The sequence below is a fragment of the Lepidochelys kempii genome, chromosome 28 (assembly GCF_965140285.1).
Source record: "Lepidochelys kempii isolate rLepKem1 chromosome 28, rLepKem1.hap1, whole genome shotgun sequence".
Classification (NCBI taxonomy): Eukaryota; Metazoa; Chordata; order Testudines; family Cheloniidae; genus Lepidochelys; species Lepidochelys kempii.
Window position 1 is genome coordinate 2871092 of NC_136407.1, and position 70156 is coordinate 2941247.

Genomic DNA, 70156 nt, shown 5'->3' on the forward strand with positions numbered 1-70156 from the left:
CCCCCCCGGCCCCCCAAATACCCCGCCCGAGTCGTGCAGCTCCCCGGCCCCCCCAAATACCCCGCCCGAGTCCTGCACCCCCCCGACCCCCCCCAAATACCCCGCCCGAGACCTGCACCCCCCGGGCTCCCCCAAATACCCCGCCCGAGACCTGCACCCCCCCGGCCCCCCAAATACCCCGCCCCAGACCTGCACCCCCCGGGCTCCCCCAAATACCCCGCCCGAGTCCTGCACCCCCCCGGCCCCCCCAAATACCCCGCCCGAGACCTGCACCCCCCGGGCTCCCCCAAATACCCGCCCGAGACCTGCAACCCCCCGGCCCCCCAAATACCCCGCCCGAGTCCTGCACCCCCCGGCCCCCCCAAATACCACGCCCGAGACCTGCACCCCCCCGGCCCCCCAAATACCCCGCCCGAGTCGTGCAGCTCCCCGGCCCCCCCAAATACCCCGCCCGAGTCCTGCACCCCCCCGACCCCCCCAAATACCCCGCCCGAGACCTGCACCCCCCGGGCTCCCCCAAATACCCCGCCCGAGACCTGCACCCCCCCGGGCCCCCCAAATACCCCGCCCCAGACCTGCACCCCCCGGGCTCCCCCAAATACCCCGCCCGAGACCTGCACCCCCCCGGGCTCCCCCAAATACCCCGCCCGAGTCCTGCACCCCCCCGGCCCACCCAAATACCCCGCCCGAGACCTGCACCCCCCGGGCTCCCCCAAATACCCCGCCCGAGACCTGCAACCCCCCGGCCCCCCAAATACCCCGCCCGAGTCCTGCACCCCCCGGCCTCCCCAAATACCCCGCCCGAGTCCTGCACCCCCGGGCCCCCCAAATACCCCGCCCGAGACCTGCACCCCCCCGGCCCCCCCCAAATACCCCGCCCGAGTCCTGCACCCCCCGGCCCTCCCAAATACCCCGCCCGAGACCTGCACCCCCCGGGCTCCCCCAAATACCCCGCCCGAGACCTGCACCCCCCCGGCCCCCCCAAATACCCCGCCCGAGTCCTGCACCCCCCGGCCCCCCCAAATACCCCGCCCGAGACCTGCACCCCCCCGGCCCCCCAAATACCCCGCCCGAGTCCTGCACCCCCGGCCCCCCCAAATACCCGCCCGAGACCTGCACCCCTCCGGCCCCCCCAAATACCCCGCCCGAGATCTGCACACACCCCCCCCGCTGATCCCCAAACACTCCGCCCGATACATGCAGCCCCTCGGGCCCCCCCACATACCCTGCCCGATACCTGCACACACCCCCGGTGACTCCCAAATACCTCGCCCGAGACCTGAACCTCCCCGGGCCCCCCAAATACCCCGCCCGAGTCCTGCACCCCCGGGCTCCCCCAAATACCCCGCCCGAGACCTGCACCCTCCCGGCCCCCCCAAATACCCCGCCCGAGACCTGCACCCCCTGGCCCCCCAAATACTCCGCCAGAGACCTGCACCCCTCCGGCCCCCCCAAATACCCCGCCCGAGACCTGCAGCTCCCCGGGCCCCCCAAATACCCCCCCCCGAGACCTGCACTTCCCCGGGCCCCCCCAAATACCCCGCCCGAGTCCTGCACCCCCCCGGGCTCCCCCAAATACCCCGCCCGATACCTGCACCCCCCCGGCCTCCCAAATACCCCGCCCGAGTCGTGCACCCCCCGCCCCCCCAAATACCCCGCCCAAGTCCTGAACCCCCGGGCCCCCCAAATACTCCGCCAGAGACCTGCACCCCTCCGGCTCCCCCAAATACCCCGCCCGAGACCTGCACTTCCCCGGGCCCCCAAATACCCCGCCCGAGTCCTGCACCCCCCCGGGCTCCCCCAAATACCCCGCCCGATACCTGCACCCCCCGACCCCCCAAATACCCCGCCCGAGTCGTGCACCCCCCGGCCCCCCCAAATACCCCGCCCGAGTCCTGCACTCCCCGCTCCCCAATACCCCGCCCGAGACCTGCACCCCCCCGGTCACCCCAAATACCCCGCCCGAGACCTGCACTCCCCGCTCCCCAAATACCCTGCCCGAGTCCTGCACCCCCCACCTCGCTGATCCCCAAACACTCCGCCCAATACCTGCACCCCGACCGGGCCCGCCCAAATACCCTGCCCGAGTCCTGCACCCCCCGGGTCCCCCCAAATACCCCGCCCGAGACCTGCACCCCCCGGGCTCCCCCAAATACCCTGCCCGAGTCCTGCACCCCCCGGGTCCCCCCAAATACCCCGCCCGAGACCTGCACCCACCGGGCTCCCCCAAATACCCCGCCCGAGACCTGCACCCCCCCGGGCTCCCCCAAATACCCCGCCCGAGACCTGCACACACCCCCGCTGACCCCCAAAATACTCTGCCCGAGACCTGCACCCCCCCCACTCCCCAAATACCCCACCCAGGAGCTGCTCCCCCCCGCTGCGCCCCAAATACAGACCCCTAGACTCCCCCGCTGACCCCAAATAACCCAGCCTGCACCTCCCCCCAAATACCCCGTCCGAGACCTGCCCCCCCTTCTCCCAAATACCCCCCCCCGGGAGCTTCACCCCGCTGTCTCCCAAATACTCGCCCGAGACCTGCAACCCCGCGCTGCCCCCCAATACCCCATCGGGGAGATTCACCCCCCTCTATCCCCTAAATAACCCCCCGCCCCCCCCAACCCCTGCTCCCGCCTCCGGCCTCATCCCCGCCCCCCGCAGGACCCCGCGGGCGCTCCCGGGCACCCCACCCATCCCCGGGGGCCCCAGCGCACCTTCCTCGGCGCGGCGGGTTCCGAGCCGCCTTGGTCACCATGTGGCCCCGAGCCTGCTCCTGTCCGGGAGAAACAAAGGCTCTGGCGCGTAGCCAGCCCCTCTTTATACCCCCCCCGCCCGCCTCCCCACCCCCCAGGTGCCCAGCGAGCCGGCCGGGCCCCTCCCTCCCCAGCCGCCCCCCCCCGACACCTGCCTCCTCCCCTCCCCTCCACCCACCCACCACCCTTTGCTGTTGGCTGGGGTCGTTTTGGCTCCAAGCTGCTAGAAATCCCCCGGGGTGTGAAGAGCAAATTGACCCGGGTCTGGCACCGGCCGGGCGCCCCCTCCCCTTCCCCCGGGCTCGGGGCTGGGGCCTGGAGGAGAGAGGGGGGCGCATGTTGTCACCTATGTGCATGGCACGGACGCTGGCAACGGGCGCAGGGTGCCGAGCGCCTGGCACGGACGCCTGGCAAAGGGCGCAGGGTGCCGAGCGCCTGGCACGGACCCTGGCAGCGGGCGCAGGGTGCCGAGCGCCTGGCACGGACCCTGGCAGCGGGCGTAGGGTGCCGAGCGCCTGGCACGGACCCTGGCAGCGGGCGCAGGGTGCCGAGCGCCTGGCACGGACCCTGGCAGCGGGCGCAGGGTGCCGAGCGCCTGGCACGGACCCTGGCAGTGGGCGCAGGGTGTTGAGCGCCTGGCACGGACCCTGGCAGTGGGTGCAGGGTGCCGAGCGCCTGGCACGGACGCCTGGCAACGGGCGCAGGGTGCCGAGCGCCTGGCATGGACCCTGGCAGTGGGCGCAGGGTGCCGAGCGCCTGGCACGGACCCTGGCAGTGGGTGCAGGGTGCCGAGCGCCTGGCACGGACGCCTGGCAACGGGCGCAGGGTGCCGAGCGCCTGGCACGGACCCTGGCAGTGGGCGCAGGGTGCCGAGCGCCTGGCACGGACCCTGGCAGTGGGCGCAGGGTGTGAGCGCCTGGCATGGACGCCTGGCAAAGGGCGCAGGGTGCCGAGCGCCTGGCATGGACCTGGCAGTGGGCGCAGGGTGCCGAGCGTGGCCCAGGGCGCATGCGACAGATGTGTCTGCGCTGGGCGGGGGCACAGCTGGTGCCTTTAGGAAACTGGGGGGGGGGGTGTTATGAGTAGGGAGGGACACACGGGAAGGGGGAGGGGGAGAATGCCGGTCCAAGATGGGCGGGAGGGGCCGGCCCCGAAGGACCCCCTGCGAGGAGGGAGCCCAACGGCGGAGGGGAATGGAAAGAGGGAAGGGGGGCAGGAATGCGTGGGGGAGTGGGGGGCAGGAGTGGGTGCGTGGGGGAGAAGGAGGCAGGAATGCGTGGGGGAGAGGGGGGCAGGAATGGGTGCATGGAGAGGGGGGCAGGAGTGGGTGCGTGGGGGAGAGGGGGCAGGAGTGGGTGCGTGGAGAGGGGGGCAGGAGTGGGTGCGTGGGGGAGAGGGGGGCAGGAGTGGGTGCGTGGAGAGGGGGGCAGGAGTGGGTGCGTGGGGGAGAGGGGGGCAGGAGTGGGTGCGTGGAGGTGGAGGGGGGAGGCTGGAAGGAAGTGAACGTTGGTTTCTGCCCCCCAGCCCAGCCCAGCCCAGCGCAGGGGCTCATCCGTCTGTCCCCCGTGGAGCCGCCCGGCTGGGTCCAGCCCCAGCCACCAGGGGGGCGGTTTTTGGTGGGGGGCAATGGCCCGAAATGTGCTGCTTCCCCCGTGGAGACGAAGTTTCTCCCGCGTGTGTGTTGTGTGCTGCCCCTGCTGGAGAGGACGAGCCGGGCCGTCGGGGTGGGGGTGAGGGTCGGGGGGAGCCATTACCATCTGGCATCCGGCCTTTGGTTCCCTCTTCTTAAAAGCCACGATAGAGAGAATGGTCACACAGGGGTTAAACAGACAGGGAGAAATAGGCAGGGAGATGTAATCCTTAGGTTAGACATCAGAGAGCTAGATAGAGGGGGGTGGATGGGGATAGATAGATAGATAGATAGAGGGGGTGGATGGGGATAGATAGATAGATAGATAGATAGATAGATAGATAGATAGATAGATAGATAGATAGATGGGGTGGATGGGGATAGATAGATAGATAGATAGATAGATAGATAGATAGAGGGGGTGGATGGGGATAGATAGATAGATAGATAGATAGATAGATAGATAGATAGATAGATAGATAGATAGATAGATAGAGGGGGTGGATGGGGATAGATAGATAGATAGATAGATAGATAGATAGATAGATAGAGGGGTGGATGGGATAGATAGATAGATAGATAGATAGATAGATAGATAGATAGATAGATAGATAGATAGATGCGGTGGATGGGGATAGATAGATAGATAGATAGATAGATAGATAGATAGATAGATAGATAGATGCGGTGGATGGGGATAGATAGATAGATAGATAGATAGATAGATAGATAGATAGATAGATAGATAGCTAACAGAAGGGATCATGGATAGTCTGGGGACACGAGGGCCGGGGAGATGATGTGTACGGGGGACATGGGAGGATAGACAGAGAGAGGGAGGTGTGTGGGGATGGATAGAGAGAGGGTGTGTAGATAGATAGATAGAAGGAGTGTATAAGGATAGATAGAAACATAGATGGGGGGATAGATGGATGGGGGGATGGATGGATGGATGGATGGGAGGTGTATGGGGATGTATGGATAGATGGGGAACGGATGGATGGATGGATGGGGGTGTACGAGGCCTGGATGTTTGGATAGATGGGGTGGATGGGGATGGATGGATGGGGTGGATGGGGATGGATGGAGAGAGGGGGTGTATGGGGATAGATAGATAGATAGATAGATAGATAGATAGATAGATAGATAGATAGATGGAGGGGATGGATGGATAGGTAGAGGGGGTGTATGGGGATGGATGGATGGATGGATGGGAGGTGTACGGGGATGGATGGATGGATGGATAGAGGGGGTGGATGGGGATGGATGGATGAGGGGTGTACAGGGATGGATGGATGGATAGAGGGGGTAGATGGGGGTGGATGGATGGATGAATGGGGGGTGGATGGGGATGAATGGATGGATGGGGGGGTGTACAGGGATGGATGGATGGATAGAGAGGGTGGATGGGAATTGATGGGTGTGACAGTCAAAAGCAAAAAGCCTGCCCTGGGAAAATCCCTTTTCTTTCTCACCTGCAGCTTCCTGGGGCGCTGATGGGGCTGGGACAGCCGGTGTCCTGGCCCAGGAGGTGTTGGGGGAAGTTCTCACACTTCAGCTCAAAGCTGGAGATGCCATATGGGTTTTTATGGCTTGAGAAATCACAGCAGCCCGGAATTAACGTGCCTGAAACGGATGGCTGCTAACTGCGGGTTGGGGGGGGGGTCTACCCCAGCTCTGACACCTGGAGAACAGAAGGGAGCATGGATAGTCTGGGGACGCCAGGGCTGGGGAGATGATGTGTATGGGGGGCAAGGGTGGATAGACAGAGAGGGAGTTGTATGGGGGTAGATAGAGAGAGGGTGTGAAGGGTGGATAGATAGATAGAGGGTGTTTATGGGGCTGGATGGATGGATGGCTAGAGGGGGGTATGGGGTGGACAGATAGAGGGTGTGTAGGGGAATGGGTAGATAGAGGCAGCTTATGGAAAGGGTGCATGGATGGCTTGAAAGAGGGGGCCTGAGGATGTGTGGGTAGACAGGTAGTGAGGGTGTATGGGGGGCCTGAGGATGTGCGGGTAGACAGGTGGTGGGGGTGGATGGGGATGGGTGGATGGGGGGGCCTGAGGATGTGTGGGTAGACAGGTGGTGGGGGTGGATGGGGATGGGTGGATGGGGGGGCCTGAGGATGTGCGGGTAGACAGGTGGTGGGGGTGGATGGGGATGGGTGGATGGGGGGGCCTGAGGATGTGCGGGTAGACAGGTGGTGGGGGTGGATGGGGATGGGTGGATGGGGGGGCCTGAGGATGTGCGGGTAGACAGGTGGTGGGGGTGGATGGGGATGGGTGGATGGGGGGGCCTGAGGATGTGCGGGTAGACAGGTGGTGGGGGTGGATGGGGATGGGTGGATGGGGGGGCCTGAGGATGTGCGGGTAGACAGGTGGTGGGGGTGGATGGGGATGGGTGGATGGGGGGGCCTGAGGATGTGCGGGTAGACAGGTGGTGGGGGTGGATGGGGATGGGTGGATGGGGGGGCCTGAGGATGTGCGGGTAGACAGGTGGTGGGGGTGGATGGGGATGGGTGGATGGGGGGGCCTGAGGATGTGCGGGTAGACAGGTGGTGGGGGTGGATGGGGATGGGTGGATGGGGGGGGCCTGAGGATGTGCGGGTAGACAGGTGGTGGGGGTGGATGGGGATGGGTGGATGGGGGGGGCCTGAGGATGTGCGGGTAGACAGGTGTGGGTGGATGGATCCTATCGATGATCATGTGACAAAAATTAGCCGGCAGGTTATAAAAAGATCCGGAAAGAGCTCAAGATAGAAACTCTTGTGAGCTAAGTCGATGGATCTAGGTTCTCACCCTGCGTAACGTTCTCTCGGCAGCCCTTCTCTGGGGCATGTTTCTCCCTTACCCGGGGCCCACTCTCCGGCTGTCTGGGGCAGATGTTGGGAGTGGGGGGCAGCAGCAACCCTGTGCACTGGAAGCGGAGAACTGGGACAGCTGTGGAGAGCCAGATGTTGAAACATCTGCAAGGGGGGGATAGGCAGGTAGGGAAAGCCTCTAGCAGCTGCATTGGTGGTTCAGTGGTAGAATTCTCGCCTGCCACGCGGGAGGCCCGGGTTCGATTCCCGGCCAATGCAACCAAGTACTTTTTGGTTGGTTTTCTGCTTTCCCCAATATCGTGCATCCCGGCAGAGAGTCAACAGCGATGTCCATCCTCCGCTCTCATCCTTCTTCTTTCCCACGGCGATGGGGTGACCAGAGAGCAAGGGTGAAAAATCCAGGGATGGGGAGGGTTTCATTGCCTGTATAAAACAAAACCCCTAATATAGGGACGGCCCCGTTAATATCAGGGCATCTGCTCACCCTATCTGGCATGAGCCAAACCGCAAAAGTGATGGCGGGACACAGATTGGCTCTTAAGGTTCCCGCACCCTCTATCTATCCATCCCCACACACCCCATCCATCCATCCATGCACCCATTCCCATAAATACCCTGCATCTATCCAGCCCAGAGCCCGGGGGATAGCCATGGGAATGGATGAACCTAAACTGGGCAATTGTCCATGATGTGCCACTCGTCCCGATTGTCATTACACAGGGTGACTAAGTCTGTTTGGCCCATCTTATCCCAGCCTGGTTTCCCATCTTGTTGCCCTTCTGGGTGACGCAGGCCTGGGGCCTCCCACATCCCCGCAGGGCTCCCATTTCTCCAGGCTTCTCAGCTGGCTGCTACAGCCATGTTCTCTTATTATTCTCATCATCATTGTTGGGGGTAGGGAGGGGGAGTCTGGGTGATTTCGGTCAAGGCTCCTTGCCTCCCTGGCCCTGTTTCTCTCCCTCACCACCCCCAACCAGCGAGAAACACACGGAAAGATCTAACAGGCCTAAAATCTTTCTCCCCCCCTCCCTCCATTGGTAGACCACATGGGTGACAATCCAGGTCATCGGAGGGGGCGCAGCGCTGTGGTCAAGAGGCAAGGAGCATGGTGGGCCTGGGGTGCTCACGGCAATGGGGGGGGAGGCAGTGGGAGCGGGGGTGCATATGTGGAGGAGCCGAGGGAGACAACAGGGGCCAAAGGGGATGGGTTGGGATGGATGGGGTGGCAGCAGGGGCCTGGGGATGACAAAATGCAAGTTCATCCAGAGTGCCATTTTCCCTAGGCTGGCCCTGCTTCCCTCCCATCAATTGCTTCCTGAGGAAAACTTGATTGGAACAAGGCTGGTGGGAGCTGGTTTTCTTTCCGTCACCCACATGCCCCACATCAAGTTTCTACAGCCAAACCCTGTGGGCCCAAGTTTGAGGGGGTATCTCTGGAGGGGATATTCGGGTAGGGCAGGGCCATATTCCTGTGGGGTGAGCCTGGGCACCCTACACACAGACACTCTCAGCTAATCTTTGCAATCCCCCATTCCGGGAACTCCAGCAGCAGTTTCCCGATTTCCCCCCACCCCAGCCCCCAGCCCAGTGGTGGGAGCCTGGGAACGCCTGCCAGGGGTGTGTGTGTCAATTCCCCTCCTTTCATCCAGCCCATGAAAGTGACAATATTGCTCCAAAGCACCCCGGTCTCCACACCTGAAGCCATCAAGGGAGGCAGGGAGGAGTATCATTTGCTATGGGTCAAAGGGGGGGCACGCGCTATCTCAGAGTCTTGGTTCATCTCCCCCCCTAAAAAACAACAACAACTTTTCATCGGTCTATCTTGTCCTCCCCCAGGTCTTTACAGGACATGATATAATGACCGGTAATATCGATATCCTGACACAACTTGCCCCCCTTCACCACCCAGGAATTTTTCTGAATTAATGCCAAGGCTGGTTTGGAGCAATCCTGTCACTGTGAGTGAGTGAGGAACAAAGGAAGGAAGGAAGGAAGGAAGGAGGGAAGGAAGGAAGAACGAAAAAAGAGAAAATCTAAAAGAAAGAAAGAAAGAAAGAAAGAAAGAAAGAAAGAAAGAAAGAAAGAAAGAAAGAAAATCCCATTAAAAAAAAGAAAGACAAAATCTAAGAAAGAAAAAAAACCCAGGAAAGAAAGGAAAAAAGAAAGAAAGAAAGTGCAGGCCCAGAGTGAGAGGCAGAGGAGAGGGGTGTGAGGAAGAGGAAGGAGAAGAGGAAGGAAAAGGGGAAGACAAGAGCCAGCCCCCAGGTTCACTGACCCAGCCCCTGAGATTCAAACTCTTCCCTGTGGCCTGCTCCACAAAAGGGGCACGGGGTGGAAATGAAACCAAAAAAATTCCCACTGTGCATTGGCCGGGAATCGAACCCGGGCCTCCCGCGTGGCAGGCGAGAATTCTACCACTGAACCACCAATGCTACGGCTGAAGGGGGCTGCCAGGGCCTTCCCCTGACAGATGTTCTCACATCTGCCGGCCTCCAGCTCTTGCACATTTCTGCCTGCAGGGCGTGCAAGGCACTGCCTTCTCTGATGCTGCTCCCCTCCTCTGGGCTGTCCTCCCAGGAACAGCGTCTCTCTGTGTGTCTCTGTGTGTGTGTGTGAGAGAGAGAGAGACAGGCAGAGAGCAGCAGGAAATGGGAACAGAGTGAGGGCTACATACAGCAATGACAGTGGCCTGGTCTACACTACCAGGCTGGGTTCAATTCAGCCGCATTAGGTTGATTTTAAAATGACTGCGTCCACACAACCGACCCCGGTCCGTTGACCTTAAAATCCACCACTGTACTCCTCCCCGACAAGGGGAGTAGTGCTAAAATCGACCTTGCTGGGTCAAATTTGGGGTAGTGCGGATACAAATCGATGGTATTGGCCTCCAGGACCTATCCCAGTGTGACCGCTCTGGACAGCACTTTCAACTACCCCACCACTGTCCCTGGACACCTGCAAGGGGGGAGTCTCATGCATCAGGGAGGAGGATTTTGGGGATGCGGGGGAGGAAGAGAATGAGCAGCAGGCACGCGGTGAATCCGTTCTCCCCAGCAGCCAGGACCTTTTCATCACCCTGGAGCCAATACCCTCCCAAGGCGGGATCCCCGACCCTGAAGCCGGAGAAGGCACCTCTGGTGAGTGCACCTTTGTAACTACAGTACAGGGATTAAAAGCAATAGTGTTTAATGTCTGATTTGCCCTGAAGAATTGGTACAGCTAAGGGAAAAGTCTATTCACATGTCTGGGGATGGAGCGGGAACCTGCCAGGGACATCTCCATGAAGCTCTCCTGGATGTATCCTGAAAGCCTTTGCAGAAGGTTTCTGGGGAGGGCTGCCTTATTTTGTCCTCCACAGTAGGACACTTTACCACGCCAAGCCAGTAGCAAGTAGTCTGGAATCATTGCAGCACAAAGCATAGCAGCTAATGGTCCTGGGTTTTGGTCGCATTCAAGCCACATTCGGTCTTTGTCTTTCTGTGTAAGCCTCAGGAGAGTGATATCATTCATGGTCACCTGTTTGAAATAGGGGAATTTTTGTAAGGGAACAGTAAAAGGACACTGTTCATGCTGGGCAGTTTGCGCTTGGCTAAAAGGGATCATCCCAGAGTATAGCCACACGGTGGGGTGGGGGGAGGTGTGTGCTGCACATCCACCCGAAAACCACAGCCCCTCCTTTTAAATGTGAAACCCAACCCGTTGCTTGCTATGGGAAAGGATGGCGCTATAGTTTGAAACCATTCCCACATGTTATGCATAAGAAGCCAATCCCGCGTACCCTGAGCCTTACCATGGCTGCCTGGAAACTTAATTCTGCTGCCACCTGTGTGTGATGTGTCACCATACCGGCAGAAATGCAATATAAAAGGCAAAATGTGACCTTGTACCTAAAGCACATGTGCCGTCTGCTGAGAATTGCTTGATTCACTGTGAAAGAGTCTCCCTTTTGTTCTCAGAAATGTATCACCTTAAATTTTACTCTCCCTTTTTATCTCCCCCCAGGTGCAAATGTTTTTACGCTCCCGCTATCATCTCTGTCCCTGAGGTTATCGTAGATTAGAAGGCGAAAAAAACGCACTCGAGATGCCATGTTTGCCAAGCTCATGCAGTCCTCCCCCACTGATAGGGCACAGCTGAATGCATGGAGGCATTCAGTGTTAGAGGCCAGGTAAGCATTAAGTGAGCGTGACGCATAGAGGCAGAAGCGCAAAACTTGGAGGCAGGAGGTGATGCTGAGGCTAATGGGAGAGCAAACGGACATGATGAAGCATCTGGTGCAGCTGCAGGAAAGCCAACAGGAGCATAGACCCCCACTGCATCCATTGTATAACAGCCTGCCCTTCTCCCTGAGTTCCATAGCCTCCTCATCCAGACGCCCACGAATGCGGGTGAGTAGGCTCCGGGCACCCAGCCAGTGCACTCCAGAGGAAGGTACATACAACAGAAGGCTGTCATTCAAACAGTTTGATTTGTAGTGTGGCAACAAAAAGCAATGTGGCCTTGTCCTTCCCTCCTCCCCCACCTCACCTGGACTATCTTGTCAGTTTTCTCACTTTTTTTTAATTAATAAAGAGAGAATGCATGGTTTCAAAACAATAGCTACTTTATTTTGAAGGCGGGAGGGAGGGTGGTTTTGTTACAGGGAATTAAAATTAGACAAGGGGGGTGGGTTTGCATCAACAAGAAACACACACAACGGTCACGCTGTAGCCTGGCCAGTCATGAAACTGGTTTTCAAAGCCTCTCTGATGCGCAGCTTGCCTAGCTGTGCTCTTCTAATCGCCCTGGTGTCTGGATGCTCAAAATCGGACGCCAGGCAATTTGCCTCAACCTCCCACCGCACCATAAACGTCTCCCCCTTACTCTCACAGGTATGATGGACCCACAGCAAGCAGCAATAACAATGGGAATGTTGGTTGCTCTGAGGTCTAACCTAGTCAGCAAACAGCGCCAGTGCACTTTTAAATGTCCAAAGGCACATTCTATCACCATTCTGCCCTTGCTCAGCCTATAGTTGAACTGCTCCTTACTACTGTCCAGGCTGCCTGTGTACGGCTTCATGAGCCATGGGAGCAAGGGGTAGGCTGGATCCCCAAGGATAATTATTGGCATTTCAACACCCCCAGTGGTAATTTTGTGGTCTGGGAAGTAAGTCCCTTCTTGCAGCTGCTCGAACAGCCCGGAGTTCCTAAATATGCAAGCGTCATCCCACGGTGATGTCGGTGAGACGTCCCTTGTGATCCACCAGAGCTTGCAGCACTATTGAAATCCTCCTCGTGCTGATGCCTCTTAGCCCGGTTCTGCATATACTCCAGGATAATGTGAGAGGTGTTTACAGTGCTCACAACAGCAGCGGTGACAGTGAGCTGAGCGGGTTCCATGCTTACCGTGGTATGGCGTCTGCATGGAAAAAAGGCGCAAAACGATTGTCTGCTGTTGCTTTCACGGAAGGAGGGGCGGCTGATGACATGTACCCAAAACCACCCTCAACAATGTTTTTGCCCCATCAGGCACTGGGAGCTTAATCCAGAATTCCAATGGGGGGCGGAGACTGCGGGAACTGTGGGATAACTACCCACAGTGCACCCCTCTGTAAGTCGACACTAGCCACGGTAGTGAGGACACACTCTGCTGACTTAATGTGCTTAGTGTGGACATATGCAATTGACTGTCTAAAATCAATTTCTAAAAAGTGACATCTATAAAATTGACCTAATTTTGTAGTGTAGACATACTTAATGGTTAGAAACTGTCAGGGCTGGGGGAAGGGTGTCCCCCTCATTTGAGAGGTCCCCCATAACAATGGAGGCTGAATTTGAGTGATCCATCCCCTGTTGTCCAGTCTCAGCATCTGGCAGACAGAAATTTGTGAACATGGGACACTCTGACCATCTTGGCTAACAGCCATTGATGGACCTATCCTCCAGGAACTTATATATATATTTGAACCCAGTTATATTTCTGGTCTTCACAACGTCCCTTGGCAACTCAGGGGTGGCGCCTGCCATCAGTATGGCAGGAGGCCATGCACCCACCTCAGCGCCCACTGTCCCTACACATGGCATCAGTACACAGGGCTTGAGGCGAACAGCTGGGCGGAGAGGTAGCAGCAGGGTGATGGATGCTGTAGGACCAGCAGCATCTGTCAAGCTGCTCATCCCTGCGGCCCTGAACAGCTGAACAGAGATTAAAAAGTCTGGGGCTTTTCCCCTTGGAACTGAGACAACCGAGAGGAGATACGACAGAGGTCTATAAAATCATAACCAGTGTGGAGAAAGTGAACAAAGGAGGGTTATTTACCCCGTCACATAACACAAAAAGCTGGGGTCACCCAAAGAAATTAATAGGCAGCAGATATAAAACAAACAAAAGGAAGTATTTCTTCACACAACACACCATCAACCTGTGGAACTCCTTGCCAGGGGATGTTGTGAAGGGCCACACATAGAACTGGGTTAAAAAAAGCCTTAGAGACATTCAGGGAAAAGAGATCCAGCTATTAGCCAAGATTGGCAGGGAGTCAACCCCATGCTCTGAGTGTCCCTAGCCTCTGTTTGCCAGAAGCTGGGAATGGCTGACAGGGGATGGATCACTCAATGATGACCTGTTCTCTCCCTCTGGGGCACCTGGCATTGGCCACTGTCAGAAAACAGGATACTGGGCTAGATGTATGTTTGGTCTGACCCAGAATTGCCATTCTTATGACCCCTCCACCACTTCCTCCCCCGCCAAACCCTCCAGGGCCCACTGAATTGGGATCCTGCATCCACCCCTGATTCTAACCCTTCTTATTGGTTGAAGACCAGGTGTCGTGTCATGTCATCAGCGTTGGCGTCCCTTCTTCGGTTGCACCATGCAATAAAGGCAGCATCAGTTACATGACTCATTGTGTTGTCTCGCTCTGTGGCATGTGTTTTTCTCCTTGGCGCCCGGCACTCTTCTGTGTCTCGCATCGTTCTGTGCCTGCATTGCCGGGTTGGGTATAAAGCTGTCGTGCAGAGATGTGTTACGGGGGAAGGTTATTTGTCAAGCCATACATAATTAATCGCTCACATGTTCTCGAGTCTCTTTTTGTTTGGTGTCTTTCGCCATTCCCGCTCACGAAAGAGCATGTGGTAATTGCATTTTATTATCATCATTGTGGGGTGGCGGGAGAGCCTGAGTGATTTCAGTTAAAGCGATTTGCCACCTAGCCCCCCATGTCTTTCAGAATGTTGGGAATCATTAAGAAAGGGATAGAAAATAAGACAGAAAATATAATATATAAATATATAAATATAAATATAAATATAAATATATACATCCATGGTACGCGCACTTCTTGAATACTGTGTGCAGATGTGGTCAGCCCATCTCATAAAAGATATATTTGGAATTGGAAAAGGTTCAGAAAAGGGCAACAAAAATGATTAGGGGCATGGAACGGCTTCCATATGAGGAGAGATTAATAAGACTGGGGCTTTTCAGCTTGGAAAAGAGACAACTAAGGGGGGATATGCTAGAGGTCTATAAAATCATGACTGGTGTGGAGAAAGTAAATAAGGAAGTGTTTTTTGGGGGGAGATGAACCAAGGGCTGGGGGAGGCCAACAGCCCCCCTTTGACCCATAGCAAATGATACCGCTTCCTGCCTCTCTTGATGGCTTCAGGTGTGGAGACCGGGGTGCTTTGGAGCAATCTTGTCACTTTCATCGGCTGGATGAGAGGAGGGGAATTGACACACACGCCCCTGGCAGGCGTTCCCAGGCTCCCACCGCTGGGCTGGGGGCTGGGGTGGGGGGAAATCGGGAAACTGTTGCTGGAGTTCCCGGGATGGGGGGTTGCAAAGATTAGCCGAGAGTGTCTATGTGTAGGGTACCCAGGCTCACCCCATGGGAATAGGGCCCTATCCTACATGAATATCCCCTCCAGAGATACCCCTTCCAGCTTGAGCCCACAGGGTCTGACTGTAGAAACTTGATGTGGGGCATTAGTTCCCCCCTGGATTCTCTCTACTGGTGAAAGCTAGTGCTGTCTCCTGGTGTCATTATCTGGAGGAATGAGAAGGCCATGGGGACATGAGGTTCGGGGAAGAAAGAAAAAGACAAAAAAGGGGGACATTGGGAAAGGGAAAAATTTAAAAATGGGAAAGAAAGAGGAAAAAAGAAAGTGGAAAAGGTTTAGAAAGAAAGAAAGAAAGAAAGAAAGAAAGAAAGAAAGAAAGAAAGAAAGAAAGAAAGAAAGAATAAGCTGTTCGAGCAGCTGCGAGAAGGGACTTACTTCCCAGACCACAAAATTACCACTGGGGGTGTTGAAATGCCAATAATTATCCTTGGGGACCTAGCCTACCCCTTGCTCCCATGGCTCATGAAGCCGTACATAGGCAGCCTGGACAGTAGTAAGGAGCAGTTCAACTAAAGGCTGAGCAAGTTCAGAATGGTGGTAGAATGTGCCTTTGGATGTTTAAAAGTGCACTGGCGCAGATTGCTGACTGGATTAGACCTCAGTGCAACCAACATTCCCATTGTTATTGGTGCTTGCTGTGTGCTCCATCATACCTGTGAGAGTAAGGGGGAGACATTTATGGTGTGGTGGGAGGTTTAGGCAAATCGTCTGGCGACTGATTTTGAGCAGCCAGACACCAGAGCGATTAGAAGAGCATAGCTAGGCAAGCTGCGCATCAGAGAGACTTTGAAAACCAGTTTCATGACTGGCTAGGCTACGGTGTGTTTCTCCTTGATGCAAATCCCACCCCCCTTGTCTGATTTTAATTCCCTGTAACAAAACCACCCTACCTCCCGCCTTCAAAATAAAGTAACTATAGTTTTGAAGCCATGCATTCTCTCTTTATTAATTAAAAAAAGTGAGATAACTGACAAGATAGCCCAAGTGAGGTAGGGTGGGGTGTGGTGGGGGAAGAGGGAAGGACAAGGCCACATTGCTTTTTGTAGCCACAATACAAATCAAACTGTTTGAATGACAGCCTTCTGTTCTTTGGTCCATCCTCTGGAGTGCACTGACTGGGTGCCCGGAGCTTCCCCACCTGCGTTCTTGGGCGTCTGGGTGAGGAGACTATGGAACTTGGGGAGGAGGGCAGGCTGTTGTACAATGGATGTAGTGGGGGTCTGTGCTCCTGTTGGCTTTCCTGCAGCTGCACCAGACCTTTCATCATGTCCGTTTGCTCTCCCATTAGCCTCAGCATCACCTCCTGCTTCCACATTTTGTGCTTCTGCCTCTATGCTCACTTAATGCTTTCCTGGCTTCTAACACTGAATGCCTCCATGGAGTGAATGCTCCAGGAGACCTTCATGGAGACGTCCCTGGCGGGTTCCCGCTCCATCCCCAGACATGTGAATAGACTTTTCCCTTAGCTGTACCAATTCTTCAGGGCAAATCAGACATTAAACACTATTGCTTTTAAACCCTGTACTGTAGTTACAAAGGTGCACTCACCAGAGGTGCCTTCTCCGGCTTCAGGGTCGGGGGTCCCGCCTTGGGAGGGTATTGGCTCCAGGGTGATGAAAAGGTCCTGGCTGCTGGGGAGAACGGATTCACCGCGTGCCTGCTGCTCATTGTCTTCCTCCCCCGCATCCCCAAAATCCTCCTCCCTGATGCATGAGACTCCCCCCTTGCAGGTGTCCAGGGACAGTGGTGGGGTAGTTGAAAGTGCTGTCCAGAGTTGTCACACTGGGATAGGTCCTGGAGGCCAATACCATCGATTTGTATCCGCACTACCCCAAATTTGACCCAGCAAGGTCGATTTTAGCACTACTCCCCTTGTCGGGGAGGAGTACAGGGGTGGATTTTAAGGTCGACGGACCGGCATCGGTTGTGTGGACGCAGTCATTTTAAAATCAACCTAATGCGGCTGAATTGAACCCAGCCTGGTAGTGTAGACCAGGCCACTGTCATTGCTGTATGTAGCCCTCACTCTGTTCCCATTTCCTGCTGCTCTCTGCCTGTCTCTCTCTCTCTCTCACACACACACAGAGACACACAGAGAGACGCTGTTCCTGGGAGGACAGCCCAGAGGAGGGGAGCAGCATCAGAGAAGGCAGTGTCTTGCACGCCCTGCAGGCAGAAATGTGCAAGAGCTGGAGGCCGGCAGATGTGAGAACATCTGTCAGGGGAAGGCCCTGGAGGCCCCTTTTGGCCCCATTTCTACCCCATGCCCCTTTTGCGGAGCAGGGGAACGCACCCCTTGGACAGGGCCACAAGCAAGAGTTTGAATCTCAGGGGCTGGGTCAGTGAACCTGGGGACTGGCTCTTGTCTTCCCCTTTTCCTTCCTCTTCTCCTTCCTCTTCCTCACACCCCTCCCCTCTGCCTCTCACTCTAAGCCTGCACTTTCTTTCTTTCTTTCTTTCTTTCTTTCTTTCTTTCTTTCTTTCTTTCTTTCTTAGATTTTGTCTTTCTTTTTTTAATGGGATTTTGTTTCTTTCTTTGAGATTTTCTTTCTTCCTTCCTTCCTTTATTGGTCTTTCTTCCTTCCTTTATTGGTCTTTCTTTCTTTCTTTCTTTCTTTCTTTCTTTCTTTCTTTCTTTCTTTCTTTCTTTCTTTCTTTCTTTCTTTCTTTCTTTCTTTCTTTCTTTCTTTCTTTTAAATTTTCTCTTTTTTCGTTCTTCCTTCCTTCCCTCCTTCCTTCCTTCCTTTGTTCCTCACTCACTCACAGTGAGAGGATTGCTCCAAACTGGCCTTGGCATTAATTCAGAAAAATTCCTGGGTGGTGAAGGGGAGCAAGTTGTGTCAGGATATCGATATTACCGGTCATTATATCACGTCCTGTAAAGACCTGGGGGGAGGGGGGGGCGGGAGTAGGACCAGATAGACCTTTGAAAAGTTGTTGTTGGTTTTTTTGGGGGGGAAATGAACGAAGGGCTGGGGGGGCCAACAGCCCCCTTTTGACCTAGAGCAAATGATACCGCTTCCTGCCTCTCTTGATGGCTTCAGGTGTCTAGATTGGGGTGCTTTGGAGCAATCTTGTCACTTTCATCAGCTGGATGAGAGGAGGGGAATTGACACACACACCCCTGGTAGGCGTTCCCAGGCTCCCACCGCTGGGCTGGGGGCTGGGGTGGGGGGAAATCGGGAAACTGCTGCTGGAGTTCCCAGGATGGGGGGTTGCAAAGATTAGCTGAGAGTGTCTGTGTGTAGGGTGCCCAGGCTCACCCCACAGGAATAGGGCCCTGCCCTACCTGAATATCCCCTCCAGAGATACCCCCTCCAACTTGGGCCCACAGGGTCTGGCTGTAGAAACTTGAAGTGGGGCATTGGTCCCCCCTGGATTCTCTCTACTGGTGAAAGCTGGTGCTGTCTCCTGGTGTCGTTATCTGGAGGCATGAGAAGGCCAGGGGGACATGGGTTTGGGGGAAGAAAGAAAAAGACCCCAACTAGTGACAAAATGCACAGGAAGAGGCCTAAAATCTCCCTCTCTAGGAAAACTTGATTCCAACAAAGCTGATACCAGGGACACCAGCATCCCCAGTCTAGTGCAAAGATGCCCTTGCCTCCCTGGGGAGAAGACAATGACCCCGGGGGAAGTGTCATTTCTGGACTAGACCCAAGCAGATGGGGCCCAGATGGTGGAAGCTGGCAGGAGCTTTGTAAAGTCAGTTTGGCAAGGGAGGAGGAGGGAGCCTGCTTGCACGACCCCGGCGTGCCCTGGCACGTGTGCAAAGGAAGCAGAAATTACACTGGATGAATGTTACAATACTGTGAAAACTGCAGGGCTGAAGGACCAGCCAGCAGCAGCATTGGTGGTTCAGTGGTAGAATTCTCGCCTGCCACGCGGGAGGCCCGGGTTCGATTCCCGGCCAATGCAAGTGCAAACTTTTAGCTTCCATCTTTCCCTCTTTCAATTTTTGCCTTCTTTCTCTATTTTCCTTCTTCTTTTTTTCCTGTTTTCCTCTTGCATCTTTCTTTCTTTCTTGTCCTTGTTTTTTGTCTGTCTTTCCTTCTTTCCCAGGTTTTTGTTTGGTCTTATTTCTCTTCCTTTCTTAGCATTTCTTAGTTTTCTCTCCCTCTTGCTTGGCTTTTCGCCCCTCCACCCCTGGAAACTTGGCCACCCCATTCAACCCCATAAAAGGAGGAGGGTGACAAATTAACCTCTGAGGACAGGACAAGAAGCAAGGGGCTTAAATCACAGCCAGGGCAGTTTAGGGAAAATGTCCTGTCAGGGTGGTTAAGTGCTGGAATAAATTGCCCAGGGAGGTGGTGGGCTCTCCATCGTTGGGGATTTTTAAGAGCAGGCTGGACAAACACCTGTCAGGGATGGGTTAAATAACAGAATCGTAGAACCACAGAAGATCAGGGTCGGAAGGGACCTCAGGAGGCATCTAGTCCAAGCTTCCCCAAACGCAGGGGTTCATGCACCACTCCTGAGTAACACCACTCTCCCCGACCCACTGGGAATCCCGGATTCTTTCTCGGGTGCAAAGATGCCCCTGCCGGGATCCCTGGGCTTTCCAAGCTGTAGTTGGAATTGCTGTGGGCCATACTGGTGGCTTCGTGACATTAAGAAGAAGGGGTTTTCCCTGCACACAACTGGGCTGCAATGTTATGCTTAGGGCCCTTCATTTTCGGATTTTATTTTATTGACTTTTTCCTGGGCATTTATAAGTGTTTAGAAAGACTCCTAGCAAAAAACATCAGTGCTAAAAATAACGTCTCTGGGTCAATAGCGGGGTTTATTTTGGCGGCTGAAAAGCAGCAAGTAGATTAATGCTTCCACCAACGGAGCCCAGTGCGGTTTCCTGCGGAAACAGAGCTCAAACCACAATGCTACCTCGGAGCCTGCCCCGGTTTGCTTACTGTGTGCATCTCCTAGACCACCTCCACACAGAGATATGTAACCGTAACACAGCTGTCGTAGCCAGTGTGTCGCATTTTCCTAGCAAAGCGAGTTCCTTTTTTGATATAGTTGAACGGTACAAAAGTGGGGCGAAAACGGGGAAAATACTGAATAATACTTTTGGTTTTGTTCAATATCTTCATAAATGATCTGGAGGATGGTGTGGATTGCACTCTCAGCAAATTTGCTGATGATACTAAACTAGGAGGAGTGGTAGATACGGTGGCAGGTAGGGATAGGATACAGGGGGACCTAGACAAATTGGAGGATTGGGCCAAAAGAAATCTGATGAGGTTCAATAAGGATAAGTGCAGAGTCCTGCACTTAGGACGGAAGAATCCCAGGCACCGCTACAGACTAGGGACCGACTGGCTCGGCAGCAGGTCTGCGGAAAAGTACCTAGGGGTGACAGTGGACGAGAAGCTGGATATGAGTCAACAGTGTGCCCTTGTTGCCAAGAAGGCCAATGGCATTTTGGGATGCATAAGTAGGGGCATAGCGAGCAGATTGAGGGACTTGATCGTCCCCCTCTATTCGACATTGGTGAGGCCTCATCTGGAGTACTGTGTCCAGTTTTGGGCCCCACACTACAAGAAGGATGTGGATAAATTGGAGAGAGTCCAGCGAAGGGCAACAAAGATGATTAGGGGTCTGGAACGCATGACTTATGAGGAGAGGCTGAGGGAACTGGGATTGTTTAGTCTGCAGAAGAGAAGAATGAGGGGGGATTTGATAGCTGCTTTCAACTACCTGAGAGGTGGTTCCAGAGAGGATGGTTGTAGACTATTCTCAGTGGTAGAAGATGACAGGACAAGGAGTAATGGTCTCAAGTTGCAGTGGGGGAGGTTTAGGTTGGATATTAGGAAAAAAATTTTCACTAGGAGGGTGGTGAAACTCTGGAATGCGTTACCTAGGGAGGTGGTGGAATCTCCTTCCTTAGAAGTTTTTAAGGTCAGGCTTGACAAAGCCCTGGCTGGGATGATTTAATTGGGGATTGGTCCTGCTTTGAGCAGGGGGTTGGACTAGATACCTCCTGAGGTCCCTTCCAACCCTGATATTCTATGATTCTATGGTAAAACCTGGGATTTTTTCCTGTCAAGATCGGTGCAACCTGAAAACGAAGGGCCGTAGTTAACGTGGCCTGGGACAGCCAGCTGCAGCGCTGCTGGGTCAGTGGCAGGCTTCGGGGCTGCCATCCAGAGCTCTCTCTCATCTCTTTCTGATTTCTTGATGTTTCTTCTCCAATGTCCCCTGAAAAAAAATCTAGCTTGCTTTTCTTACATGGCCATCACATAGGGAACAGAAATTTAAGTACCCAGGGAGCAGCTATTTAATAACGGGCCCTTCAGTCTACCAAAAAACATGGCCTGGAAGCTGAAGCTAGACAAATTAAGGTTGGAAACGAGATGTGTGTTTTTAACAGGGAGCATCATTAACGATGCGACAATTTAGCAAGGACTGGGGAGGATTCTCCATTGCAAGGAATTTTTAAATCCACACAGGGTGTGTGTGTGCACTGGGGGGGAGGCGGTAGGAAGCCCAGGATACACGGATGTGTGTGTAAAATGGAACAGGTTGGGGGGCAGTAAATTCACCCCTTTGCCTCACTGGCGGGAGGGTCTCCTTGGCCAAGAAAAATGACCCGGTGAACGTGACTTGGCAGGCAGCGCACGGGCTTGTAACTCACATGATCTAGGTTGAAATCCTGACTCTTCAGCGGGGAAGTCATTTCACACCTCCCGTGCCTCAGTTTCCCCGTGTGATATGGAAGGCAACGGTCCCCCGGCTCTTTCATGAAGCACTTTGAGATCACTGGGTGGAATACAGCTAGGGATCAATATTATTGGGGCTCGGTATTATTAGGGCAATTGTCTCCCTTCAGCGTCTGCTAGAGGGATCCCTACCCGTCCCCTCAACAAGCTACAGAGTTCGGCCCAGTGCCCCCCTGCCCACAGCCCCACCACAGCTGCCCAGCACCCCACACAGAACCCCCCCCCCAATGCCCCAACACACACATCTTCCCTGCCCTCTCACAGCCCAGCGCCCCCCACAGACCCCCTCCCCCATGCCCTGTCTCCTGGCTGCACTCACCAGCCCCGCTGGGAGGCTCCCTCAAGACCCACTTGTCTGGAGGGACCCAGCTAAGACCCCCACACTGTCCCATCCGCCCCCCACTGGCCGAGACTAGCCAGGCTTCTGCACCCCGGGAGACGGGGGGGGCCCACAGGTGGTGGGAAGCGGAGACTGCCCGGAGCCAGAGGTGCACTGGGGTCCGGCCAGGGGGCTGAGAGGAGGAGGGGAGTGGGGCCAGGGTGCAGAGAGAAGCCCTGGGCAGGCCAAGAGGAGTAATTGGTGGGCAGGGGGGAGCAGGGTCTCCGGGCACAGCGCAAACAGAGCAGGCCAGAGGCCCCTTCTGAGCATGGGCCCGGGTCCACGGCACCATTGCAAACCTGACACTGGGTGGGGGGAGTAGATTCCAAGCAGGGAAATTGGGGGGCAGAGTAGATTCCACGCAGGCCCCATGCAAAGAGTCACAACGCCCACTCAGTGGGCAACACAACCCCCCTTTTTGCCCCTATGTCCTCGGCCCCACCCGTTTTGATGCCACGGAGAGCCGAGATCTGTCAGAGTCCGCATTCGAATTTTTATTTTTCAGAAATACACAGATGGGGAATGGGGGGCAGGAAATATATATATACATGGGGGGGGAATACCCCCACTCCTCTCCCCTTCCCCCCCCAGCTCTGGCTTTCGATCTGTTATCTTGCTCTTGGATATTATTTTAACGTCTAGGGTTAGCTGGCTAAGCCTCTGGACTCTCAGGGTTTGGTCTGAGGTAGACAAAAAAGGGACGTGACCCCCGCCCCGTTTCTCCCCGACCCATAACAGCATCTTTAAAAAAATCACGGGGCGGCCGGGGGGGCAGGGGGGGAATCAGCACCTTGATTCGCCGGCTGCTTTGGGCAGGTGATTTTTCTTTTTGAAGGGAAAACCCATCCTTGCTGGGCCTTCAAGAAAAATATTATGAAGTTGCAATAACCACGCACCCCCCCTTCCCCCCCCAAACACCCCTCCCCAAAGATCCCACCCCCATAAACCTCCTCATATACAATATATAGAGAATCTAATATACACTCTATGGATTTACAAGGGGGTCCCTGGCCCCTATGGCCATGGTCTCCAGACATTGAGCCCCTGGGGCTGGCCAGCAGAGTTCTGTGAGCCGGTCAGCTTGTCCCGCGGGCCTTTGGGGCAGTTCTCCAGCTGGGGCCGGCCGGCCGCGAGGGTCTGCAGTCTGTGGCCAGCGGGCAAGGCCGGGGCAGGGTGCAGGACGCAGGCGGCGTCCCCGAGTGGTGGGCTGCAGCGGGGCAAGGCGTCGCGGGCGTGCCGGCCGTGGGCCGGGTTGGAGGAGGGGCTGCCCGTCGGCAGGTCCCGGGGGGTGATTTTTCCCATGGAGTGGCAGATGCGCTCCATCAGGTAGGCCTTCTTGCCCGCGCAGATGCCTGGGCTGGAGTGGAGGAAGCGCGTGGCCTGGCTCAGGCATTCCCGATAGCCGCTCTGGTACCTCCGCAGAAAGGTCTCCTCTTGCCTCGCCGGCTCTGTGGTGCGTTGCCAAAACCGCCAACGACAAAGGGGGCTAATTAGCGAGGCATCAAGCGGGGGGGCGCAAAGGGGGCAGCGGGGCGGCCTCTGATCCCCAAACCCCCGGGGACAGGACACCCAACACCCTCCAGACTGAGAAACCCCACCCCGGGGCTGCTAAGGCAGGGGCTTTGCATGGTGTGTGTGTGGGGGGGGGGGGGGGCGCGAAATAAGCGGCATTTGACGCCCTGCGTGGAAGCCAGTTTTAAACGGGGAACGTACACAGGGCCAGACCCTCAGCTGGTGTAAATGGGTTCTGCGTGCTGGCTTCAGGGAAATACACTACAGACCCCACTGAGATCTTGCTGACAATGGTTTGCTACTCGTGTAAACCGGCCAACCCCAGTGGAGTGACTCCGGATTTACATCGGGGGGGGGAGTGAGAGGGGAATCAGCCTCTGTGACTCAAGTGGACTGACTCCAGATTTACACCAGGGTGAGTGAGACAGGGATCAGCCCCCGTGACTCAAGTGGACTGACTCCGGATTTACACCAGGGTAAGCGAGAGGGGAATCAGCCCCAGTGACTCAAGTGGACTGACTCCAGACTTACACTGGGGTGAGTGAGACGGGGATCAGTCCCCGTGACTCAAGCGGACTGATTCCGGATTTACACTGTGGTAAGCAAGAGGGGAATCAGCCCCTCTGACTCAAGTGGACTGACTCTGGATTTACACCAGGGTGTGACTAAAATCAGAACCAGGCCCCACCAGTTGGGTGTGACCCAGTTGAAATCAACAGCAAAATGACCCTGGATGCCAAAGCTGAAGCAGTTCTCGCGGCCAAGCAATGTATTTCTGTGTGCCCCATCCCAGGAGTCACTCAACCTCTCCCTGACCCCCACACAAAACCCCGGAGGCGGGATTTAAAAGACAAAAGTCACCTAACATGGATCTGGCTGATTGGGGCTGGGGGAAGAGAAAGCTCTCAGGTGAGCTCCTGCTGGAGAAGGTGAGCCAGAGGCCAGGGCTTGGCCTGGCAGAGTGGGAGCTGAGTCCAGAGAGGGGGACTTAATTTCCTGCCCAGGTCCACAGCAGAGAAACTGAGGCCTCGTCTACACTTAATGGTGGCAGCTAGGTCGAGGGGAGAAATCCGTAGCTCTGTCTACACCCGGGGTCAGGCCAGGGTCACTCAGGGGGGTGGCCGGTTCACACCGCTGAGCGAGGTAGTTCTACCCACCTGATTTCCTAGTGCATGACCAGGCCTGAGTTCAGGATCTGGCCCTGCGGCCGGGCCGACCCAAGACAGGAGTGTGAGAGCTTAAAAGCCTGAATGGGGTGAGTGATGGGGGCTAAGGGATGGAGTTGTGTATACACACCCACACCACACCCACACCCACACACGGGCTCATCCTGTCCAGTAGGGGGCAGCGGGGACACCCACCCACCCCCACTTCTCAGGGAGGCTTATTGGTGGTGCAATGAAAGTCACACCCCACCCGAAACTCTTGGGCCAGACCCTCCTTCCCTTCCCCAAGTGAGCCAGTCCCAGAGCTCCCACGGAGCATCTAAACAGGGGGGGCGCTCCCAATTTCCCCGGAGCGAGAGCAGAACCTCCAAATCCAGACTAAAGGCCATGTCTCCTCTGGCTCCAGTGTGAATCCGGAGTAACGCCATGGGCGCCCATGGGTCTGGCAGCCCCCCCTCGCTCGCCCTGGTGTAAAAACACAGACGCCCAACCGGTCGTCCTCCAGATTTACACCAAGGCCAGCGAGGGCCCCAACGGAGTGATGCCAATTTGCCCCAACTGAGCATCTGTCGGGTCCGGGCCGCCCCGGAGCTGCATCGAAAGAGGTGCGAGGACGGGGGAGACCCACCCCATCATTGGACTGGTCCCGGCTCAGGAAATCCCCCAGGGAGAGGAGAAGTCGAGGGCAACCAAACACCCCCATATCAGGGCCTCTGTCTTATATACGCAGCTATGCCCCCCTCCCGCCCAAAAAGGGACCCAATTTTTCACACTTGCTAGCCGGTCACCGTAGTCGTATCTGGTCCGGGCCCAACTTGGGTTGGCCAACGGGCCCCCCCGGGCTAGAGCCAAGGAAGAGGAGTAGCCGGCCGCGCCGAAGGGGATACCTGCAGGAGGCTGGGTCCTCACAAAGTGGACTGTTTTTTGTAAAATTTCGGCCTTTTCAACTTTGGGGTTTTTAAGTCTCTGCAAGAACAACAGCAACCGAAAAAAAAAAGAGGGAGGGAAGGAAGGAAAAAGCGGGGGGAAGGAGGGGAAGAAAGAAAGAGAAATATGCGTTGTATCATTCGGTTTGGGGTAGCGGCGGGGAAACGGGAGGAGGAAATCCGATTTGGCTTACCTCGTCCTGGGTGGCTTCTAAGAGGAGGAGCCGGAGTCGCTCCAGGCTCCGGTTCATACGGTCCCGGCGCCGCTTCTCCATCAAGGGCTTCAGGAGCTGGAGAGGGGGAAAGAGAAGGAAGGGGGGCAGCTTTTGAAAGAGACACCCCGAAAGAGCGGGGAGATCCGGGCAGGGAGCCCCAGATCCGGAGTGAGACCCGAAGCGAGCGGACTCCGGAGTTACCTTCTTGTCCTGTTTGCTGTCCCACTGGGCGCTGCTGCTCATGGTGGCGGCGGCCGGGCTGGGGGGGCGGCGGGTCCCCGGCGGGCCCTTTATAAGCCGGCCCCCGCCCCAGACCCGGCCCCGCCGGCGCCGCCCCCGGCTTTGATCCGCCGCCGGAGCGTGGCTGGCCCCCGGCCCCCCCCCCGCGGCGCGGCACACGAGGGGGCCCGGCCCGTGGGGGGCAGAGAGCCCCCCCAGCCTGCTCCCCCAGCCTGCCCCTGCTCCCCCTTCCCTACAGGCCTGACCCCCCCACTTCCCTCCCCTCCCCTTCTCTACAGCCGTGACCCCCCACTTCCCTCCCCCTGCCCTACAGCCCTGACCCCCAACTTCCCTACCCCTCCACCCCCTTCCCTACAGCCCTGACCCCCAAATTCCCTACTCCTCTCCCTTCTCTACAGCTGTAACCCCCAACTTCCATACCCCTCCCCCTCCCCTACAGCCCTGACACCCCACTTCCCTACAGGCCTGACCCCCCAGTTCCCTCCCCTCCCCTTCTCTACAGCCCTGACTCCCTACTTCCCTCCCCCTCCCCTACAGCCCTGACCCCCAACTTCCCTACCCCTCCATCCACTTCTCTACAGCCCTGACCCCCAACTTCCCTACCCCTCTCCCTTCTCTACAGCTGTGATCCCCAACTTCTGTACCCCTCCCCCTTCCCTACAGCCTTGACCCCCAACTTCTGTACAACCATGACACCCCAGTTGCAGACCCATCCTTGCCCCTGATCCCCACTTTCCTGCAACCCCCCATTACCCAACCCCATGCTCATCTCTCCCCAACGCCCCACTGCCCCACACCTATGCCCATCACCCTCACCCCACGCATCCCTACAACCCAGCAGTCCCCAGCCCTAAGCACCTGTCTCCCCCCACTCCACTGCCCAACCTCCATGGCCACCCCACAGCCCAGCCCCTCCTCCTCTTCCCTTCTGGGTATCCTCCCCCCGAAACCAATGGGGCGACTCATGAGCAGGACCCCAAACCACTGACAAGGGCGGAAACTCATGTCTCGTTTACACTCATTTTACATGAGTGTCACTCCTGATTTACACCAGTGTGTGTGAGGGGCCCCCGCATTGACCATACTGGAGTGACTCCTGATTTATGCCAGCAAGCCAGATTTTACCACACTAGGGGGTTGAAATCAAGCAAGCGAACTGGCTACTGTGGGAATGCTCTTTGTTGGGCCAAATCCCCCATCCTGGGTCTCTGATCCCCAACCAATCCTCACGGCCCCACTCCCCAACGGAGGGACAATTCCATGCCTCCCACGCATGACAGAAGGAAGATGCATCGAATATGCAAGAGCGTGGTGCCGGGAGGGGGTTGGGGGGCCCATTGTCAAGCTAATGAGTCAGGAAGTCTCCATGGGGAGGCTGGAATTAACCTTGGAATGCTTGGGGCAAACCCTTGGCTGGTGTAAATCTTGCCTCAGTGGAGCTATGGCTGATTGACACCAGCTGGGATCTGGGCCCATTGACTCCAATGGAGAGACGCCCATTGACACCGGCTGGGATCTGGCCCCATTGACTCCAATGGAGAGACGCCCATTGACACCGGCTGGGAGCTGGCCCCATTGACTCCAATGGAGAGACGCCCATTGACACCGGCCGGGATCTGGCCCCATTGACTCCAATGGAGAGACGCCCATTGACACCGGCTGGGATCTGGCCCCATTGACTGCAATGGAGAGACGCCCATTGACACCGGCTGGGATCTGGCCCCATTGACACCGGCTGGGATCTGGCCCCATTGACTCCAATGGAGAGATGCCCATTGACACCGGCCGGGATTTGGCCCTTGCTGGATTGTGGGTTGGGCTGGTACATGTTGCCCAGGGTACGGCTGAGATCTTATCCCATCACATTACTGAGTCAGCATGGTCCTTTGGGATCAAGGGGGCCAATTCCCCTCTCTCTCACCCTGGTGTAAATCAGGAGTAACCCCATTGGGGTCAAGTGGCCGATTCCCCTCTGTCTCACCCTGGTGCAAACCAGGAGCAACTCCCCTGAAGCCAACGGGGTCCCTTCACTGTGGGGCAGAAGCAATGCCCCCCACTGACTCAAGTGTGTGTGTGGGGTGGGGGGTTGTCAGCAGGTCTGAGCTATTTATTGCGCCCCCAGGGCAGCTTGTGTCTCGTGGGAACCTGCAGCGGGCTGGACTTCCCAGTGTCGTAAACCTGAGGTGTGAGTCCCGGTGGCAGGAGGGCCCCCAGCTCAAAGAACAGCGAGACGAGAACTTTCTCACGGGGGCCAGCGGGGAGGAAAGCCCAGGCTAGCAGCTCCCCCCCGGCGCATCACGCACAGACATATCCACCCATTCACAGACACACGCCTGCATGTCTGGGCTAGTAGCTAACCGGGCCTAAACCCCGGCGTAGACAGGGTTTGGCCAACGAACAAACTCTTCTAACCAGCCTCGGAGACCTTCGTTCCCAGATGAGGCATAAATGGATCATGAGTCAAGTCCAAAGCAGACCAAAGGATCTCCCCAAACCGGGTGACTGGGCAAATGAATGGCAGATGAAATTCAGTGCTGATCAATGCAAAGTAATGCACGTTGGAAAACATAGTCCTATAAAATGATGGGGTCTAACTCAGCTGTTACCATGCAAGAGAGAGATCTCGGCGTCATTGTGGATAATTCTCTGAAAACATCCACTCTGTGTGCAGTGGCAGTCGAAAAAAGCAAACAATATTAGAAACCATAAGGAAAGGGATAGATAATAAGACAGAAAATATCCTGTCGCCTCTGTATAAATCCATGGGACGCCCACACCTTGAACACTGCGTGCAGATGTGGTCGCCCCACCTCAAAAAAGATCTGTTGGAACTGGAAAAGGTTCAGAAAAGGGCAACAAAAGTGATGAGGGGTCTGGAACGGCTTCCGTATAAGGAGAGATTAATAAGACTGGGACGTTTCAGCTTGGAAAAGAGGCGACTAAAGGGGAATATGATAAAATCATGACTGGTGTGGAGAAAGTAAATAAGGAAGTGTTATTTACTCCTTCTTATAACACAAGCACTAGGCGTCACCCAGTGAAATGAATAGGCAGCAGCTTTCAAACAAACAGGAAGTATTCCTTCCACACCTGTGGAACTCCTCGCCAGGGGATGTTGTGAAGGCTAAGACTAGAACAGGGTTCAAAAAAGAACTAGAGAAGTTCCTGTAGGATAGATCCATGAATGGCTATTAGCCAGGATGGGCAGGGATGGGACACCATGCATGAAGGCGGTTTGCCTACCTCCCAGAACCAGTCCAGCTGGCCCGTGCCTTCAAAACTCCTGATGTTCCTCTGATCCGCCGAGCTGGCTTGAATCCGTCAGTTTCTCTTGAGCTAAACAGGCCCCGGCCAGCTGCCGAGACTTCTAACCTGTCGGGAAGCCTGGCAGCCTGTTCACAGAGCTGAGCGTGCCTATGGAGAGACTGGGTTACAGCGTGGGACTTCCAGATTCTGGCCCCAGCTCTGGGAGGGGAGTGGGGTCTAGTGGTTAGAGCAGGGGAGGTGGGAGATTGTGCTCAGAGTAAGGATGGTGGGAGGCAGGACTCTGTGATCCAGTAAGTACCCGCCCGGGCAGACCAATGTGTACCGCACTTCAGTGTCTGGACGCTGGCACCAGATAAATTCAAACCCGGAACATTTTTAACCATGCAGGGAATTAAGGGATGACTTCCCAAGGGCTGGGTGGATTCTCTGTCACTGGCAACTTTTCTATCAAGACGGGATGTTTTTTTCTGAAAGATCTGCTCTGGTTCAACCAGGAATTGATTTGGAGCCATTCTCTGGCCTGTCCTGAGCCCATCTGGCCTTCGTCTCTATCCGATCTATGGGATCTTGCTGTGTCTCACAAGTTACTTCCTTCCTGCCATTTGTTCCCCAGAGCTCAGGGACGTTCAGCATAGCAGGAAGGTGCCATGTTGAAAGCTGCTCTTTGCTCCCTGGCCCGGCGAGCCTGCGGAACTCTCTGCCACTGGATCTCATGAGACAGAGAGTTCTGCCATATGCACAAGGGGACTGGACAGTTACAGCAATTCCGGCTGGGCATTACTGAAATGGATCCCCACACAACATGTCTCTCTATATATCCATCCCTATACACTCTGTATATCTATCCCCACACACCCCATCTACCTGTCCCCGTTCACACCCGTCCACACCCGTCGTCTATCTGTCAGTGTAACCCCATCTCTCTCTCTCTCTCTCTCTCTCTTTCCCCATCCACCCCATCTATCTATCTATCTATCTATCTATCTATCTATCTATCTATCTATCTATCTATCTATCTATCCATCCCCATTCACCCCATCTATCTATCTAATCTATCTATCTATCTATCTATCTCTGCCTGCCAAGCAGCTGCTGTTATGTCCCCCTCCCCCTGGGCCCCGTGGCCTGCAGGGCACATTATGGCAGCGTGGGCAGGCCCTGGCGGCTGGCGCTCTCGGCTGCGGGAAGGTGTGGGCCTGGGAACCGGGCCTGAGGTCCGGCTGTGGGAAAGGCCAGGCCCTTCCCTGCGCTGGGTGTCTCCTTCCTCACCTCCCCACTTGGGATGGAGCCGTGACCCCTTTCATCCGCCCCCGCCCCCTTGCTTTATGGGCCCTTCTGCTGCTGGGAAGCCCAGGGGGCCGGGGACAAATGGGCGGCCCTGCAAAGGGTGGGGGACTCAGGCCAAGAGGCCGCAAAGCCGGCCCCCAGGCGGCTCACCCAGGGGGAAGGGACGCTGCCAGCCCAGCCCAGCGTCAAAGGGCCGGATCCTGGGCTGGAGGCCAGGGGAGACAGAGCCGCCCATGGCGTAGGGACTCTGAAGCTGGCCAGCCCTGCCACAGGCCTGCTGAGGGGTCTCGGACCTGTCCGTTCCTCTCTCTGTGCCTCTGTTTCCCCTCCCACCCTCTGGCTATGCTCTTTGGGGGGTGGGCCCTCTATCCTTGTGGGTCTGGGCAGCGCCCGGCGCGACGGGGCCCTGATCTCGGTCAGGGGGGTCTGGGCAGCGCCCGGCGCGACGGGGCCCTGATCTCAGTCAGGGGGGTCTGGGCAGCGCCCGGCGTGACGGGGTCCCGATCTCGGTTAAGACCTGTAGGTGCTACCATGGCACAGATAGCAGCAAAACAAAATACATCCCTGCCCTGATCCAGACAGGGGGCTGGTGGGGGGCAGGCATGCAGCACCGGGAAGGGCTTTCCCTAGATTTCGGGGCAGCTGACTGTGGGCTGCCGTTCCTATTGACCATCATAAAAGGGTTTGTGATCCGGGGGCTGGGGGGGGGGAGCAAGGACTCTTTGTGCCCCACCCTGGGAGGGGAAATCAAGCCAACCCACCCCCTCTGGCCAATCCCCCCCACCCCCCATAAGCTTGTAGCCGGGATACGGGGACAGCGGGATGGACTGCTCCATTTAGGGCTAAGTGGCTAATCCCCTGCCTGGCTTTCTCACCCCACATCCGCAAAAGGCGGTAAGGGAACAATGGGGCTAAGGGGATTGCCTCTCTCAAATCCCCTAAGCTCTGGTTCTGAGGGTCCCCGGCCTTCACACTCCTCTGCCCACACCCCGCCCCTCTCCTCGGTCCCCCCCATGCCCCTCCACCCTAGAGATTCCCCCCCCCCGCACACACCTCCCCCCCAAACCCTGCTGTGCTGTGCTGCTGGAGAAGGGGGAGCCGGCCTGGCTGGTGGGGTTGTGAGTAAAGCCAAGAATTAGAGCCAGGACTCCTGGGTTCTCTCCCCGGCTCTGGGAGGGGAGTGGGGGCTGGTGGGTTAGAGCAGAGGGGCTGGGAGCCAGGATTCCTGGGTTCTCTCCCCGGCTCCGGGAGGGGAGTGGGGGCTGGTGGGTTAGAGCAGGGGGGCTGGGAGCCAGGACTCCTGGGTTCTCTCCCCTGCTCTGGGAGGGGAGTGGGGGCTGGTGGGTTAGAGCAGGGGGGCTGGGAGCCAGGACTCCTGGGTTCTCTCCCCGGCTCTGGGAGGGGAGTGGGGAACTGGTGGGTTAGAGCAGAGGGGCTGGGAGCCAGGACTCCTGGGTTCTCTCCCCAGCTCTGGGAGGGGAGTGGGGTCTAGTAGGCCAGATCAGTTCCATACTCATTTCAGGACAGCTACTGAGTTGGGGGGCAGCTGGGTACCTCTGCAGTGGCAAAGGCCTGTGTCATCCAGGATGCCCAAGGGCCCCCCTTCCAGCCTTGAAATGGAAGAGGAGGAAATCCTGCTGGGAGGAATTCAAAGTGCTCAATGGGAGGGGGCACCCCTGCTCTGGGGGAGGGACCAGACACTGCTTTCAGCCTCACGGCGCTCAATACAGAGCGACCCCAAAGAGTCCGTGACATGACTCCAGGCTGCCTGGCTTTGTCCTAGCAAACCGCCCTCCCTGCGGGCAAGACCAAGGCTAGGGCTAGTGTGGACGGGCCCTGCCCAGAAGGGAACAAATCCTCTTTCTCAGCCACTTGACCAGAAGTGTCCACAACACTCCCCGGGGCCAATCCCAACCCTTCCTCCCATTGAGCACTAGCCCCATCTGGAAAATGGATGGGGCTGGGGAGAGACTAGCCAGGGATCTGGGGTGCAGCAGGGGACCTAGGAGGGGATGTGGGGTACAGTGGAGGACCTAGGAGGGGTTATTAATGCAGGGATCTGGGGTGCAGTGGGGGGTGGAGGGGGATCTAGGAGGGGATCTGGGGTGCAGCAGGGAATCTAGGAGGGGTGTTTGGGGATCTAGGAGGGGTGTTTAACATAAGGATCTGGGGTGCAGCAGTGGATCTAGGAAGGGACCTGGGGTACAGCAGGGAATCTAGGAGGGGTGTTTGGGGACCACAGAGGGGTGTTTGGGGACCTAGGGGGGCAATTCACACAGGGACCCGGGTGCCGTGGAGGATCTAGGAGGGGATCTGGGGTGCAGCGGGGGACCTAGGAGGGGCGCTTTTTTGGGGACCTGGGGGTGCGATTCACGCAGGGACCTGGAGTGCAGAGGGGGACCTAGGAGGGGATCTGGGGTGCAGCGGGGGACCTAGGAGGGGTGTTTGGGGACCTGGGGGGGATTCACGCAGGGACCCGGGGTGCAGTGGGGGACCTAGGAGGGGTGTTTGGGGACCTGGGGGGGATTCACGCAGGGACCCGGGGTGCAGTGGGGGACCTAGGAGGGGTGTTTGGGGACCTGGGGGGGGATTCACGCAGGGACCCGGGGTGCAGAGGGGACCTAGGAGGGGTGTTTGGGGACCTGGGGGGGATTCACGCAGGGACCCGGGGTGCAGCGGGGGACCTAGGAGGGGTCTGGGGTGCAGCGGGGGACCTAGGAGGGGTGTTTGGGGACTTGGGGGGGATTCACGCAGGGACCCTGGGTGCAGAGGGGACCTAGGAGGGGTCTGGGGTGCAGCGGGGGACCTAGGAGGGGTGTTTGGGGACCTGGGGGGGCGATTCACGCAGGAACCCGGGGTGCAGCAGGGGACCTAGGAGGGGTGTTTGGGGACCTGGGGGGGATTCATGCAGGGACCCGGGGTGCAGAGGGGACCTAGGAGGGGTCTGGGGTGCAGCGGGGGACCTAGGAGGGGTGTTTGGAGACCTGGGGGGGTGATTCACGCAGGGACCCGGGGTGCAGCAGGGGACCTAGGAGGGGTGTTTGGGGACCTGGGGGGATTCACGCAGGGACACGGGGTGCAGCGGGGGACCTAGGAGGGGTCTGGGGTGCAGTGGAGGACCTAGGAGGGGTGTTTGGGACCTGGGGGGGATTCACGCAGGGACCCGGGGTGCAGCAGGGGACCTAGAAGGGGTGTTTGGGGAACTGGGGGGATTCACGCAGGGACCCGGGGTGCAGGGGGGACCTAGGAGGGGTGTTTGGGGAACTGGGGGGATTCACGCAGGGACCCGGGGTGCAGCGGGGGACCTAGGAGGGGTGTTTGGGGACCTGGGGGGGATTCACGCAGGGACCCGGGGTGCAGCGGGGGACCTAGGAGGGGTCTGGGGTGCAGCGGGGGACCTAGGAGGGGTGTTTGGGGACCTGGGGGGGATTCACGCAGGGACCCGGGGTGCAGGGGGGACCTAGGAGGGGTGTTTGGGGACCTGGGGGGGATTCACGCAGGGACCCGGGGTGCAGGGGGGACCTAGGAGGGGTGTTTGGGGACCTGGGGGGGATTCACGCAGGGACCCGGGGTGCAGCGGGGGACCTAGGAGGGGTCTGGGGTGCAGCGGGGGACCTAGGAGGGGTGTTTGGGGACCTGGGGGTGGATTCACGCAGGGACCCGGGGTGCAGCGGGGGACCTAGGAGGGGTGTTTGGGGACATGGGGGGGATTCACGCAGGGACCCGGGGTGCAGAGGGGACCTAGGAGGGGTCTGGGGTGCAGCGGGGGACCTAGGAGGGGTGTTTGGGGACCTGGGGGGGCGATTCACGCAGGAACCCGGGGTGCAGCAGGGGACCTAGGAGGGGTGTTTGGGGACCTGGGGGGGATTCATGCAGGGACCCGGGGTGCAGATGGGACCTAGGAGGGGTCTGGGGTGCAGCGGGGGACCTAGGAGGGGTGTTTGGAGACCTGGGGGGGTGATTCACGCAGGGACCCGGGGTGCAGCAGGGGACCTAGGAGGGGTGTTTGGGGACCTGGGGGGATTCACGCAGGGACACGGGGTGCAGCGGGGGACCTAGGAGGGGTCTGGGGTGCAGTGGAGGACCTAGGAGGGGTGTTTGGGACCTGGGGGGGATTCACGCAGGGACCCGGGGTGCAGCAGGGGACCTAGAAGGGGTGTTTGGGGAACTGGGGGGATTCACGCAGGGACCCGGGGTGCAGGGGGGACCTAGGAGGGGTGTTTGGGGAACTGGGGGGATTCACGCAGGGACCCGGGGTGCAGCGGGGGACCTAGGAGGGGTGTTTGGGGACCTGGGGGGGATTCACGCAGGGACCCGGGGTGCAGCGGGGGACCTAGGAGGGGTCTGGGGTGCAGCGGGGGACCTAGGAGGGGTGTTTGGGGACCTGGGGGGGATTCACGCAGGGACCCGGGGTGCAGGGGGGACCTAGGAGGGGTGTTTGGGGACCTGGGGGGGATTCACGCAGGGACCCGGGGTGCAGGGGGGACCTAGGAGGGGTGTTTGGGGACCTGGGGGGGATTCACGCAGGGACCCGGGGTGCAGCGGGGGACCTAGGAGGGGTCTGGGGTGCAGCGGGGGACCTAGGAGGGGTGTTTGGGGACCTGGGGGTGGATTCACGCAGGGACCCGGGGTGCAGCGGGGGACCTAGGAGGGGTGTTTGGGGACATGGGGGGGATTCACGCAGGGACCCGGGGTGCAGAGGGGACCTAGGAGGGGTCTGGGGTGCAGCGGGGGACCTAGGAGGGGTGTTTGGGGCCCGGGGGGGTGATTCGCACAGGGACCCGGGGTGCAGCGGGGGACCTAGGAGGGGTCTGGGGTGCAGCGGGGGACCTAGGAGGGGTGTTTGGGGATCTGGGGGGGATTCACGCAGGGACCCGGGGTGCAGGGGGGACCTAGGAGGGGTGTTTGGGGACCTGGGGGGGATTCACGCAGGGACCCGGGGTGCAGCGGGGGACCTAGGAGGGGTCTGGGGTGCAGCGGGGGACCTAGGAGGGGTGTTTGGGGACCTGGGGGGGATTCACGCAGGGACCCGGGGTGCAGGGGGGACCTAGGAGGGGTGTTTGGGGACCTGGGGGGGATTTACGCAGGGACCCGGGGTGCAGAGGGGACCTAGGAGGGGTCTGGGGTGCAGGGGGGACCTAGGAGGGGTGTTTGCGGACCTGGGGGGGGATTCACGCAGGGACCCGGGGTGCAGCGGGGGACCTAGGAGGGGTGTTTGGGGACCTGGGGGGGATTCACGCAGGGACCCGGGGTGCAGCGGGGGACCTAGGAGGGGTCTGGGGTGCAGCGGGGGACCTAGGAGGGGTGTTTGGGGACCTGGGGGGGATTCACGCAGGGACCCGGGGTGCAGGGGGGACCTAGGAGGGGTGTTTGGGGACCTGGGGGGGATTCACGCAGGGACCCGGGGTGCAGCGGGGGACCTAGGAGGGGTCTGGGGTGCAGGGGGGACCTAGGAGGGGTGTTTGGGGACCTGGGGGGGGATTCACGCAGGGACCCGGAGTGCAGGGGGGACCTAGGAGGGGTCTGGGGTGCAGCGGGGGACCTAGGAGGGGTGTTTGGGGACCGGGGGGGGATTCACGCAGGGACCCGGGGTGCAGGGGGGACCTAGGAGGGGTCTGGGGTGCAGCGGGGGACCTAGGAGGGGTGTTTGGGGACCTGGGGGGATTCACGCAGGGACACGGGGTGCAGCGGGGGACCTAGGAGGGGTCTGGGGTGCAGCGGAGGACCTAGGAGGGGTGTTTGGGACCTGGGGGGGATTCACGCAGGGACCCGGGGTGCAGCAGGGGACCTAGGAGGGGTGTTTGGGGAACTGGGGGGATTCACGCAGGGACCCGGGGTGCAGGGGGGACCTAGCAGGGGTGTTTGGGGAACTGGGGGGATTCACGCAGGGACCCGGGGTGCAGGGGGGACCTAGGAGGGGTGTTTGGGGACCTGGGGGGATTCACGCAGGGACCCGGGGTGCAGCGGGGGACCTAGGAGGGGTGTTTGGGGACCTGGGGGGGATTCACGCAGGGACCCGGGGTGCAGCGGGGGACCTAGGAGGGGTCTGGGGTGCAGCGGGGGACCTAGGAGGGGTGTTTGGGGACCGGGGGGGGGGATTCACGCAGGGACCCGGGGTGCAGGGGGGACCTAGGAGGGGTCTGGGGTGCAGCGGGGGACCTAGGAGGGGTGTTTGGGGACCGGGGGGGGATTCACGCAGGGACCCGGGGTGCAGGGGGGACCTAGGAGGGGTCTGGGGTGCAGCGGGGGACCTAGGAGGGGTGTTTGGGGACCTGGGGGGATTCACGCAGGGACCCGGGGTGCAGCGGGGGACCTAGGAGGGGTGTTTGGGGACCTGGGGGGGATTCACGCAGGGACCCGGGGTGCAGCGGGGGACCTAGGAGGGGGGCTTTTTTGGGGACCTGGGGAACCTGGGAACCCGCGGGCGCCGCCGGTTCCGCCCCCGCCCGCGGCTCTTTGCCGGCCTGGGAACGCGCCGCCGGCGCCTTTGATCCCGGCCACGGGGGGGAACCGGCCCCGGGCCCCCTCCGGCTCCCCACGCGCCCTGGCACCTGGGCCCGCGCCCGGCCCCACATCAAAGCGCCCCGCGCCGCCCTCTGCACTTCAAACGCGTGCGATCCCGGCGGGGGGCAGCGCAGCCGCGGGGCTGAGCTCAGAGACTGCTACAGGCAGAGCCGGGGGACGGCAGAGCCGGGGGACAGGAGACAGGCAGAACTGGGGGACAGGCAGAGCTGGGGGACAGGGACAGGCAGAGCCGGGGGACAGGCAGAGCCGGGGGACGGGGACAGGCAGAGCCGGGGGACGGGGACAGGCAGAGCTGGGGGACGGGGACAGGCAGAGCCGGGGGACAGGCAGAGCCGGGGGACGGGGACAGGCAGAGCTGGGGGACGGGGACAGGCAGAGCTGGGGACAATAGAGCCAGGGGACGGGGACAGGCAGAACTGGGGGACAGGCAGAACTGGGGGACAGGGACAGGCAGAGCCAGGGGACAGGCAGAACTGGGGGACAGGGGACAGGCAGAACTGGGTGACATAGACAGGCAGAGGTGAGCGGAATGGACAGGCAGACTGGGGGATAGGGAAGGCGGAGCTGGGGGACAGGGACAGGTAGGTATGAGTGACACCCCGCCCCCCAAGATAGATGGCTTCAATGCCCTACGTGCACTGTCTATTGTGTAAAACCTTTATTACATGCCAGCGATGAAGGCGGGGAGACGGTTCGCGTGAGGTGCACAAAAGACAGACCTGTGGGGACACCCCCCCCCATATGCACTCCAGCCACTGGAAACCCCTTACAGGGGCTGAGCAGCCAGCAGGCAGCTCCCGCTCGGGCCAGGGCTGCAGCCGCCCCACTGGGCCGCTTTTAGGCTGGGGTTTACGCTCATAGTCCCAGGGGCGGTTTGCCAAACCAGGCCGGCTTAACCTCACACACGACCCCATTGTCCTGCTAGTTTTAGCCACACGAGCCGCCCTAATGCAGACACAGCTATGCCGGCATGAAGGTGCTTCGCAGGTCTACCTGCCTCGCACGTTCCTGATTGAACTATTAAAAAATGGCACCCCCCCCCTCAAAGCAAATGGCTCGGCAGGGCCTAGGCACTGATTTTGCACGGGTATAGGTGTTTGTTGGTTCGATTCGTGGATCCCTAGCGTCAAAGGCCAGAGGGTGACCCCTGAGATCATCTGGTGTTGTGGCCCAGCCAGCACACAGCTGTCTGCCCCGACTTCATCCCTCTTTGGACTGCAGCCGCTCTTTTGGGGAAAAAAGAAAAAGAAAGAAACCCCACCCTGTCTTGACTGGAAAATTCCCATGATGGGGAGAGAACCCACCAGGACCTTGGGAAGTAGTTCTGTAGGTTTCAGAGTAACAGCCGTGTTAGTCTGTCTTCGCAAAAAGAGAAGGAGGACTTGTGGCACCTTGGAGACTAACCAATTTATTTGAGCATGAGCTTTTGTGAGCTACAGCATCCGATGAAGTGAGCTGTAGCTCACGAAAGCTCATGCTCAAATAAATTGGTTAGTCTCTAAGGTGCCACAAGTCCCCCTTTTCTTTCTGCCCGTTATGTGTCTCCAGCCTGAATTGGTTCAGCTTTCAGCTGGTGGATCTTGGTAGACCTTCGTCTGCAAGATGGAAGAGGCTATTATTAAGTATTTGCTCCTGATGTGGAGCAGAGCCTAAAGGAATCCATTTTGAAGCACTTGGAGGAGAGGAAGGTGACCAGGAACAGTCAGCACGGATTCACCAAGGGCAAGTCATGCCTCACCAACCTGATTGCCTTCTACAATGAGATAACTGGCTCTGTGGTTATGGGGAAAGCGGTGGACGTGATATATCTTGACTTTAGCAAAGCTTCTGATACGGTCTCCCACAGTATTCTTGCCAGCAAGTTAAAAAAGTATGGATTGGATGAATGGACTATAAGGTGGATAGAAATCTGGCAAGATCGTCAGGCTTAATAGGTAGTGATCAACGGCTCAACGTCTAGTTGGCAGCCAGTATGAAATGGTTTTGTTCAACATCTTTGTTAATGATCTGGATGATGGGATGGATTGCACCCTCAGCAAGTTTGCAGATGACACTAAACTGGGAGGAGAGGTAGATATGCCAGAGGGTAGGGATAGGATACAGAGGGCCCTAGACAAATTGGAGGATTGGGCCAAAAGAAATCTGATGAGGTTCAACAAGGACAAGTGCAGAGTCCTGCTCTTAGGACGGAAGAATCCCATGCACCGCTACAGACTAGGAACCGACTGGCTAGGCAGCAGTTCTGCAGAAAGGGGATTTTACAGTGGATGAGAAGCTGGCTAGGAGTCGGCAATGTGCCCTTGTTCCCAAGAAGGCCAACGGCATATTGGGCTGTATTAGTAGGAGCATGGCCAGCAGATTGAGGGACGTGATTATTCCCCTCTATTTGGCACTCTATTGCGTCCAGTTTAGTCCCCCCACTACAGAAGGGATGTGGACACATTGGAGAGAGTCCAGCGGAGGGCAACAAAAATGATTAGGGGGCTGGGGCACAGGACTTATGAGGAGAGGCTGAGGGAACTTGGGTTATTTAGTCTGCAGAAGAGAAGAGTGAGGGGGGATCTGATAGCAGCCTTCAACTACCTGAAGGGGGGTCCCAAAGAGGATGGAGCTCGGCTGGTCTCAGTGGTAGCAGATGACAGAACAAGGAGCAATGGTCTCAAGTTGCAGTGGGGGAGGTCTAGGTTGGATATTAGGAAACACTTTTTCACTAGGAGGGTGGTGAAGCACTGGAATGGGTTCCCTAGGGAGGTGGTGGAATCTCCTTCGTTAGAGGTTTTTAAGGCCCAGCTTGACAAAGCCCTAGCTGGGATGATATAGTTGGGGTTGGTCCTGCTTTGAGCAGGGGGGTGGACTAGATACCTCCTGAGGTCCCTTCCAACCCTGATCTTCTATGATTCTAAGATTCTACTTATAGACTGGGATTAAATCCCCCCTGAACCTCCTCTTTGCTAAGCTAAGAGTCTCTCACTCTCTAAACCATAGAGACTAACCAATTTATTTGAGCATAAGCTTTCGTGAGCTACAGCTCACTTCATCGGATGCATCCGATGAAGTGAGCTGTAGCTCACGAAAGCTTATGCTCAAATAAATTGGTTAGTCTCTAAGGTCTCACAAGTCCTCCTGTTCTTTTTGCGAATACAGACTAACACGGCTGTTACTCTGAAACCTCTCTAAACCATGTTTGCTAATCTCTTCTGCAAACACTCTGCAATTCTTCAATAGGGGTGGGATCTTTTCCCAATGGATCTAGTCCAGTACTACCTCTAGAGTGGGGCTGTGGTTATGTGGCACAAAGGTTAGTATTCCCAGTGCGGGAATCAGCACTTTCATCCCGGTATAACTGGAGGAGTTTTGCCAGCATACTTAAATCAGCCCGCATTTTAAGCATACCCAGGCAAGATGCACCCATTTGACTTAAATCCCCTTTTAAACCAGTTTCGTTAAGCTGGTGCAAGCTGCTGTGTGGACGCCGAGGTCTTGTCTACATGGGAAAGTGGTCTCGGATAACGGACAGCGGGAATGGAGCCGAATCTGGTTATCACAGCGGGGATAAATGTTTCCCATCCCCTTTTGGCTTAGCGTATGTCATTTGGGGGACCCCCCTTCCGCGAAGACATTCTTCCACCAGGATCATGTCCACACAGGGGTTAACCAGGTATAACTGGAGTTTGGGGGCAGGGCATGCTTGCTCCTCAGCCTGGGTTGTGGAGCAGATGCTGGGATCTCTAGTTACTTCCTTAGAATCATAGAATCATAGAATATCAGGGTTGGAAGGGACCTCAGGAGGTCATCTAGTCCAACCCCCTGCTCAAAAGCAGGACCCATCCCCAATTAAATCATCCCAGCCAGGGCTTTGTCAAGCCTGACATTAAAAACTTCTAAGGAAGGAGATTCCACCACCTCCCTAGGCAACGCATTCCAGTGTTTCACCACCCTCCTAGTGAAAAAGTTTTTCCTAATATCCAATCTAAACCTCCCCCACTGCAACTTGAACCTCCCCCACTGCAACTCCTTGCCCATCTCTAGTCAATTCCGTGCTTCGGACTAACTCAGTACCTCGGCACCAGGGTGAAATTGGCTGGCTGGGGTGACACTGGGGGAACTAGCTTTGTAGAGGGGGTCTAGTGACATGACCTGTACCCCCTTCCCATGCAGACGCCCCCTGATTTCAGCGAACCCTGGCTCCTCTCTGCTTGGCTCAATGCTGTCCGTGGCTTCAGTTGGCTCAGTTTAGAATCAGCTCTTAAATTAAGCCGGTGTATCTACGGGTCTGGATTTTCCCACCCCTGGTGCTGGACCTCTGTTCATGCAGGCCCACGGTTCTGGATCTGGCCGCTGAACCAGATTCTGTGGGTGAGACAGAGGGTTGGGCAGACAGACCCAGAGTCATGGGGTGGGGGGACACCCCCACCACAGACACAGAAATGGTGAGGGGTTCCCACCTCCAGATACAGACATGGGGAAGGGAAAGATCCCCAAAACTCAGGTATGGGAGAGAGACAACCAAGATACAGACATGGCGGGGGGGGGGGAAGAAACCCCCTGACACACAGATGTGGGGGATGGGGATCCTCCACAATGAGACAGCTATGGGGAAGACACCCCAAAATACAGCTATGGGTGAGTGACAACCCCTGACACAGACATGGGGGAGGAGGAGACACCCCCTGACACACAGGACGTGGAGGAGGGGGATCCCTTACAATGACAGATATGAGAGAGACCCCCCAAAATACAGATATGGGGGATAGACCCCCAGACACAGACATGGGTTGAGAGGGAGACACCCCCCGACACATAGACATCAGGGAGGGGGACCCCCGACAATGACACAGCTATGGGGGAGGGGAGACTGCCAAAACCCAGAGAGACCCCCCCAGACACCAACCTGGAGGAGGAGGAGATGGCCCTGACACACAGATGTGGGGGACCCCTCACAATACCACAGATGTGGGGGAGACCCTCAAATTACAGCTGTGGGGGAGAGACCCCCAGACACAGACATGGGTTGAAGGGGAGAGACCCCCCCGATGCACAGGTGTGGGGGAGGGGAGCCCCCCAATGACAAAGGTTTGGGGGAAGGAGAGACACCCCCACCCCAAAACACAGACACGGGGGTTCCCAGAATCTCTCTATTCCTGCTCCCTTTGGTGACTCTTTCCAAAGAGGCAGGGGCGGGGCCAAGGCCTAGGAGGGGCGGAGCTTGTGTCCCCCCCTTCCCCCCTCGCCTCCCCTCTGAGCCCTGATGGCAGGATGTCCCGTGCAGGGCACGAGCTCTCCAGCCTGCCCCCCACCGCCCCATCTCCCAGCGAGGTGTGAACAGGAGGCGCCTGGGGGGGTGGGGGTGGAGGTGGAGATCACAGGGGCTTGTGGACGGCACGGGCCCAGCACGGGAGACCCCCCATCGTCGCCCCAGCCTGACTGCTCCGCCCCCTCCCGCTGGGTAACAGCTGGGAACATCTGTCCGCGCCTCGCCACCTCGCCCCCCACACACAGCAGGCCGGGAGGGGATCAAAGGAACTGAGATAGATAGATAGATAGATAGATAGATAGATAGATAGATAGATAGATGGGGTGATGAGGGATAGATAGATAGATAGATAGATAGATAGAGGGGGTGATGAGGGATAGATAGATAGATAGATAGATAGATAGATAGATAGATAGATAGATAGATAGATGGGGTGATGAGGGATAGATAGATAGATAGATAGATAGATAGATAGATAGATAGATAGATAGAGGGGGTGATGAGGGATAGATAGATAGATAGATAGATAGATAGATAGATAGATAGATAGATAGATGGGGTGATGAGGGATAGATAGGTAGATAGATAGATAGATAGATGGGGTGATGAGGGATAGATAGATAGATAGATAGATAGATAGATAGATAGATAGATAGATAGATAGATAGATAGATGGGGTGATGAGGGATAGATAGATAGATAGATAGATAGATAGATAGATAGATAGATAGATGGGGTGATGAGGGATAGATAGGTAGATAGATAGATAGATAGATGGGGTGATGAGGGATAGATAGATAGATAGATAGATAGATAGATAGATAGATAGATAGATAGATGGGGTGATGCGGGATAGATAGGTAGATAGATAGATAGATAGATGGGGTGATGAGGGATAGATAGATAGATAGATAGATAGATAGATAGATAGATAGATAGATGGGGTGATGAGGGATAGATAGATAGATAGATAGATAGATAGATAGATAGATAGATGGGGTGATGAGGGATAGATAGATAGATAGATAGATAGATAGATAGATAGATAGATAGATAGATGGGGTGATGAGGGATAGATAGATAGATAGATAGATAGATAGATAGATAGATGGGGTGATGAGGGATAGATAGATAGATAGATAGATAGATAGATAGATAGATAGATAGATAGATAGATAGATAGAGGGGGTGATGAGGGATAGATAGATAGATAGATAGATAGATAGATAGATAGATAGATAGATAGATAGATAGATAGATAGATAGATAGATGGGGTGATGAGGGATAGATAGGTAGATAGATAGATAGATAGATGGGGTGATGAGGGATAGATAGATAGATAGATAGATAGATAGATAGATAGATAGATAGATAGATGGGGTGATGAGGGATAGATAGATAGATAGATAGATAGATAGATAGATAGATAGATAGATAGATAGATAGATAGATGGGGTGATGAGGGATAGATAGATAGATAGATAGATAGATAGATAGATAGATAGATGGGGTGATGAGGGATAGATAGATAGATAGATAGATAGATAGATAGATAGATAGATAGATAGATAGATAGATAGATAGATAGATAGATGGGGTGATGAGGGATAGATAGATAGATAGATAGATAGATAGATAGATAGATAGATAGATGGGGTGATGAGGGATAGATAGGTAGATAGATAGATAGATAACGGGCCCTGATCTCAGTTGGGGTCTGTGCAGCGCCTGGCATGACGGGCCCCTGATCTTTGCACCTGGTTGTTTCACCCCAGTGCCAGCCCCCCACTTCCAAAGCCCAGCATGGGGTGAAGGGGAGCAAATACTGATTTATGACACAAGACCCCCCCCCTTGAATTTCCCCCCTCCCCCTATAACCTGGACCCCCCTGTTCATCTGGGACTCGCCATTGCTAATTGAATTCCTCTTCTGTCCCAAACCCCTCCCCGCTCCCCCTGATCGCCCCGGACACTGTCACCCCGGTTCACGCTGCCAGCAGCCGCTCCTGGGCTCTGGGCTCCCGCTCCCCGCTACGGGGCCCAAGACCACTGATTTAGGGGAGCTCTCTCCTCGACCCTCCCCACTTAGTGTGGCGGGGGACAGGCAGCCGCCAGGGGTGTCCTGTACAGGGGTGATCATCTTCCTCCGCACCTCCGGGCGGGATTGGTGGGGAGCAGCCCCCTTTCGGGGAGGGGGGAGCAGCCTCTTTTCAGGGTGGTAAAGGGATCCCAAGTCTCTCCTGAGCTGGGAGATCCCTGCCCCCCATCCCCCAAGGGTACACAGATAGGGGGCACCATGCTTCCCAGCCCCCATCCGCACACCGTGATTCCTGGCGGGGGGGGGCCAGTTTCCAGCAAGGCCCCCCTCCCAGCCCATAATCAGGGAGGTGTTAATGGGCAGCACGTGTCCCCTTCTGCCAGCCGCCTGCGAATTGCAAAGGCCCCTTTGATCTGCCTGCCCCTCCCCCCTCCCTTCCCATTGACACCAGGGGGGAAGGGGCCCGGCGGGGGGTGCGTGTGTGAAGGTGCAAACTTTCCCAAGAGATCCAGCCCCAGCCCCCAGCCCAGCTTCAGCCACCACAGGGTTACATATAGATCTGCATAACACACATCAATATCACAGGGTTACCTGTGTGTGCCCCATAGATCTGTATAATACAGATAAATATCACAGGGTTACCTGTGAGTGCCCCATAGATCTGTATAACGCACATCAATATCACAGGGTTACCTGTGTGTGCCCCATAGATCTGTATAATACAGATAAATATCACAGGGTTACCTGTGCGTGCCCCATAGATCTGTATAATACACATGAATATCACAGGGTTACCTGTGCGTGCCCCATAGATCTGTATAACACACATCAATATCACAGGGTTACCTGTGCATGCCCTATAGATCTGTATAATAGACATCAGTATCACAGGGTTACCTGTGTGTGCCCCACAGATCTGTATAATACATGTCGATATCACAGGGCTACATTGGGCTTGCCCTATAGATCCGTCTGCAATATGTCGATACCACAGAGCTTCATGGGATTTCCCTATATATCCGCATGCTATGCATCAATATAAGAGTTGCAGGGGCCCATGGATCTGGTCAGAGATAATGGGGGAGGGGGCGAGATACCACAGTAAGACGGGCCTGTGGGTCTGATCTGGGGGGCAATGCAAATAGTGTGGCGGGTATGGTTGTGGGAGGGGCAATAGTTGTGGGGCCAGGCAGAAGAGGCCGGTGCAGGAGGCCGGGTGGATTGTGGGGCGAGGGGACACGACAGGGGGCAGAAGCCCTGCAGCACCCCAAGAACGTCACCGGTTCCCCCTCTCCAGGAGAGGACAGCGCGGGTGTGGCAGGACTGGCGTGGGGAGAAAATTCTGGGCTCCTAATGGTCTCTCTGACCCAGCAAAGAAAGACAAGGCCAAACCACTGGCCGGAGGTCGAAACCAGCCCAATTCCCATTGGAAATCGGTGCCAGTTTTACACCGGAACAAACTGCCCCGAGGATGGTGGAGGGTCCATCGCTCGGCAGCCTGGAGACCTTCCGCCAGATGTTTTAGCCCAATCGTTCTCAACCAGGGGTATTTGTACCCCAGGGGTACGCAGAGGTCTTCGGGGGGTCCATCCACTCATCTAGAGATCTGCCTCGTTTTATCACCGACTACATAAAAAGCACGAACAACGTCAGTACCAAGTAAAATGTCACACAGACACGGACTTCAACTCCATGGATCGTCGCGTGGCAATTATCACGACTGTTAACCGTTTAGTATTAGCATCGTTATTCATAAGCCAGAACCGTTAGCCTGAGTCCGACCCGTTCACGTCAGCCTGGGGATGCGGGCCCAGGGCGTGTGTATGGCCGCGACGCGCGCTTGCTCACAACTCGGAAATCAATCGGGCCTCGGCATCCCCGATTTCCAGGGGCCCGGCCCCCTCAACTCCCAGGGCCAGGGCCTCTTCGCGCCCTCCCCCCACCCTGCCCCCTCGGTGTCTCCAGCCTGTCCCGTTGCGCTTCACAGGGTAGTTTAATTAAAGGGTCGGTGGGCAAACCTATTAAAGGCCCCTCTGCCCCACACGCTCAGGGGGAGAGATTAGAGGGGGGGATTAGAGAGCCAGGAGGCAGCACTAATCCCCCGCCACCCCCCAACCTGCCACCCTTGACTGCTCGCTGCATCCAAGCCCCTTTGTGGTGGGGCGGAAGAGAGGGCTGCAGATGCCATCAGGGAACCCTGGCCTCTGCCACGGGGCAATGGGGGGAAGTGGGTCAGACCCAGCCCAACAGGGATTTGTGCCCAGCCCCCGATGTTCTTCTCCCCAGTGTACTTCTCCCCACAACCCCACACGTGGGGATCTATCTATCTATCTATCTACCTATCTATCTATTCCCATCCACCCCCTCTATCTATCTATCTATCTATCTATCTATCTATCTATCTATCTATCTATCTATCTATCTATCTATCTATCTATCCCCATCCACCCCATCTATCTATCTATCTATCTATCTATCTATCTATCTATCTATCTATCTATCTATCTATCTATCTATCTATTCCCATCCACCCCCTCTATCTATCTATCTATCTATCTATCTATCTATCTATCTATCTATCTATCTATCTATCTATCTATCTATCTATCTATCTATCTATTCCCATCCACCCCATCTATCTATCTATCTATCTATCTATCTATCTATCTATCTATCTATCTATCTATCCCCATCCACCCCATCTATCTATCTATCTATCTATCTATCTATCTATCTATCTATCTATCTATCTATCTATCCCCATCCACCCCATCTATCTATCTATCTATCTATCTATCTATCTATCTATCTATCTATCTATCTATCTATCTATCTATCTATCTATTCCCATCCACCCCATCTATCTATCTATATATCCCCACAGTGGTTCTCAACCTTTTGTACTGGTGATCCCTTTCACACAGCAAGCCTCTGAGTGCGACCCCACCCCCTTATAAATTAAAAAAAAAGTTTTTATATATTTAACACCATTATAAACGCTGGATGCAAAGCGAGGTTTGGGGTGGAGGCTGACAGCTCACAACCCACTTGTAATAACCTCACGACCCCCTGAGGGGTCCCAACCCTCAGTCTGAGAACCCCTGCCACACACCCCCTCTATCTAGCTCTCTCCCCATATGCCCCCTCTATCTATCTATCGCTCTATCCCCAGACACCCCCTCTAGCTATCTACCTATCCCCATCCACCCCCTATCTATCTACCTATCCCCATCCAACCTCTATCTATCTATCTATCGCCATACACCCCCTCCCCTCTCCCCATCAGCAGGGTGTCTGCTACACATTGTAATTAGGGATGGCAGGTCTCACTGTCCTATGTGTTATCAATCCGCCTGTATGAACCATCTGCTCAGAGGCTGGTTGGGGCAATGAAAGTTTTGGGCGGCTCACCCCTTCAGGGTGTTGGGGTGGGGTGGGGGTACCAAAAGACAGGGGTCCCCACTGCAGACACATGGTTCTACTGAGATTTGAACTCAGATCACTGGATTCAAAGTCCAGAGTGCTAACCATTACACCATAGAACCCCACCAAATATGGGGATCTACAAGGATAAGGAAGCCCTAGACTGTGTTGGGGGGTGACTTTGGCATTGGGAACACATTCCCATGCCATGAATACTGCTGCGGTCCAGGTTGCCCCACCTCCAAGAAGATCTCTTAGAATTGGGAAAGGTCCAGAGAACAACAATGATTAAGAGCACGGAGCAGCTGAGTAAGGAGAGATGAAAAAGACGGACCGCTCATCTTAGAAAAGAGACGACCCAGGACGGATATGAGAGAGGTCTAGAAAATCATGACTGGGGTGGAGAATGTGACTAATTTAAGGAAGTGTTATTTACCCCTTCACCATAACACATGAACCAGGGGTCACGCGATGAAATGACTAGGTAGCAGGTTTAAAACAAACCTAAGGAGGTATTTCTTCACAGTCAACCTGTGGAACTCCTTGCCAGAGGATGTTGTGATGGCCAACTGTATAACAAAGTTCAAAAAAAGAATTAGATAAGTTCCTGGAAGATAGGTCCATGAATGGCTGTTAGCCAAGAGGTTCAGGGACACAGCTCCATGCTCTGGGTGTCCCTCAACCTCTGACTTCCCCAGATCCACAGGGTCTGGTCTACGCCCCAGGCCCTTGGGAGTGACCCCTTTAGTGCATCAGGATTAGGTGGACCAGATGTCCCATTTTTAAAGGGACACTCCCGTTTTTGTGGACTTTTTGTTATATAGGCGCCCATTACCCCCCACCCCCTGTCCCGTTTTTTCACAGTTCCTCTCTGGTCACCCTAATCAGGATTCAAGGACCCATACCACTCCTGCCATACTTGGAAACTGGGCCTTCAAGCAATTCTCTTTCTCTTTGGCTCCTGGTGTACGTGCGTAGGTTGGTTTGAGCCAGAGCTTAATGACCCATTCATACCACTACAGAGAGTCAGGTGACACAGCACCCACCCCATCCCCACTCTGCCTCTGCAGCAGTTTTTAATTCTTTGAGTGCTGCGCACAGCAGCACAAAGCACAAAGGGAAACTGAGGCACGCATCGGCTTCACCAAAACACTACCAAAGTTCCCACTTTGTCACACCAGGATCCACAGGTTACTAGGCCAGAAGTGGCTGCTGTGAGCATGTAGTCCGACTTCCTAAGGTCCATTTTCCCATCCTTTAATCATTCACGTGGCACTTCTCAGACCTCTCCAATTTATCCACATCCCAACTGTGGATAGGGCCTTGCCTTACGGTCCCGTCTGGGGTGCCATCAATGCTTAATTTGTGCTGCGGCCAGGAGCCCAGCGGTGCTGGGGCTGTGAACTGGCAGTTCACAGCCCCAGCACCTCTGGGCTCCTGGCCAGCAGCTGCTGCCCTCCAGCCGCCAGTGATGCCAACACACAAGTTGCCCAGGGTGCCATTTTCCCTAAGGCTGGCCCTGCTTGTGGCCCTCTGACCTGGATGCATTATTCCCGCCGTGGTGGCACCCAGGCCACTAAGAGTTGTTTGATCCGACCAGGGCTGTGCATAGGATCGGGCAGTGGATAATTGCTGGGGGCACACGGTGTCTGAGCTGCGTTGTGCTGTGGATCACTGTCCTTTATTGTCTTCAACGCTAGGCTGGGGCCAGCCCCTGGCAAAGCACCCCAGGGTGAGCCGCACCCTGGTAGGACAGTCATTACCAATGCTTTGGACGGCTTTACAGTCAGCTGGTTCCATGGTGTAATGGTTAGCACTCTGGACTCTGAATCCAGCGATCCGAGTTCAAATCTCGGTGGAACCTGGGCTCCAAGGCTTCCGTTTTAAGAGTTGATCTTTCCTCGCTTTTGGTGCAAACTTTTCTTTGAGCGTTTTACTTCCAGGAGCCACTAAAGTTCCCTGCCTCACGCTTCTGATCGCTTTTCTTTGCTCCCCTGTCTTTTCATTTTCCTTTCGCTTTTTATCTCACATGCAACAGCAGGTACACACAAGGGGCCTACATCCGAAAGTGATGGATAGGTTAGAAATAGACAGGTAAGATCCCATCAGAAATAGACAGGTGCTAAGAAAGAAAGAAAGAAAGAAAGAAAGAAAGAAAGAAAGAAAGAAAGAAAGAAAGAAAGAAAGAATAGATAGATAGATAGATAGATAGATAGATAGATAGATAGATAGATAGATAGATAGATAGATAGATAGATAGATGGAGGGTGTGGATGGGGATAGATAGATAGAGAGATAGATAGATGGAGGGTGTGGATGGGGATAGATAGATAGAGAGATAGAGGGCTGGATGGGGATAGGTAGATGGAGGCGGTGTATGGAGTTAGATAGATAGGTAGATAGATAGAGGGGGTGTCTGGTGATAGATAGATAGATGGGTGGATGGGGATAGATAGATAGATGGAGGGTGTGGATGGGGATAGATAGATAGAGAGATAGAGGGGTGGATGGGGATAGGTAGATGGAGGGGGTGTATGGAGTTAGATAGATAGGTAGATAGATAGAGGGGGTGTCTGGGGATGGATAGATAGATAGATAAAGACAGCACCAGAAATACAGAAAGAAAAAAAGAAAGAAAGGAATGGATGTGATAGATTATATGCTGATAGATAGAATAGACTTCATTAGAAAAAAGATGGTTAGATACGTAGATTAATAAATACCATCAGTAATTGATAGATGTATGCCATTAGGTAGATAGATAGATGGATAGATAGATAGATGGATAGATGGATAGATAGATAGAGTGTACGGGTATACATAGATAAATAAGATACCATCAGAAATAGATAGGAAGGAAGGAAGGAAGGAAGGAAGGAAATGATAGATTCTATGCTGATATCTCTAATAGACGTTGTTAGAAAGAGCTGATTGATTGACCGAGACGATCAGGAGACGATCAGGAGTAGACGGACGTCTGCCATCAGCGGTAGCTGGAAAAGGAAGAGAGAGGGCCGATGCTGAAGGAACAGGGCAGATTGGTGGGCAGGTTAGCCCTCACCGGGAGCAGAGAGGTGTAAGGCAGGGAAGAAAGAAGGGCGGCTGGCGAGAGACCCTCGGGGGAGGAACCGGCCAGGTTAGCGGGGGCCTGGGGGAGGAGGAGGAAGCTCCCCCTGATCTCCAGCCCGGCTGCAGGGCTGGGCAGACGAGCGAGCTGCAGGGCGGCTAGAGGGGTTATAGCTCCCCACACACGCTGTGTAACAAGCCCACAAGCTTTGGGGAGCGGGGCCCCCCAGGAACAGCAGCTCAGCGAAGGGTCCGGGGCTGCCTCCGCCCTGGCTCTGCCTCACTCTCCTCCTGCTCCCCGGGCATAGCTTACCCAGAGCGCCCGGATAGCTCAGTCGGTAGAGCATCAGACTTTTAATCTGAGGGTCCAGGGTTCAAGTCCCTGTTCGGGCGAGTCTCGCTTTTGGACAAACGATTAAAACCAGCGGCATTTTGAGTGGTTCAGAAGCAGCCGCTTCGATTCGAGAAATGGCCGCGGGCCCCCGTGACTGGTCACAAGTGTGTGTGTGTGTGTGTGTGAAATGGCCGTGAGCCCCCATGTCTGGTCACAAGTGTGTGTGTGTGTGTGAAATGGCCGCGGGCCCCCGTGACTGGTCACAAGTGTGTGTGTGTGAAATGGCCGTGAGCCCCCGTGTCTGGTCACAAGTGTGTGTGTGTGTGTGAAATGGCCGCGGGCCCCCGTGACTGGTCACAAGTGTGTGTGTGTGTGAAATGGCCGTGAGCCCCTGTGTCTGGTCACAAGTGTGTGTGTGAAATGGTTGCTTGCCCCAGTGACTGATCACAAGTGTGTGTGTGAGAAATGGCTGCTTGCCTCAGTGACTGATCACAAGTGTGTGTGTGTGTTAAGTGGCTGCTTGTCCCAGTGACTGATCACAAGGTGTGTGTGTGTCTGTGTGTTAAGTGTCTGCTTGCCTCAGTGACTGATCACAAGTGTGTGTGTGTGAGAAATGGCTGCTTGTCCCAGTGACTGATCACAAGGTGTGTGTGTGTTAAGTGGCTGCTTGTCCCAGTGACTGATCACAAGGGGTGTGTGTGTGTGTATTAAATGGCTGCTCGCCTCAGTGAGTGATCACAAGTGTGTGTGTGTGTGTGTTGGAGGGAAGAGGCAAAGGAGGTAATATCTTTTACTGGACCAACTTCTGCGGACGAGAGAGAGGCTTGGAGCTGACAGAGCTCCCCGTGGGGCCGGCGGTTAGCTACGGCAGAGATCTGTCTCACCCGATACCATCCGTGTCAGCTCCCACACGCTCACACGCTGTCGTGCAAACAGGAAGTCAAGCTACACGATCACAGTCACCTTAGGAGCTATGCACTCACCAGGGGCTGCCGAGGCCTGGCCTGGGAGTCTGGTCAGGGGTGCTGAAACTCGGGGTGCTGGCCTGGGGGGCTGCCGTTCCCCTGGCTTGAAGTAGTAATAACCAACACCAAATATACCGTGTCCGTCATCAGCACCCCTCACTATAAAAATGGTTCCAGCACCATTGGCCTGGGTGTTATTTTAACGTCAGCCTAGTTTCCCTCTGGTTGGAAAACAGAACTTCCATTCCCACGGGAAAAGCCGACACGTCGAAATTTGCTTTTGTCCCGCAGACAAAAAATTGGTTTTTGTTTTAGAGAAGGGAAATTCTGAAGGAAAAAACCAAATCGGTTTGGAGACTGTGTTGCTGTGCTGGTTTTATCCTTCGCTGGATGCACTGGGCAGGGGGGGAGGGATTAGGTTTCTGTCATCCTGACATTTTAGGACTTTTTGTTGAACCCCAAAAGCTTGAAAAAACCCAAATCATGTTGTGAAATATTTTGGTGGACCCAAATCTGTGGTTTTCAGCAAAAACGACGGACAGAACGGAAAATTGGCACCCCGCTCTCATCAAAACCAACATATTTGAAACTGGTTTGTTTTCTACCTTGCATTTCTATTAGAATTATAATCTAATATTTGATATTAACATATAATATATATTATGTTATATGCTAATATATTATGTTGTTATATATATATATATTCTATATGTATATCTGTATAATATATATAGAATGTTTTATATTAGAATATTTTGACATCTCATTTCAATAATGCCAAAACATTAATATAATATAATATAATATAATATAATATAATATAATATAATATAATATAATATAATATGCATCAATATTACAATTAATATCAGAACATAATAGTCTAGCCAAAAGAAAGCAAGATTCTCCAATTTGAATAATTTGGATTTTTTTCCCGTTGAAAATGACACGTTCCCACTAAATGTGGGTCTAAAAGTTCCTGGTTGAATGCTAGCCCTGCACTTTCCCGATCTCTCTGCTCCCCCTGATCTACCACCAGCACTGATTAGGTTATTTTTTCTCCCCTTTGTGGCTGATGGTCACATCCCACCTCCGAACAGGCGAACTCAGAGCATCTTGCGGGAGCCGCGTGGGCCGTTCCATCGAAGCGTTTTGTTGCAATGCCCATTTGCCGTGTCATTTCCTGCCGTTCATTTCAATAAGTGAAGGATCTGCAGGATTCTCCCATACAGGGGGCTTGAAATTTCATAGGGCTCCTCTATCGACAGTTTCCTCTGTGTTTCTCCATCAGACAGAGCTTACTTTGCACCCTCAGAGCCAGGACAATGATACCTGGCTCCCTGCAGGCTTGACTAGCTTGTATCAGCAGGTTTCCATTGTGTTTCTAGCTGGAGTGGGAGCCCTCACCCCCGGGTTACGGGGCAGCGCTGCATCCTTACTAATGCGGTTTGTTCGGTGGCACTCAGCAATGCCTCTAGCTAGGGAAGGGCCGGAAGCAAATGACTGCTTGGGTCTCCCGGGAAATGAAAAGTCTCTGCCCCTAAAAGGGACGTCGTGGTGGCCGTGATCTGCAGCAGCGAGCTCGCTCTGGGTATGTCTGCATTGCAGTTAGACACCGGCGGCTCGCCCACTGTGGTGCAGACATGGGCGGAGCGTGAACCCCCGTCTTTGGGGAGCCCGAGCCCTGCCCCTTCTGCCCAAGGCCCCACCCCTTCTGCCCCCGCCCAGGGCCCAAGGAGCCACGCCCACCCAGCCGCGCCCCTCGCCTTGAGTCCTAGACCGCTAGCCAGCTGAGCCCCAAGCTCCAGGCTATCAGCCTGAGCTGAGCCCCCACTGGCTTCAGGGGAGAGAGGGAGAGAGGGCGGGGCCTTGGGGCGGAGCGTGGGTGGGGCCGCAGCCTGGGTTTGGGAAGGCCTAACCTCCCCTGGCCTATTATACCAGGTGCCCCTGCAGCCCCTCAGCCCGAGTCAGCTGGCCCGTGGGTTTTTAACTTCAGTGTCGACATACCCTGAGCATTAAAAGGCTCACACCCTTGTGCGTCTGGCATTTTGTTGTGCCGTTTATCGATGGGGCTACTTTATCTCAACAAATAATCACCAGCCCAATGCCTAACATAGGCCTGGTAGGCTCCAGCCAAGGCGTAAACACAGAAAAGGGCGCTCAGTAACTCATCCCGGTCTCTAAAGTCCAGAGCCTCAAAGGCATTTAGGCCGACTGAATTCAAATCGTTAGGAGCCTAAATAACGGTCAGGATCTGGGCCCAAGTACCCACCTGGGGAACACAAATGTGACAATAGAGGGCTTTCAATGTAGGAGATTTAACAGGATCCCATGGTTGGAAGCTGAAGCTAGACAAAGCCAGACTGGAAAGAAGGAGCCAAGTTTTAACAGAGCGGTGATTAACCATTTGGGAAAACTCCCCCAGACCCGTGGGGGGGATTCTCCGACATCGTGTTCATGAGAAGGGCCAAATTCGACCAAAATCTTTATTCCTGACAGTGCTGACTAGTGTCTCCGCAATGTGAGGAAAGACAAAGGGGAACAGGGAACATCGGACGCTAAGGCTGAGGGTTCAGACGATGCCGGCAAACTGGGCCCGGTCTGAAGTGGTGATATCAACAAGGGGCTGAGAAATTCCACCCCTTCCCCCATTAGCCAGGACAATCATTAATAGAGAGCGTTGTCTAGTGCAAAGAGCACTTGATGATGACCTGTTCTGTCCATTCCCTCTGGGGCACCTGGCATTGGCCACTGTTGGTAGACAGGACACTGGGCTAGATGGACCTTTGGTCTGACCCAGTGTGGCCGTTCTTATGACTCAGAAGGGCTGGGTTTTTATTCCTGGCTTTGCTGGGTGACTTGAGCAAAAGTTTCCCCACAAGGCCTCACTTCCCCCACCTGTGAAATGGGGGTAAGGCTTTTTGCTTTGAGATCGACGGGGAAACCTTGGTGCGGTCAGAATCCCTGTTTGTTGGCGAGGTTCTGGAGGGGCCTATAGGAGGTGTGTCAACAGCCTGACTGGCTTGAAGATGAAGCTTGAAAAGTTTACGAGGGGCTGCTAGCATAGGGGTCACACCTTTGTCAGAGGTGGTAAAAAAACATGGACCCAAAAATCCACCTGTCTTGAAAACTTTTGATCGGGAGCCCTCCCCTCCTCAGTTTTAGTTTTTGAACCTATTTTATACATCTTTCTCTTTTTTTCCCCAGTTCGCCACTGGGAAAAGGAAGAACCCAACAAACAGCAAAGCAATCAAAGAAACACTGGGAAATGATCACTTGCCATTTTTCAAAAGCAATTTTATTTTAATGTTTTTGGCCAACCCCCCGCCCTAAAAAAATTTTCCCCTGAAAATTTTTACTCCTAAAAAAAGACTGTTTTTTATTTTAAAAAAAAGTTTTATAACAAACAAGCATAAAATTCTCCCGGCGCTAGTATTTTGGGGACAGCCACTCTGAAAGGCAGGAAAAGAGAGAGTGAAAAGCAAGATAACGGCAGATGCAAATGAAAATAAAGCCAGGTCAAGGAAAGGAGGAGTAAGGGAGACAGGAAACAAGGCCTCCCCGAGTTTTGTACGGATACTATTGGAAGCCAAATCTTCCACCTTGGGTTTGCAGCCAGAAATGTATTTCTCTAAGGGATTGGAATAGAGACAGGGGGAAATGGGGCAAGTTGCAGGGTGCTGGAGTAGGGAGAAGGGGAGGATGGGGCGGGGAAAAGGATGAGGGGCGTAAAGTTCTCATACACCCAGCAAAGTCCAAACTGCAGCCGGTGAGAGGGAACTGGGGGGTCAATAGACAGATTTGCCTTGTCAGAGCAAGCCCCATGCATTTGAACGTGCCGTCTGGGTCAGGAGGCTGGTTGGCCTAGTGAAAACAGCTCTGGTTGAGACACAGAATACCTGGATTTTGGTCCCCAGCCCTGGTCTGCTGCATAATGTCGCACAAGTTTGAAACAGCTGGATATTGTGCTGGTGGTTAGTAAAGCCAGGGTGCCTCGGTTTCCAGACACGATAAAGCAATTAGTGCCGAGTGTCGCAGCTGTGTTGGATGTGACTCAGTTCCAATCCAATGGGCCATGCTGGGCCCCAAACCTGCATCTCCGTGAAGCTGATTTTACTGGGGGTGTTCACAATATGGGCTCTTATCCGGAAAGCACCAGCTAAGTGCGAAGGCCAAGGCCTTACTGGAGTCAATGGGGACAGATCCCAGCTGGTGACAATGGGCGTCTCTCCATTGGAGTTAGTGGGGCCAGAACCCCAGCCAGTGTAAACTAGCCACAGCTCCATTAGGGTAAAAGAAGCCAGCTCCTATAAAAGCCCCACCGATTTATCCCAGCCCAGTGCCTGCCCCAAGGTCCCAAGCTGCCGCTAAGAGGCCTGGCTCTCCAGGTAGGTGCACAGTGCGTCCCTGACCTGGGCAGCTGCCCCGCCAACCTCCCCCTCAGCCTCCGGCGTCTTCTCGGGCTGCTCGAAGCTGGCACCCAGCCGGCGGGCTTCGGCACCCCAGGCCTCGTCGAAGACCTCATCCTTGCGCTCACAGATGTTGTGGAGGATGCAGCAGGCCGAGATGAGGCGGGGCAAGTTGTCCACTGCACAGTCGTTCCGCGTGGTCAAGCAGCGCCAGCGCCCCTTCAGCCTGGCCACGGCCTGTTCCACTGGCTGGCGGCACCGGCTCAGGGCTTCGTTGAACCGTTCCTGGGCCCCTCCCGGCTCCCCGGGGTAGGGTGTCATGAGCCAGGGCAGGAGAGGGTAGGCCACATCTCCCAGGACCACCATGGGCACCGACACCCCATCAAGGTCCAACGTCTCTGGGGGGAAGAGTGCCCCCTCCTGGCCTTTCTTGAAGAGGGTGGATTTCCGCAGGATCCGGGCCTCATGGGCTTTGCCCGGCCAGCCAGTGCTGATGTTGGTGAAGTGGCCCCGGTGGTCCACCAGGACCTGCAGCGCCATGGAGTAGTAGCCTTTGCCGTTGATGTACTCGGAGGCCTGGTGCGGTGGGCACTGGATGGGCATGTGAGTAAGGCCGAGGGCCCCGGCGCAGTTGGGGAAGCCCATCTCCCGGAAGCCGGTGGCGATCTCCCGGGCGTCACCCACCTCGATGGCCCGGCGCAGCAGCACCCGCTGGATGGCCCGGCACACCTCCAGCACCACAGCGCCGGCCGTGGAGCGCCCCACCCCGAACTGGTTGCCCACCGAGCGGTAGCAGTCGGAGGTGGCCAGCTTCCACAGGGTGATGGCCACCCGCTTCTCCACGCTGAGCGGGATCCGCATGCGGGTACGCTGGCGCTGGAGGGCGGGCGCCAGCTCAGCACACAGCCCCACGAAGGTGGCCTTGCGCATCCGGAAGTTCTGCAGCCATTGCTGGTCGGCCCAGGTCTCCAGCACGGTCCGGTCCCACCACTCGGTGCTGCGGGGCCGGACCCACGGGCGACGCCCGGCCGGGCGCTGGCGGGGCCTGGGCACCGGAACATTGGCCCGGCCCTCCGCGGGCGACTCGTTCCCCGACTCTTCCTCCTCCTCCTCGTCTTCCTCCTCCGCCTCCTTCAGCCGTCTCTCCAGCGCCTGCAGGAAGGCCCAGCCCCTGCGGGCCGAGGCCGCTGCGGAGGCCTCGCTGCGGGCGCGCAGGTACCCCATCATGAGGGTGCCTGTCTGCACCAGGGAGAGGATCACCGCACCCCTTCGGGAGGCCTCCATGCCGGGGAGGAAGGAGGCCGGCCTGCAAGTGCCAGGGGGCGGCTTGGGCCCGGTTCGGCTCCCCTCCTGCCTTCCTAGGCCCGGAGCTGGAGATCTCCCACAATCCTGAGCTCCGAAGCTGCCCCACAATGCAGCAGGTTTGGGAGCCGTGCCAGCAGGCAGGGCTGAGCCATGCTCCTCACGCGCCGTCGGATGGAGCGACACGGCCCCAGTGTGGACACTTGGCAGAACTGCACCGGGACCGGCCTGATTATTAGGGGCTTGGTCTTATGTGTTCACTGAAGGATCCTCGATCCGGTGGACACGGATCTACTGAGATCTGACGGCCAGAAGTTGGAAAGAGACCAGTTCAGACTGGAAAGAAAGGGACAAATTTTTCCCAGCGAGGGGAAGGTGCTGTTGGAACGGCAGATCGAGGCCTGTGAGCGGCTCTCCAACCCCGGCAATTTTTCAATCCGGAGAGGATGTTATTTTTTTTTTTCTCACAAAGATCTGCTCTGGTCCTAACAGGAATTAATTCAGGGAAGCCCTGTGTTATACAAGAGGTCAGACTGTCTGAGCCCAGCAATCCAGTCTCCTGAATCCCGAAATCATGGCACTTGGTTTCAAAATGGTTATTTCCGCCTTTTGCTTCGAATTAACCTTCTTAATCTTATTTGATTGCCAACTTTATGCAGTTTTCGCTTCCCTTCCTCCCTCTCGTATACTGAATAATTATTTTAAATAGGGCATCAGAGAATTATTTGCTATAATTGTCCTCCATCCACAGGACTGGACAAGCCTAGGGAAGGAGAAATTCATCAGCAGTGAGTTTCCTCCGGTGTTTTTCTAACGGATTGCAGCATTTTTATCCACGTCCCTTTCCGTGTTCATGGTCACGCAGAGAAATTCTTACCCGTGGATTGGTTCTGCTTCCAGATACGGTCTGTTCGGTAGGGATGGGGAAAGAGCATTTATTCACGGCTCTGCTCTTACCTAGGGAGGTGGTGGAATCTCCATCCTTAGAGGTTTTTAAGGCCTGACTGGGATGATTTAGTTGGGGTTGGTCCTGCTTTGAGCAGGGGGTTGGACTAGACACCTCCTGAGGTCCCTTCCGACCCTGATCTTCTATGATTCTATGCTATAATCATCAGCAGGCCAGACTTTCGCTCCTGCAACCTAAGTGCAAGTCCCAGTGAGTACACTGGATTTTTCCCCCGGCCTGATCTGCTTTGGCTCAAACAGAAGTTATGGGTTTCATGCGGGGATGGTGGTCCAAGAGTGGGTTATGCAGGAAGCCAGCCTAGATTACCGGAGTGGTTTCATCTGGCCTGAATACCTATGAACCTAGTAAATAACAGAGACGAAGAAGTAACGCATCGGGCTTTGATTTTTTTGCCTTTGCCCCCACGGCGGTCGCAGAGGTGAAGGTATCTAGGGTTGGTGAAGGGGTAAAACTGATCATGCATGAAAATGCAGCCGTGAGACTTTTTTGGGGCCAAAAACATTTGTTTTGGGGGTGTGTGAAAAAGTGCAGTTTTGTCCCGCTGAAATGTTTCATGAATTTGGGTTGATGAGGCCTAGTTGTTCGTTTTGGGCAGGGGAAATGGGGAGGGGAACCCCCCCAGGAGAAACCCCCCCCAGGAGAACCCCCCCACCATGTTTTATTTCAGCACTGAAACAAAGTATTTCAGTATTTTCCTTTCACAACATTTCTCTGATTTCATTTAACGTTTTTTGCAAAACCTCAAAGGATCAGGTGGAAATGGAGCAGCCAGACAATGCGAGTTTGTCAAAGCAAAGCATTCTCTTTGAGCCAGAAATGAGCTTTTCCCCCTCCCTGGCTTTTTGATTCACCAAAAATGTTCATTTTCGGTCTCGACATGACACCTGTTCTTTTTTTAATTGCCAATGAACGGAAGAAGTCTCTGTCGATCCTGCTCTTCTCACAAGTTCTTCCGGGCGGGGACTACTTTTTCGTTCTGGATTTGTCCCACGCGGGCCAGCCCAAGACTGGACAACTAGACATTGCTCAAATAAAAGCAAACATTAGTAACTAGCAGAGATTAAACCCACTCTTCTAAACCTTTATCCAGGGCTAAATTTAAGCAGCTGCATAGTCCACCTGTTAGAGCCTTTGTTAAGCCCCCGGTGGTATAGGGGTCAAGTCCCTGGTGTGGCATGAATTATTGGTGTGTGTTTTTCTAAATTTCTTTCAGAGACATACAGACTTTAAGGCCAGACGGGACCCCCATGATTATCTAGTCCAGTGCTTCTCAACCAGGGCTACTTGTACCCCTAGGGGTGCATAGAGGTTTCCCGGGGTTACATCAACTCATCTCAATATTTGCCTAGTTTCACAAGACTGGACACTGAAATGTAAGTCCAATATTTATGTCCCAATTGGTTTATTTTATAATTATACCGTAACAACGAGAAAGTCAGCCATTTCTCAGTCAGAACGGGCTGTGACGCTTTTGTATGTTTAGGGTCAGGGTCAGGGTGCCCTATGCATGCCCCATGCTGCAGAGGAAGGTGACCCCCCCCCTCACCCCACAGGGTCTCTGCCAGTCTGAGCCGAGGGGAAACTCCTTCCCGATCCCAAACATTACGACCAGTTGGCGGCAGGCCAACGATTTTTCAGATTCACCCCGGGCTTTGGACAATGTCAGCTGAAGCACCTCTAGGCATGTCCCACCTCCGAGGGTCGATCAGGCCCACGACCCAGGCCAACCCGCCCTGAGCTCTCTGCATAGGCAGTATGAGTGATCGTTGTAATTTGGGGTGAGTTTCTGATCAGTGTGAGCAAGGAGAATTTTGGAGAGATTAAAATATTTCTCGCCCAGATTGAGTCTGTAATGTCCCTTGATTTACCAAGCCATTAGCTCAGGCTTTCTGCAAACTCAGACAACGTTGCTATGTCAATAGCACTTGGGACAGTCCCCCCACCCTCACAGTGATGGGTTCAGGCTCTCTGCAGACTCAAGAAGTGTCAATTACACTTCGGGCAGCTCCCCTCCTCACAGCGATGGGTTCAGGCTCTTGGCAGACCCAGACAGCATCACGGTGTCAGTTACACGTGGGTCCCATTTGCAAGATTTCCTTTGCATCAGCAAAACCTAGAAACATTCCTGTCCCTTTCAAAACTGCAACCTGATATTCCAGGCAGGAGCGATGGAGAAAAATACTCTGAGCGGAGCTTAAAGAGCTCAGCTGGGAGAGCAGGAGACGTACAATCTAAAGGGCCAGTCTTGAGGCGTAGCAAGACATTTTGATCTCCAGTGAAGCAGCTGCTCTCAATCTTTTTCCAGCTGAGATTAATTTACTGTGTTCCAGTATAAGGTTCATTTACCTCCTGCGCTGCTGGCCGACAGGTCACTTCTGCCCCATGCCTCAGTTTCTCCAGCTGTGAAATAGGTACATTGCTACTGACCTCCTTTGTAACGTGCTTTGAGATCGGGCTGATGAAAAGCGCTAAAGAAGAGATAGGGCTTATTAACATGAACAGGAAGACTTGTTACTGAGTCTGCTTACCTTCCTAAATTGCCCCCCTGCACCTCCATCCCACCCAGAAAAAGACCCAACTGGACTAGAGGGGGTGCCGAAAATGAAGAGACTCCTCTATGAAGACAGAGTAGGCCAGGAGAGAAATTTTCAAAGAGCTTAGCTGATTTAGGAGCCTAAATCTTGCTTTCAAAAGCCTAAACCCTATTGCCTTTCACTGTGGCAAGGACCAGGGCATGGGCAACCATGGCCTAGTGGTCAGAGCCAGCATCCAGGAAAAGAGACAGAGCTGGGAACCAGAGCCAAAGGTCAGGGCCAGGGCCAGCTAGCAGGCCGAAGGCTTGACGATTTTTAACCAAAACAAGGTCCCACTGAGATTTGAACTCAGATTACTGGATTCAGAGTCCAGAGTGCTAACCATTACACCATGGAACCAGCTGCAGTTATAAGAATTCATCACAGGAGAGACAAGGGTAGGTTTAATGAACAACACACCTACATGTGCCCTGTTGGCAAATAGATTTCCTGTCGCAAGAGAATGGGTCAAGACTTAAAGCAACAAAAAAAGCTTCTCCAGTCCCGAATGGGGAGGAGAAACCAACATCTCAAAGTGGTTCACAAACAAACAAAAAGTCATCGTGGGGCGGGTAAAACAAAACCCTGTCCTGGAGGCGTTTCTGGAAGACGTTTGAGCCAAAGCCAAGCCAATACGCCGACTGGCCCATGCTGTTGAGGAACTCAGAGTAGATGATTTAATGGTCCCGTTTGGGTTTGCCCTTTATAAATCAATGGACCCCCACCCCCAAAGGTTAGCAAGTGCCTTTTTTTGGGACATGGAAGCTGTCCTTCTCCCAGAATCACGGGACTCCGAGAGCTGAGGCTTTATGGAAGACATCAACTATCGTGAGACGAAATGGAACCAGGAATGCTGGTGGCGCTGGGTGGTGGATGGTGGGACTCACAACACAGCCACCAAGAATTTCCTCTTCCCCCACGTCCTGCGTGCTTGGCAGGCCCAGGCTGGAGGTACCCAACTTTGGAGTAGGAAACAGTGTTGATAACCAGGGCTGGCCTTGTATTTGTGTGAACGAAGGGGAGCCCTGCTCTGGGACTAAAGGGGTTTAAAAAGGGTCCTGCCGAAACCACAGACCTTTAGATCATGAGTCTAATGCTCGCCCGACAGAGCTATTTTCAGCTGGTCTATGAGTAACTCTGGATGAAGTAACATCCGATGAAGTGAGCTGTAGCTCACGAAAGCTTATGCTCAAATAAATTGGTTAGTCTCTAAGGTGCCACAAGTCCTCCTGTTCTTTTTGCGGATACAGACGAACACGGCTGCTCCTCTGAAACCTGGAGTGTCAGTGGCTAAAAGAAAATCGCTCCTAGCACGGCTCCTAGCCTAAAGAAACGCTCCTGGGTCTCTCCGCTTTGCAATCTACGCTCTTCCTCCTCCATTTCCCAGGTGCCCAGGAACAATTCCCTGCACAAAAGAAAGAGGAAAAGAACGTATGGCAAAAAATACAGCAACTTTTGTTAACAATGCCAGAATGCAACCGCCATGTGCGTCTTCCAACAGACATCTGGCTCCTGCAATTTTCCCCCTCCGTGCAAATCTTTGGTTTGTTTGCTGCATTGGGTAGATGGTGGGTCAGGAATCAAGCGGAGGTGTGTAGCAAATGAGACGAGTTTTATAGGCCCCTTGTTTCAAATGTTGTTCCCATCCCCAGTGATAATGATGGGTAGTGATATCAGCCAGCGAGATAAACGAATGAATAGAGATGGCCAGCCCTCTGTGGAGATAGAGGTGGTTAGGGACTATTTAGAAAAGCTGGACGTGCACAAGTCCATGGGGCCGGACGAGTTGCATCCGAGAGTGCTGAAGGAATTGGCGGCTGTGATTGCAGAGCCATTGGCCATTATCTTTGAAAACTCGTGGCGAACCGGGGAAGTCCCGGATGACTGGAAAAAGGCTAATGTAGTGCCAATCTTTAAAAAAGGGAAGAAGGAGGATCCTGGGAACTACAGGCCAGTCAGCCTCACCTCAGTCCCTGGAAAAATCATGGAGCAGGTCCTCAAAGAATCAATCCTGAAGCACTTGAATGAGAGGAAAGTGATCAGGAACAGCCAGCATGGATTCACCAAGGGAAGGTCATGCCTGACTAATCTAATCGCCTTTTATGATGAGATTACTGGTTCTGTGGATGAAGGGAAAGCAGTGGATGTATTGTTTCTTGACTTTAGCAAAGCTTTTGACACATCTCCCACAGTATTCTTGTCAGCAAGTTAAGGAAGTATGGGCTGGATGAATGCACTATAAGGTGGGTAGAAAGCTGGCTAGATTGTCGGGCTCAACGGGTAGTGATCAATGGCTCCATGTCTAGTTGGCAGCCGGTATCAAGTGGAGTGCCCCAAGGGTCGGTCCTGGGGCCGGTTTTATTCAATATCTTCATAAATGATCTGGAGGATGGTGTGGATTGCACTCTCAGCAAATTTGCGGATGATACTAAACTGGGAGGAGTGGTAGATACGCTGGAGGGGAGGGATAGGATACAGAAGGACCTAGACCAATTGGAAGATTGGGCCAAAAGGAATCTGATGAGGTTCAATAAGGATAAGTGCAGGGTCCTGCACTTAGGATGGAAGAACCCAATGCACCGCTACAGACTAGGGACCGAATGGCTCGGCAGCAGTTCTGCGGAAAAGGACCTAGGGGTGACAGTGGACGAGAAGCTGGATATGAGTCAGCAGTGTGCCCTTGTTGCCAAGAAGGCCAATGGCATTTTGGGATGTATAAATAGGGGCATAGCGAGCAGATCGAGGGACGTGATCATTCCCCTCTATTCGACATTGGTGAGGCCTCATCTGGAGTACTGTGTCCAGTTTTGGGCCCCACACTACAAGAAGGATGTGGATAAATTGGAGAGAGTCCAGCGAAGGGCAACAAAAATGATTAGGGGTCTGGAACACATGACTTATGAGGAGAGGCTGAGGGAGCTGGGATTGTTTAGCCTGCAGAAGAGAAGAATGAGGGGGGATTTGATAGCTGCTTTCAACTACCTGAAAGGGGGTTCCAAAGAGGATGGCTCTAGACTGTTCTCAGTGGTAGCAGATGACAGAACGAGGAATAATGGTCTCAAGTTGCAGTGGGGGAGGTTTAGGTTGGATATTAGGAAAAACTTTTTCACTAGGAGGGTGGTGAAACACTGGAATGCGTTACCTAGGGAGGTGGTGGAATCTCCTTCCTTAGAGGTTTTTAAGGTCAGGCTTGACAAAGCCCTGGCTGGGATGATTTAACTGGGAATTGATTGGTCCTGCTTCGAGCAGGGGGTTGGACTAGATGACCTTCTGGGGTCCCTTCCAACCCTGATATTCTATGATTCTATGATTCTATGAATATAAAAAGAATCAGTGGAACAGAAACACTTTTTGGTTTTCATTAAAAATTGTCTCCTATTTTTTTTTTTTTTGCATTTTTGTCAAAAACTTGCTTTGTCAACACCAAAATCAACTCCCCCTAATCATCCCAAAATGGGACTTTTTCTGCACACTCGTGGGCCATGAGTCTCCACTGGAAAAAAAACATGTTGAGGGAAAATTTTTGACTGGTTCTATTTATTGCGGCGACTACGACAGCTGATGGCAAAATGTCCACATAGTTTATTATTATTAATAATGCTTAATAATTTCTATAATTCCAAGAGATAATAACACTGTCGTGCCATCAGGGACTAGCTGAGGATGGAGCTCGGCTGGTCTCAGCGGTGGCAGGTGACAGAAGAAGGAGTAATGGTCTCAAGTTGCAGTGGGGGAGTCTAGGTTGGATATTAGGAAACAGGATTTCACGAGGAGGGTGGTGAAACACTGGAATGGAATCTCCTTCCTTAGAAGTTTTTAAGGTCAGGCTTGACAAAGCCCTGGCTGGGATGATTTAGTCGGGGATCGGTCCTCCTTTGAGCAGGGGGTTGGACTAGACACCTCCTGAGGTCCCTTCCAACCCTGATCTTCCATGATTCTATGTGTGTTAGGTATTGTACGTGCACAAAACAAAAAGATTTTCCCAGCCACAAAATCCCAACATTATTAATTATTAATGATTATTATTAATATTAATCATAATAAACTCACCATCAGCTGTTCTGCCCATTTGCTCTTTCCTTCTCCATCTTTATGTTCTCTGGTTCCCTTCCCCTGGCTAGTTTTCTAATGACTGTTCATTAAAATTAAAGGTCCTACCCTTTATAATGCTACCTTCAGAAATAAGGAGCATCAATTTTTGAATTTTCTTAATGGAAAAAATTCATGCTTTGGGAACCCCCCCCCCCACTGTTTGCATGGACTTGAAGAGCTGTGGAAATTCAGCAGGAGCAAAACATAAACAAGAGCTCTGAGGAATCTACCAATATTCCAGGTTTTTAAACCAAAAAAAGCACCCGCAAGGTCCCGCAGAGATTTGAGCTCAGCTCACTGGATTCAGAGCGCTAACCATTACACCATGGACCCCACCACATGCCAGCTGCTTCATCATGGCCCATTTCCAACCCATGTGGCCCCAGCCTTTCCAATGGGGCTTGCTGGCATATTTAACCAACACATGGCTCACCTGGAGCAGGGGTTCTCAAACTTTTTTTGCTGGGACCCCCTTTGAAAATATTTCAGGCTGTGTCAACCCCCCCCCCCCCCCAGAAGTAACAACCACCCCACACCAGGCGACCTTACTTCTGTGCTTCTGCTGACCACGGCGCTGCCTTCACAGCCCATCCCCCAGTACTCTTGCGACCCCCTTTTGGGTCGGGACCCCCACTTTGAGAAAAGCTGATCTAGAGTCAAGATCATGTGGGTCTCTTTCACTCCATTGCCTGAGGATATTTTTGTAGCAAATGTCAATACAGCGGGGATTTTTCCCCCTGGACATTTCTTGCCTTCCATTTTGTCCCACTAAGTTTATCTTAAACCCACCTCCTCAAAACCCAGTGCATTCATTTTTCTGAATGATTTAGAAATCCACAGACCCAGGAGGGAGAGTTGTGGATCCCAGGAATTGGGGGAGATGTTACCTGTAACGTGGTGCGCAGAGAAGCAGCTCCATGCGCAGAATCGCAGAGCTGGTCATTAATAAATCAATAAACAATCTCCCTCCCCCTGCCTCTGCCCTCCGGAAAAAATGAAAACCAAATATTTTCAGTTCTTTTAGTGGAAGCCGCCAAATCATCGACAAAAAATATTCAACCCCCCCAGCCCTAAGTACAGGTCACTCAAAATGTTCATCAAAATGTTACACTAAAACTCTTGTGGCTTTTCACCCCCTCCAATGAAAGTTTGAAAAATGTCACTGGAAATTTTTCCCAAAAATTCCCATCTAGTCAATAAAAGGGACCGTTGTGATCATGTAGTCTGACCGCCTGTGTAACGCAGGCCGGAGAACTGGCCCTAGAATACTTCCTAGAACAGAGCTTTTCGAAAACCAGCCCATCTTGACTGAAGATTTCTCAGTGATGGAGAATCCACCACGACCGTTGGAAATCAGTGGTTCGTTATTCTCACTGCTAAAAATGTACGTCTCATTTCCGGTCTGAATTTGTCTCGTTTCAATGTCCAGCCATTGGATCGTGATTGATCTTTGTCTGCTAGACTGAAGAGCCCGTTATTCAATATTGGTAGATACTTATAGAGAGATTTGTAGACTGGGATCAAGCCACCTGCTCTTTGTTAAGCGAAACAGACTCTCTGAGCCTATCGCTACAAGGCCGGTTTTCTAAACCTTTAATCCAGGGGTTCTCAAATTGGGGGTCGTGACCCCTCAGGGATTATCACTCACTCAGGGAGTGAGTGTCTGATTGGCTGCTAGCCTGCAGGGGGCGGGCAGTAGGGTGTCTGTTTGTTTGCATCAGGGAACCCTGGCTGTTTAAAAATAGCCAGAGCTTTGCGAACCAGCTGAGCGGCGGAGAACCAGCTGAGCAGCGGGGAACAGCAGAGCAGCTCACAGCAGGAGTTTGCCTGGGAGTTCGCCTGGAGGGAGCCCAGTGAGGCTTACGTCTTGCAAACTGCTCTGAGGAAGCTCGTAGTAGGAAGGTGATATGGAAGGGGGGGGTTCAGCTGTTGTGACCTGCACTAGATGTGCCATGTTTGTCTTTCTTCCACAGGACAGAAGCGACTTTGTCTGTACAAAGTGCAAGCTGGTCTCCATATTGGAAGAGAAGATTGAAGGTCTGGAGCAACAGATAACAACCCTGCGTTGCATACGGGAAACTGAGGATTTCCTGGACGAAACTCAGGATAGGCTTCTAGGGGCACAAAGCTCTACAGATATAGAGCAGGTTGCACAGAGGAGCCAAGAGGCCAGTGAAGAAGCTTGGCAACATGTGACCTCCAGAAGAGGTAAGCGGAATGTCCGGGTTCCAGTAACACAGACACAGGTAACTAACCGCTTTCATGTTCTCTCCACAGGTATCGTTGCGGAGAGTGGACCAGATGATATGTCTGGGGCGAGAAAGCAGAAGGAGACTCCGCTGGTTGGAAGGCATGAGATGCGCTGTCCTGAGGTTGGGGGTTCCACGACCACCACCCCCAAGAGGAGAAGGCGGGTGGTGGTGGTCGGGGACTCTCTCCTCCAGGGGACTGAGTCATCTATCTGCCGCCCTGACCGGGAAAACCGAGAAGTCTGCTGCTTGCCAGGGGCTAAGATTCGCGACGTGACGGAGAGACTGCCGAGACTCATCAAGCCCTCGGATCGCTACCCCTTCCTGCTTCTCCACGTGGGCACCAATGATACTGCCAAGAATGACCTTGAGCGGATCACTGCGGACTATGTGGCTCTAGGAAGAAGAATAAAGGAGTTGGAGGCGCAAGTGGTGTTCTCGTCCATCCTCCCCGTGGAAGGAAAAGGCCTAGGTAGGGAGCGTTGAATCGTGGAAGTCAACGAATGGCTACGCAGGTGGTGTCGGAGAGAAGGCTTTGGTTTCTTTGACCATGGGATGGTGTTCCATGAAGGAGGAGTGCTGGGCAGAGACGGGCTCCATCTTACAAAGAGAGGGAAGAGCATCTTTGCCAGCAGGCTGGCTAACCTAGTGAGGAGGGCTTTAAACTAGGTTCACCGGGGGAAGGAGACCAAAGCCCTGAGGTAAGTGGGAAAGCGGGATACCGGGAGGAAGCACAGGCAGGAATGTCTGTGAGGGGAGGGCTCCTGCCTCATACTGGCAATGAGGGGCGATCAACAGGTTATCTCAAGTGCTTATATACAAATGCACAAAGCCTTGGAAACAAGCAGGGAGAACTGGAGGTCCTGGTGATGTCAAGGAACTATGACGTGATCGGAATAACAGAGACTTGGTGGGATAACTCACATGACTGGAGTACTGTCATGGATGGTTATAAACTGTTCAGGAAGGACAGGCAGGGCAGAAAAGGCGGGGGAGTAGCACTGTATGTAAGGGAGCAGTATGACTGCTCAGAGCTCCGGTATGAAACTGCAGAAAAACCTGAGTGTCTCTGGATTAAGTTTAGAAGTGTGAGCAACAAGAGTGATGTAGTGGTGGGAGTCTGCTATAGACCACCGGACCAGGGGGATGAGGTGGATGAGGCTTTCTTCCGGCAGCTCACGGAAGCTACTAGATCGCATGCCCTGATTCTCATGGGTGACTTTAATTTTCCTGATATCTGCTGGGAGAGCAGTACAGCGGTGCATAGACAATCCAGGAAGTTTTTGGAAAGCGTAGGGGACAATTTCCTGGCGCAAGTGCTAGAGGAGCCAACTAGGGGGGGCGCTTTTCTTGACCTGCTGCTCACAAACCGGGTAGAATTAGTGGGGGAAGCAAAAGTGGATGGGAATCTGGGAGGCAGTGACCATGAGTTGGTTGAGTTCAGGATCCTGACGCAGGGAAGAAAGGTAAGCAGCAGGATACGGACCATGGACTTCAGGAAAGCAGACTTCGACTCCTTCAGGGAACGGATGGCCAGGATCCCCTGGGGGACTAACTTGAAGGGGAAAGGAGTCCAGGAGAGCTGGCTGTATTTCAAGGAATCCCTGTTGAGGTTACAGGGACAAACCATCCCGATGAGTCGAAAGAATAGTAAATATGGCAGGCGACCAGCTTGGCTTAATGGTGAAATCCTAGCGGATCTTAAACATAAAAAAGAAGCTTACAAGAAGTGGAAGGTTGGACATATGACCAGGGAAGAGTATAAAAATATTGCTCAGGCATGTAGGAATGTTATCAGGAGGGCCAAATCGCACCTGGAGCTGCAGCTAGCCAGAGATGTCAAGAGTAACAAGAAGGGTTTCTTCAGGTATGTTAGCAACAAGAAGAAAGCCAAGGAAAGTGTGGGCCCCTTACTGAATGAGGGAGGCAACCTAGTGACAGAGGATGTGGAAAAAGCTAATGTACTCAATGCTTTTTTTGCCTCTGTTTTCACTAACAAGGTCAGCTCCCAGACTGCTGCGCTGGGCATCACAAAATGCGGAAGAGATGGCCAGCCCTCTGTGGAGATAGAGGCGGTTAGGGACTATTTAGAAAAGCTGGACGTGCACAAGTCCATGGGGCCGGACGAGTTGCATCCGAGAGTGCTGAAGGAATTGGCGGCT

At 54.6% G+C, this 70156-nt stretch overlaps 1 protein-coding gene and 7 non-coding genes across 8 annotated transcripts; 4 read left to right on the forward strand and 4 right to left on the reverse strand.

The window, feature by feature from the left end:
• The first annotated feature begins 7393 nt into the window (after positions 1–7393).
• On the forward strand, positions 7394–7464 carry TRNAG-GCC (transfer RNA glycine (anticodon GCC)). The gene has a single exon. It is a non-coding gene; the product is annotated as a tRNA-Gly (tRNA).
• Positions 7465–9567: 2103 nt separating this feature from the next.
• On the reverse strand, positions 9568–9638 carry TRNAG-GCC (transfer RNA glycine (anticodon GCC)). Its single transcript has one exon. It is a non-coding gene; the product is annotated as a tRNA-Gly (tRNA).
• Positions 9639–18933: 9295 nt separating this feature from the next.
• TRNAG-GCC (transfer RNA glycine (anticodon GCC)) lies at positions 18934–19004 on the forward strand. The gene has a single exon. It is a non-coding gene; the product is annotated as a tRNA-Gly (tRNA).
• A 4194-nt stretch (positions 19005–23198) lies between these two features.
• HES7 (hes family bHLH transcription factor 7) lies at positions 23199–26246 on the reverse strand. Its single transcript, XM_073326773.1, has 4 exons — positions 26205–26246; positions 25983–26078; positions 25651–25828; positions 23199–23632 (listed from the first exon to the last, which is right to left on the reverse strand). Exons 1-4 carry the CDS (start codon positions 26244–26246, stop codon positions 23199–23201), a joined length of 750 nt encoding a protein of 249 aa, XP_073182874.1.
• Positions 26247–48087: 21841 nt separating this feature from the next.
• On the reverse strand, positions 48088–48159 carry TRNAQ-UUG (transfer RNA glutamine (anticodon UUG)). The gene has a single exon. It is a non-coding gene; the product is annotated as a tRNA-Gln (tRNA).
• Positions 48160–49829: 1670 nt separating this feature from the next.
• On the forward strand, positions 49830–49901 carry TRNAQ-CUG (transfer RNA glutamine (anticodon CUG)). The gene has a single exon. It is a non-coding gene; the product is annotated as a tRNA-Gln (tRNA).
• Positions 49902–51423: 1522 nt separating this feature from the next.
• TRNAK-UUU (transfer RNA lysine (anticodon UUU)) lies at positions 51424–51496 on the forward strand. Its single transcript has one exon. It is a non-coding gene; the product is annotated as a tRNA-Lys (tRNA).
• A 10445-nt stretch (positions 51497–61941) lies between these two features.
• TRNAQ-CUG (transfer RNA glutamine (anticodon CUG)) lies at positions 61942–62013 on the reverse strand. The gene has a single exon. It is a non-coding gene; the product is annotated as a tRNA-Gln (tRNA).
• Positions 62014–70156: the final 8143 nt, after the last annotated feature.

What these genes read in the sequence shown, in the direction of transcription:
- HES7 (XM_073326773.1), bottom strand. Translation starts at nt 26,246, where the DNA reads ATGAGCAGCAGCGCCCAGTGGGACAGCAAACAGGACAAGAAG. An exon ending in ACAGCAAACAGGACAAGAAG is followed by an intron (nt 26,079 to 26,204) that starts GTAACTCCGGAG and finishes CCCCCTCTCCAG; the next exon opens with CTCCTGAAGCCCTTGATGGA. An exon ending in TAGAAGCCACCCAGGACGAG is followed by an intron (nt 25,829 to 25,982) that starts GTAAGCCAAATC and finishes TTGTTCTTGCAG; the next exon opens with AGACTTAAAAACCCCAAAGT.